General features: G+C 32.8%; 1 protein-coding gene and 1 long non-coding RNA gene across 2 annotated transcripts; one reads left to right on the top strand and one right to left on the bottom strand.

The window, feature by feature from the left end:
• Positions 1-23,679: 23,679 nt before the first annotated feature.
• LOC143081227 (baculoviral IAP repeat-containing protein 2-like) lies at positions 23,680-28,941 on the top strand. Its single transcript, XM_076257346.1, has 5 exons — positions 23,680-24,781; positions 25,625-25,812; positions 26,557-26,692; positions 27,908-28,075; positions 28,672-28,941. The coding sequence occupies exons 1-5, from the start codon at positions 23,812-23,814 to the stop codon at positions 28,869-28,871; spliced, it is 1,662 nt and encodes a 553-aa protein (XP_076113461.1). The 5' UTR covers positions 23,680-23,811; the 3' UTR covers positions 28,872-28,941.
• Positions 28,942-54,604: 25,663 nt separating this feature from the next.
• LOC143084858 (uncharacterized) lies at positions 54,605-57,026 on the bottom strand. Its single transcript, XR_012981198.1, has 3 exons — positions 56,950-57,026; positions 55,981-56,206; positions 54,605-54,748 (listed from the first exon to the last, which is right to left on the bottom strand). It is a non-coding gene; the product is annotated as an uncharacterized LOC143084858 (long non-coding RNA).
• Between the last annotated feature and the right edge of the window lie 3,922 nt (positions 57,027-60,948).

Below are 60,948 nucleotides of genomic sequence, written 5' to 3'. Positions count from 1 at the left end.
GACTTGCAAATCACACGTGATTTACAAAGTGCAACCTATACTGTACTTTCAAACCCCTTTTAATATCAAAATATTCTTATATTCTTGTTGTTATCTATGTAAGTAATAGAAAATAATAAGTTACAATGGTAGTTTTTTTCATTATTGTATTTTTATAGTACTTCTAGTAACTATACCCTGTTTGCGGCAAGATGTGTTTTTTTCCTGTTCACTATTTTTTTTTTTTATTCAAATTATTATTTTTTTTGTCTACTTAATAAACTCATTATATATTTGTGTTTTTCTTGTGCCTTTGTGTAATAGCTATTTGAATCATGGTTAGTTTTACTACAATCTGTTTATTTTGTTGAATTTTTGTCTTCTTTATGTACTATACCATAAAATGCATAAAAAGTTGTCATACAAGCTTCAAAAAACTATCCCTATAACAAAAACATACACCTTATCTTTACTTTCTGTTTATGTTATAGCACACAAGCCTGTCAGCACTGATAAAAAAATTAAATGAAGAGAGGTCAAATTATATGAACTTGTCAAATTACAAAATAATGAGATTAGCCATCATGATGATTTTTATATGATTTATATAAAAAATCTTACATCTGGGGTCACCTTCAGTTCCATCAGATATAAACAAAAAACTTAGTCATTCATGATTGTTTAGTTGTAAGGTCCTATATTTGATGTTTAAATATTAAAATACTGGAATAAAGTGCATTTCAAACAATTCTTACAATAACAATGGGTCTAATCCCATGGCGTCTAAGGAAATACACATTTCAGAAAGGAAACAAGCCATATAATAAGGGGAAAAAATACAGAAATAAGACTTTACCTGCTGAAAAAGGCAAATTTGTGAGACTACCAAAAGACTTGTATGACTTAGTGACTAAATCTGTTCATAAAAAGAATGTTCAACTAATTCCTGCCTCTACAAAGTCAGTTCGCTTTCTAAGGCCGAAGCCTCCGACAAAAACAGAAGTTGAAAAATGTGCAGAAAATGAAACAAAAACAGGGTAAGAATACTTTTTTTGTTATTAAGCTTTCAAAAATAATTAAACTTGCTTAAAAAAGCCATTTATAAACAACTATGAAGAAAAAGGCATGTGTCTTATATGCCAATTCTTTAAATGTGACATCTGAAGAAAATGCAAGCTAGGATTATACTTATTTTAAAATTTCTAGTCCTATATATATTTTCAAGAGCTAAATAGTGCATGGTTTTTATATATAATATATATAAAAACACAGGCAAAGAAAAAAATATGCACTTTTGAGAGTACATTTGATCAAAAAGCTTATTTAAAGAAAACACTATTGTAAGGGAGGTAATTCAAAATAAAATTATTTTCACATTTTCCAAACTTAGTTTAACAAATAAAAAAACTAATTCACTTCAATTTTGGCAACATTTTTCAACTTCAGGTCAGAGAAAAATAGTTTTCGACTCCTTCGGATCAATGAACTTGAACAGATGTGGAATGAGGTTTTCATAGAACACAGACAAATATCCCCTATGTGTACAGGGTTCATATCATGGGATTGAAGTGCAGAGCAGCAAAGAGGGGCTGCCTGGAGGGAAAAGGCAAGCTGCAATGAGTGTTCTTACCATTCAAAAATGTTCAATCTTTACAATGAGGTGATCGCTAAGAAACGTGGTCGTCGAACAGCAGCTATTAATCTATCCATACAAGTCGCACTTAATCATATAGCTATCAGCACAACTGGTCTACAGAAATTATTTCTTGGTTCTAATATACCAGCTCCTTCCACTTCAAGTATGCAACACAGTGCTAATGTTGTTTCTGAAATTATAGAAGAGTACAATCAAAAGGATTTGGTTCAGAAAAGAAAATTAATTAAGGAAATAAACATATTAAGAGGTGATAATCCTAATATTATTAACATTCAGGCCGACGGAATGTATAATAACCCTATTTATTCCGGAATGGGTAAAACACCATTTCAACCAGCTACCCAATGTACATATAACATGTTAGAAAATAATACTTATAAGCACAGTATTGTAAGCACAAGACAAGTGTCTAAGCTTTGCTCAAATAAGAGTGAACATAAAACAAAAACAAAAGTTAAATCTCACAAAGGTCACTGTTCCGCAAACATTGAAATGCATGACAGCATAGGCAGTGAGGAGCGATGGGCTAAAGACTGCTTGTTAGACCTGAAAAATGATGGTCTGGAAGTTCAAGAAATTACCACTGACCCTGACAGCAGTGCATTTAGAGCTGCAGAGTCTCTTTTTAAAGCTGGTACAACCAATACTCAGCCAATTTATTTTCTAGATACAAGACATGTGTCCGCAAATCATAGAAATTTTATTAAAAAAATGTCAGGTCTGAAGGAAATAATGCCGGCACGATTAGTTTCAGAAAAAGATAAAATGCTAAAAAGGTTTGCATTAGATATGGCAGCACGTTGTCAGGCAGAGTACAATGCTGCCTTTGATAAATTCAATATGGACTCTGTACGGGTAAAAGTTCACCTATCATATGCATGTCATGCTATAGTTTCTTGCTATCAGGGTGATCATAACGGGTGTACAAAATATTCCCTTGTTTGTTCAAATAGGAACAGTTTGAAGACATGGACTGAAAAATCAGCTTATCTGAAAAATAACTTTAAATTAAATAAATCAGAGAACACAGCAGCATTGTTACGTGAATGCGTAAAATATCGCCTTGGACCTACCATGCTAAACCGTACATGCAAAAACACTAACACACAAAAAGCTGAAGCAACTAACCGTGCAATACGTGCAACTGTACCTAGCAATGTAACATTTACCAGAAACTATAAAGGAAGGGTACATACAGCTATACACAATGTAAATAATGGCCCTGGAGAATCCATCGTTAAACTCTGTAAAGCGGCTGGGGTTCCCATCGAACCAGGAAGTCGTGCTGCCAGAGGTCTGAAAAATATTCAACAACACAATGAAAAACATAAATTATATAAGCAGTCAAAGCAGTACACAGATCAGAGATGCTCAAAAAAGCATGAACTATATAAAATATATGATGAGTATCAAGAGGAAAAAGACTATGAGAAAAACAAACTTTTACCGACAAAACGGCTGGCCGCAAAACAGCCTCAAGAGTATTCGTTTGCCAAAAAACTCCGATCAAGACATGTTAAAAATAAATAAATTACCTGCATCAGATAAGACAACACGGTAAATGATTATTTGTACACTGTTTTGTCCGTCTACAGAAAATTCTCTCTATGTTTATACTGTGCGACTCTAAAATCAGGTGCTCCGGTTTAATACATTTGGGGTTATGGCAAAGGTGTGAAATATCTAAAGGATCGCCGTTTGGAGAGAAACGGGGAAGATTTTCTTTTAATATCCTTTTATCTAGCATATAAGATAATCTGTGAGCTCTTTCAAGAGTTCTAGTGCCATCAGGCCAATTCATGACTTTTTTCCCATAGACCCCATGCTCCAAAGCTCCAACCCACACTGTACAGTCATAATTTCCATAATTTTTTTCACTTTTCTTAGACAAAGCTAAAGCCAATGCATTCCAAAATGATTCCATGTTGTTTCTGTAAAATGAAAACCCAAAAGGGGTCCGAAATTGGGATCCCAGGGAGGCTGAGGGGTGAATTCCCATTATTTACCTTATAGGTTGCACTTGTGTAAAACCAGCAATGCAGTTTTCCATAGGAACTGCCTAAATTGCATATGCAGTCACTCTTCATTCAGGAAGTTTTGAGGAGAATGTTATATTTCCCTGGAAAGGAGACATGCACTACTTTTTTTTTGCACTAATAAAAACATATAGCTGTGCGGCATATTTTCAAGTTTTACTGCCCTCCATTTATAAACATTGCAGGTTCGCACTGAATTTTTCCATTAAATTTGACTCAACACCCAAATGTCTTCCAGTCCTCCTGAAAAATAAGTTAAATAAATAGACATTTTTATTTATATCCATTTAATTCTCCAATCAAGTCTTAATTAAAAAAAAATTACTTTGCATCCATGGCAACAACTATGTAAACAGTAGCAGTATTTTATGCACATTCAATTTCTCCCCAAAAGAGGCGTGACTTGCAAATCACACGTGATTTACAAAGTGCAACCTATACTGTACTTTCAAACCCCTTTTAATATCAAAATATTCTTATATTCTTGTTGTTATCTATGTAAGTAATAGAAAATAATAAGTTACAATGGTAGTTTTTTTCATTATTGTATTTTTATAGTACTTCTAGTAACTATACCCTGTTTGCGGCAAGATGTGTTTTTTTCCTGTTCACTATTTTTTTTTTTTATTCAAATTATTATTTTTTTTGTCTACTTAATAAACTCATTATATATTTGTGTTTTTCTTGTGCCTTTGTGTAATAGCTATTTGAATCATGGTTAGTTTTACTACAATCTGTTTATTTTGTTGAATTTTTGTCTTCTTTATGTACTATACCATAAAATGCATAAAAAGTTGTCATACAAGCTTCAAAAAACTATCCCTATAACAAAAACATACACCTTATCTTTACTTTCTGTTTATGTTATAGCACACAAGCCTGTCAGCACTGATAAAAAAATTAAATGAAGAGAGGTCAAATTATATGAACTTGTCAAATTACAAAATAATGAGATTAGCCATCATGATGATTTTTATATGATTTATATAAAAAATCTTACATCTGGGGTCACCTTCAGTTCCATCAGATATAAACAAAAAACTTAGTCATTCATGATTGTTTAGTTGTAAGGTCCTATATTTGATGTTTAAATATTAAAATACTGGAATAAAGTGCATTTCAAACAATTCTTACAATAACAATGGGTCTAATCCCATGGCGTCTAAGGAAATACACATTTCAGAAAGGAAACAAGCCATATAATAAGGGGAAAAAATACAGAAATAAGACTTTACCTGCTGAAAAAGGCAAATTTGTGAGACTACCAAAAGACTTGTATGACTTAGTGACTAAATCTGTTCATAAAAAGAATGTTCAACTAATTCCTGCCTCTACAAAGTCAGTTCGCTTTCTAAGGCCGAAGCCTCCGACAAAAACAGAAGTTGAAAAATGTGCAGAAAATGAAACAAAAACAGGGTAAGAATACTTTTTTTGTTATTAAGCTTTCAAAAATAATTAAACTTGCTTAAAAAAGCCATTTATAAACAACTATGAAGAAAAAGGCATGTGTCTTATATGCCAATTCTTTAAATGTGACATCTGAAGAAAATGCAAGCTAGGATTATACTTATTTTAAAATTTCTAGTCCTATATATATTTTCAAGAGCTAAATAGTGCATGGTTTTTATATATAATATATATAAAAACACAGGCAAAGAAAAAAATATGCACTTTTGAGAGTACATTTGATCAAAAAGCTTATTTAAAGAAAACACTATTGTAAGGGAGGTAATTCAAAATAAAATTATTTTCACATTTTCCAAACTTAGTTTAACAAATAAAAAAACTAATTCACTTCAATTTTGGCAACATTTTTCAACTTCAGGTCAGAGAAAAATAGTTTTCGACTCCTTCGGATCAATGAACTTGAACAGATGTGGAATGAGGTTTTCATAGAACACAGACAAATATCCCCTATGTGTACAGGGTTCATATCATGGGATTGAAGTGCAGAGCAGCAAAGAGGGGCTGCCTGGAGGGAAAAGGCAAGCTGCAATGAGTGTTCTTACCATTCAAAAATGTTCAATCTTTACAATGAGGTGATCGCTAAGAAACGTGGTCGTCGAACAGCAGCTATTAATCTATCCATACAAGTCGCACTTAATCATATAGCTATCAGCACAACTGGTCTACAGAAATTATTTCTTGGTTCTAATATACCAGCTCCTTCCACTTCAAGTATGCAACACAGTGCTAATGTTGTTTCTGAAATTATAGAAGAGTACAATCAAAAGGATTTGGTTCAGAAAAGAAAATTAATTAAGGAAATAAACATATTAAGAGGTGATAATCCTAATATTATTAACATTCAGGCCGACGGAATGTATAATAACCCTATTTATTCCGGAATGGGTAAAACACCATTTCAACCAGCTACCCAATGTACATATAACATGTTAGAAAATAATACTTATAAGCACAGTATTGTAAGCACAAGACAAGTGTCTAAGCTTTGCTCAAATAAGAGTGAACATAAAACAAAAACAAAAGTTAAATCTCACAAAGGTCACTGTTCCGCAAACATTGAAATGCATGACAGCATAGGCAGTGAGGAGCGATGGGCTAAAGACTGCTTGTTAGACCTGAAAAATGATGGTCTGGAAGTTCAAGAAATTACCACTGACCCTGACAGCAGTGCATTTAGAGCTGCAGAGTCTCTTTTTAAAGCTGGTACAACCAATACTCAGCCAATTTATTTTCTAGATACAAGACATGTGTCCGCAAATCATAGAAATTTTATTAAAAAAATGTCAGGTCTGAAGGAAATAATGCCGGCACGATTAGTTTCAGAAAAAGATAAAATGCTAAAAAGGTTTGCATTAGATATGGCAGCACGTTGTCAGGCAGAGTACAATGCTGCCTTTGATAAATTCAATATGGACTCTGTACGGGTAAAAGTTCACCTATCATATGCATGTCATGCTATAGTTTCTTGCTATCAGGGTGATCATAACGGGTGTACAAAATATTCCCTTGTTTGTTCAAATAGGAACAGTTTGAAGACATGGACTGAAAAATCAGCTTATCTGAAAAATAACTTTAAATTAAATAAATCAGAGAACACAGCAGCATTGTTACGTGAATGCGTAAAATATCGCCTTGGACCTACCATGCTAAACCGTACATGCAAAAACACTAACACACAAAAAGCTGAAGCAACTAACCGTGCAATACGTGCAACTGTACCTAGCAATGTAACATTTACCAGAAACTATAAAGGAAGGGTACATACAGCTATACACAATGTAAATAATGGCCCTGGAGAATCCATCGTTAAACTCTGTAAAGCGGCTGGGGTTCCCATCGAACCAGGAAGTCGTGCTGCCAGAGGTCTGAAAAATATTCAACAACACAATGAAAAACATAAATTATATAAGCAGTCAAAGCAGTACACAGATCAGAGATGCTCAAAAAAGCATGAACTATATAAAATATATGATGAGTATCAAGAGGAAAAAGACTATGAGAAAAACAAACTTTTACCGACAAAACGGCTGGCCGCAAAACAGCCTCAAGAGTATTCGTTTGCCAAAAAACTCCGATCAAGACATGTTAAAAATAAATAAATTACCTGCATCAGATAAGACAACACGGTAAATGATTATTTGTACACTGTTTTGTCCGTCTACAGAAAATTCTCTCTATGTTTATACTGTGCGACTCTAAAATCAGGTGCTCCGGTTTAATACATTTGGGGTTATGGCAAAGGTGTGAAATATCTAAAGGATCGCCGTTTGGAGAGAAACGGGGAAGATTTTCTTTTAATATCCTTTTATCTAGCATATAAGATAATCTGTGAGCTCTTTCAAGAGTTCTAGTGCCATCAGGCCAATTCATGACTTTTTTCCCATAGACCCCATGCTCCAAAGCTCCAACCCACACTGTACAGTCATAATTTCCATAATTTTTTTCACTTTTCTTAGACAAAGCTAAAGCCAATGCATTCCAAAATGATTCCATGTTGTTTCTGTAAAATGAAAACCCAAAAGGGGTCCGAAATTGGGATCCCAGGGAGGCTGAGGGGTGAATTCCCATTATTTACCTTATAGGTTGCACTTGTGTAAAACCAGCAATGCAGTTTTCCATAGGAACTGCCTAAATTGCATATGCAGTCACTCTTCATTCAGGAAGTTTTGAGGAGAATGTTATATTTCCCTGGAAAGGAGACATGCACTACTTTTTTTTTGCACTAATAAAAACATATAGCTGTGCGGCATATTTTCAAGTTTTACTGCCCTCCATTTATAAACATTGCAGGTTCGCACTGAATTTTTCCATTAAATTTGACTCAACACCCAAATGTCTTCCAGTCCTCCTGAAAAATAAGTTAAATAAATAGACATTTTTATTTATATCCATTTAATTCTCCAATCAAGTCTTAATTAAAAAAAAATTACTTTGCATCCATGGCAACAACTATGTAAACAGTAGCAGTATTTTATGCACATTCAATTTCTCCCCAAAAGAGGCGTGACTTGCAAATCACACGTGATTTACAAAGTGCAACCTATAGGGGAAAAGCTTTAAAAGCTTAATAACCTATGGTTATTCTGATTATGAACACCCTGACTACATTAAACTTGAAGGTAGGAATATACTTAACATAACCCGAATTTAAAAAAGAAATAAGCGGAATGCATTTATCAAGGGAGTTAATTCAATGCCTGTGATACATAAAATGAAAAAAGAATAATTAAAAATTCAACTTCAAGATAGAATTTCTGTTAAAGTATCTTTTATACAATACTTTTTTGTCCTAAACAAAAGCTGCTCTCATTTTCCTAAAAAAAAAAACATCACACATTCGGCAATGTTTAAGGGTTAGTAATTTTACATGTACATGTACCGATGGAGTACATGCAATAAAATATGACTCTGAAATTATCGCAAGGAAGTAGAAATAAGTTACAGACTTAAGAAATTTGTTTTCATCGACAAAGCACATAGTAGACTATGTTCCTTTGGATGAGCATTGTATGCACAGTTTTGAAGCAATGTTGCACCGATTCGCTAAGACATTGATTGGTTTGAAAGACTTGCAGTACAATATGGAACTAATTGTAAAACTTATATGGACATTGTAGAAACTAAGTAAAATGTGTTATTTATGTTATTAGAGTGGCCATTTTACGAAAAAAAAACATGAATAAAAAAAAGTAAAATAACAAAAATACCGGACTCCAATGGAAATCTAAAACGGAGAGTCCTTTTTAAAATGGCAAATCAAAAGTTCATATACATTCAACCAATGGAAAACAACTGTCATACTAGCTCCTCACTTGGTACAGGTATTTCCTTCTTTATGAAAAGGTGGATTAAATAGCTAAACCTCTCACATGTATGACAAATAAATCGTTTTAAATTAATTTATTTTGATAGAAAACATATACTTTTGTTTTGTTAGAAAACACATACTTTTATAGATTGCCAATTTCTGTAGTTCTAGCTTGTGACTGTGACAATATTAACAGAAACTGTGCTAAAATATGCATTTTATTTTTTCATATGTTCATGTATTTAGTTTTCAATAATTCGTATTTGTAATATTATTGGTAAGATGTCAATAAACACGTGTTGAAAAAAGTCCTCCCTTTAATACCAACAAAAGTCATTTCCCTAAATATGTTATACATGTATTAGAAAATCAGAAATTCCAAGTATAACCCTGTCCTGTATGACAATTCTGACGATCTTATTATCGCTTTTTGTAAACAAACAACTAATTAAAATTGAATAGCGCTTTAAAGTGAGTCAAAACTACAATTGCAATATATTTGGAATATAAAGAGTTACTGTATACCAACCAAAACTAAAATTCAACTGCAGTTCGGTTGTATACAGCAAAAGTATTAAGTGTTTGGTGGTTTTTTTTGTGGAGAAAAAAATGTATCAATTAAATTTTTAAGATCGAATATTGAATTCACTAACTTAAAATACCAATTTATTTTTATGAAGGGATAAATAATTTAAATAGTAAAAAAATATATAATAATCTTTAAAAGACATGACAGAGACATTCTTTATTATATATGTCTCTTGACTAAGACATGAAGTTTGATATACTAGTAACGTATGAAAAAGCAATGGCAGTTGTCTCTCTTCGTACAGAGATCGTAGGGTACACTGAATATTTATAGAATCAAACTTTACGTTTTTAATACATATTAAATACTTCAGATCTCAAGAATTCTCTCGTATCCTGGAACTGAACTCAGATTTTTAAAATAGAACATACTTATTTTAAAAAGGCCAATGGTGCATAAAACCGTTATATCTTGATATCCCAATCACGAAATCATCTAGTTCCAAAAGTTGACTTTGAACGTTTAACTTAACAAAACAAAACTGAAATTAAAAACCAATCCTTCAGAGAACAATTGAGGGTCTTTCCACCTCGATAATAAGAATGAAATTTAAAAAACGATGTTAGAAAATGTCACTCCTTGTTGATGTTATTTGGTTCTTCAAATTGATATAAAAAATAAGACTTATAGGTATATGCAGAAGACTTGAAATTATTTTTAGCAAAGGTCAAAATCTAGAATGTCAAATTGACCTTTGACCTTGACCTCAATTTCAAGGTCATAGGTCAGGGATCTCAAATCAAAAGACCTCAGGTCAATCATTTGTATGGTTGTGGAGAAATACTGATTTCAAATACATAAGGGGAGAAAACTCCTATAAGGGTTAACCAAAACACTTCGACTGAAATAGATTGAAGTTGCGCCTTTTTGTAAACAGCAATTTGGCAAACAAATCATATCATTTACTGTAACAGTTTCTTTTGAATAACGATAACAAGCAAAATTCAAAATTTATAACATGACCTTGACCTTTGACCTTGATCTCAATTTCAAGGTCATAGGTCAGTGAACACAAAACGGAAGACCGGAGGTCAATCACTTGTATGGTTGTGGAGAAAAACTGATTTGAAATACATAAGGGGAGAAAACTCCTATAAGGGTTAACCAAAACACTTTGACTGAAATAGGTTGAAGTTGCGCCTTATTGTAAACAGTTATTTAGCAATTGCCAAACACATCAAATCATTTACTGTCACAGTTTCTGTGGTATAACGATAACAAGCAAAATTCAAAATTTAGAACATGACCTTGACCTTTGACCTTGACCTCATTTTCCTTCAAATGGACCAAGGACTTCATATCAAAAGACTGTAGGCCTCTACGACTTATAACGTATGAATTGATCCAACAAATCGCCTATCTTAAATTTTCAAAGGGAAATAACTCCCTTAAGATGTCTTCCGATCACTAAAGTCAAAATAATTCAAATCATTCTCAAGAGTAGACGACCAATTTGGTGAAAACAGTTTCCTAAAATCTTTTACGGTTTTAGAGATATAGCGATAACAAGAAAAAGGGGACGCAGGGAGATAACTCCTATAAGAATAAGTGTTCGGTCACACAGGGTGAGTTTCGAAACCCCCATTACTGTACAACATCATTGGCCAAAAAATCCATTCTATATGTTGTAAGACAAAAAAGCATCTCAGACGGCAGAAGAAAAAAAAAATAATCAGAAGAAAAACAAAAGGTCTTTCCACGAAAAGTGGAAAGACCTAATAATGTGTAGGGGTTGCAATTCTGTTTCTGAGCAAGTTAACACAGTAAATACTATACTGGTGTAAACAATTCCGATAATTTCTGCAATTTGATTGGTACGTTACTTTGACAGGGAATATGAGCCCAGGTCCCGCGACAAAATATACTAAGGGGTTAGTAACTATACTAATCTTATCTGATGAAAACATGTGAACTTGTGATTCTTGTAACATCGCAAAAGTCGAAGTTAGATATTAAGCATGTTAATCTAAGAATAGTTCTCTACTTTGAGAAAATACATATGGATGTATTATACTGTGTGTTGGACTCATTCATATTTCTGTAAAAGGACCTACATCAAATGTTGCAACATTATATGTAACACCTCTAAAGAAAACAGAAATAAGATAAAATAACAATGTGAAAGGGAAAAAACTCTAATTCACCTTTTTTTATAGAATAATACTATGTTAATAAATTGTATCTATGAGGTTGTTCAGTCTTATTTCTAAATCGAAATTATATACCAGGATTTATATTTTCCGCCTTTCGTTTGTTAGTCATTTGTTTAGTAGACAGTTTTATAAAAAATCATTATGTTCCCTTATAGGGATTGTCTTTTGTTTAATAACTTTTGAGTGTTGATATATTAATCCAACAGATTACTTTTATATTTAATAATATACAGTCATACCAATCTCGAAATCACTTCCGAACAAGGGAAACATTATTTATTTATCCGGCGTAGGACAATTTTGATTGGAATAATCAATTTCGAGATAAACTAAGAAAAGAAGGGGAGGGGTACACTTCAATATTTTTTTGGTAGGGGTGAGCAGCTGAGACATCAAGTACCCCACCCTTTTCATATATTTTGTTAATCAAAAATATATAGATATATTTCAATATTTTCACCGTTCATCATCACGTTCTTGTTAAGAATGCAAAATTTTAATAGTCGCAATAAAATCACCTTCTTTTCCAATTAATTCGTCATATCTTGAACACCAAGGCCGTAACTACATTGAGGCAAATGAGGCAAATGCCTCATGTTTTAAATTTCAAAAAAAAAAAAACTGAAACAAAAGATTGTCTTCATATGATTGTCTTCATATCAAATTGTTTTCACTGAAAGTGTCTTGCAAGAAGCAAGTTCTCTTCACTCTTTGATGTCGCCCCTGCATATTTTTCGTAATCCAATGTTTCTATTTTACTTTTGGTTTTCAGAGTTGATGGTCTATTGTTTGTACTTCTTTTTCTTGGGTTTCGTCTTTTGTTCATTTATTGTCCTACTTAATGACTAGTCTGAGTGTTGATTTTCATTTGTAAACGTGTCACACTGTGTAATGTTGCATGTCCACCGATGTCCAGGCATTATGCGAGAAAATATTGTAAGAATATACAATGCTACTGGACACAGAAAAATTGAGAATTGAACTTGATATCAAAGAATACGAAACTGCCTTTCTTGTAAAACCATACCCAATTTTTCTAAGTATGGATTGTAAAATTAGGTATTTTCTGTAGGTGAGATATGCTCAAAAGTGATAGATATGTATTATAAATATAGAAAATTGAATATCTTAATCAACAAAAAAAAAAAAAAAAAATAACTGTATCATATACCCAAGCGCCTGTGGATAAAACTAGATAGCTGACATGGTTTGAATTAAAGTAAGACCCGCTAACGCTCAGGATAAAATTCGAATATCACGGCCCAGGCCATGTGTAAATTTCCAACAAATCTATGGCTTCCATGAATTATTTCTTAATTAAAAACGGATAAAAAGTTTCATTGCCGTTCCCTCGTAAAGGACGCTGTCACAATGGAATTTCTTCAAATATTTGTTATCATGTTTTATGTATACAAACCCTTGAATGATAATTAGGTGCAAATGTCAAAATAGTAGGATTAATTGCATCTATCACTGGCATCAGTGGAAATACAACATCAGAATAAATAGAGTTTAATTGGTTTGACAAATAACTGATGCATTTACGACTGTGGTTTAACCGCATCAAGAATAAATACGGACATCTGATTAGTTTAAGATACTTATGATATAATCAAGCAAGTGATAATATCAACCTATTGATATAATTCATCTGAATTTCTCACCCTTTTCATATATCATAGAGCATGAACATGTGACCTATTCCAGCGGCTCATCCCTACCACTAATTATATAGCAAGTGCCCCCCCCCCCCCCCCCCGCCCCGAGTCCGAGTATAACATTATGATGTCTGTGTTTCTGTGATTTAAAGAATGACTCAACTTCTTATATTATGCATTATGACCATAAAATTGTATGCATACTTATCTTTTGTCGCATATGTTTGAATTATCATGTAAGACGTATTATAGGGTATTTATAACTTTTTAACACAATTAATGGTCTCATACATGTATACTATACCATCTGTTTCTAGAGAAATAACGATGTATAAAATATTGAATATGCAACTGATTGTCACAGTCCTGATTTTGTAAAATTATTAGGTTGGAACGGCTTTACAAACTGTACAAAAAAATGACGAACACTTCCGGTTCCATTTCTTGTATGCAGCGCTACTACAATCATAGCTAAATGGTAGTGTATTCATTTACCTCCCACGTATAAGGTTAAGACATAACACACCAACATGACCAAGGGGGCAATCACAAGCTTCAAATTACATGAAAATGACAACACCATGGCATAAAGACAACAAAAACAACACAATACACATATACAATACTCATGTATTCCGGAAGGGTTGTTCATACGAGTAAATATTTGGGGCGGTGTTAAGTCTTATTCAGTAATATCTCATTCTAATATGACGTCCTTATTACGCTTTGTAAAGCCGTGTTCTAATAAGCACAACATATGTTTGACACATGCGCACGAACTTAATGTGTATATTAACGTTATTTCCATCGTTATCCTTTAAAATATATATATTTAAGCAGCTAAAGCCCCAGTCCCACTAGACCACGATCGCACCACACTCACCGCGATCTAAAATAAATTTAGATCGTGGTGAGGTCGCGGTATGAGCGGCATGAAAATGTTAATTTCCGTTGCTTTCACGATGCTACTACGTCCAAATTACGCTTCTACAACGATCCCGCTACGATTAAACCACGTTCTCATCGCGCTTATTCTGCGACCTCACTACGCTTATAAAGATCTTTCTACGCTCTTCACGTTCTCACTACGACCATACCACGAGTTATCCGATTGCAACACGATCTTACTGCGATTATAGCACGTTCTTACCACGATTATACTACGTTCATACCGCGATCTTACTACGTTCTCAGCAATACCGTCAATATCGTGTTTCATATCAATATAGTTCCATTCCTTCTATTTCTGATTAAAACGGAGATTTGTCGGAAACAATACAGTCATGCCACCAAAATCTACTAGAACACGTGGCCGTGGCGGTAGGGGTTGGTGTAGAGGCAGAGGGAGCAAAGTATGAACGCCATACTAAACTCCAAATAGTACACAAGAAACTAAAATTAAAAATAGTACATGACTAACAAAGGCCAGAGGCTCCTGACTTGGGACACGCGCAAAAATAGTGGGGTTAAACATGTTTGTGAGATCTTAACCCCCACCCTTATACCTCCAGCCAATGAAGAAAAGTAAACGCATCACAATACGCACATTAAAATTCAGTTCAAGAGAAGTCCGAGTCTGATGTCAGAAGATGTGACTAAAGAAAATAAACAATATGACAATAATACATAAATAACAAGACTACTAGCAGTTAACTGACAGTCCAGCTCCAGACTTCAACTAAACTGATACTATACACATAAGTAGTGGAATACTTGTCATCAAGAGATGATGGAACGACCAATCAAACCTAAATTACAACCTATTGCTGGTCCATAAAGCTCAAATGACGATATTTTAGTGAACGATAGCAGAGATGACACAGATGTGTCAATATATATAGGAAGATGTGGTATGAGTGCCAATGAGACAACTCTCCAGCAACGTAAAAATCTATAAAAGTAAACCATTATAGGTCAAGGTACGGCCTTCAATACGACGCCTTGGCTCACACCGAACAGCACGATATAAAGGGCTAACAAAATACTAATGTTAAACCATTTAAACGGGAAAAACCAACGGTCTAATCTATATAAAAACGAGAAGCATGGTTGAGCCGTTAGAACAAATGGATAAATACATTCAGACAAACAAAATCTAGGGAGTTTTTTTTATATATTTTATGTGAAAATGACAATAAAAATGATGGTCGTAGCGTGAACGTAGTAAGGTCGTAAGAAGAGCGTGATGAGGACGGCAAGGGCGTGCTAGAATCGTACTATGGTCGTGATCAGCGTGGTAAAGGCGTAGTGGAAGCGTAGTTGGGTCGCGGTGAGAACGTGATGGTCGTAGTAAGGTCGTGATAACGTCGCTGTGAGATCGTAGCGCAATCTCTCCGAATAGAATCACGTTTTCGCAACGCTCTCGCTACGATTGTACAGCGACCTTTGCGATCTTACTACGATCTTAGTGCGCTCTCACTACGCTTCTACTACGACATAATTTAGCCACGACCGCACCACGATTGTTTTGAACATGTTCAAAGTTGGCCACGCTCTTCACGATCTTGAAGACCTCACCACGACCGTGGTACTACCTTACGGCGACCTACACGATCGTACCACGATCATCACAATTTGCATTTTTTTCACAGATCGTAGTGCGATCGTGGCCTAGTGGGACTGGGGTATTACATACACTTTTATTATATATTTTTATAAAACAACTTATATTTACACTGCTCGTAGTTTTTAAACTTATCAAATATTAAATGTAATGCACAGACTCCTCGGGGAGGAAACGGGAAAAGCAGGACATTTTTACGGTATTTTCGTACGCTTCGACCTATAAAAATACTGTATTTTTCCTATTAGAATCGAAATAATTCCTTCATGTCATGCTCTATAATCATTTTAACATGGGTAGGCATTACATTTGACCATATTTTACACCTCGCTAACGCTCAGTGTAAAATATTGACAAATATAATGCCTACCCATGTTAAAATGAGCATAGAGCATGACATGAAGGAATTATTTCTAAATTTGCGATAGAAAGGAAGAGATTGTGATTGCGAATAGTGGAACTTATCCGTTGTCATCGGTCAACAAAATGCCTTAACGGATAACCAAAGGAACGTCAATGAAGGGTGTAAGTTGTTTATATAATGTAAACCTAATTTCTAAATGTATCGACGGGAGTTTAAGGAAGATATATGTTATAAATTATGTCACTACAGTATCGGATCAGTAACTTCTGAGCTGGTGATACTTTCAAATCGTATAGTTCAGCAGATGCGGTATCGAACAAGAAATTGTAACCGAAAATAACAATTGAAATTGTATGCGTCCAAAGTGCTTTTCTGGTTCTATCTTAATTTTTCAGGAAGGCTCAAGGCCAAAAATTTGAAAGGCAAGGATATAATTAGTTTCATGGTCGAATCCCAAATGGAATTTACTGACCCCATGTATATCGTATTAAGTCACTAACACACCGTGTAACCTGACTCACAATATATAATATATTGAAAACAAATAACTCGGCAGGTCTTTTAAGCCATTTTATAAATGCTATTCAAAAGTATCAGATGGCGCCATATTCTTCATAAATTTCAGCTCTGAGAATCGGTCTAGTACAATTCAGGCAGACCGCCACTATTTAGCCCATAATATGGGTATGCAACGTTTAACCCAAAAAGTTTACCATGAACAAAAAACTTATTTTAAAAACAGCATCTTTCATGAACAATTTGAGATTGAACGATAATCAACATTTTGTGCAATAGTACTTTCTATACAACGTACACTGCAGATGTGAATTGATTTCCAATGAGATAACTATATATTACAGACTAAGGAATACCAGAGCGCAAATGCTGAAATGTCTGGTCTGCTTTACTTATGATTATAGTATATTTGTTGAACGTATGAATATTAAGAGTTTTACCAGAAGTGTCATATACGCTTAAGATTGTCAATGATTCATAAAAAGAGGTCAAGGTCAGATGAACCATGCATGCAAACAGATCTCTACAAACACCTCATACACCAATTAAAGGTGTTCCGATGCTTACAATACCTTAGAAACTGACAAATGTAAAGTTATGTTTGGCCAATTAATTCGGAACATAAGGTCAAAAGTATATGAACCCTGACCGACAAGCTAGATATAGACATCTTACTATCATTTAATATATCAAATACAATTGACGACATATATGAAACATGCAGACAGACATGTACACCATACACCAAATACCGTGGCCCTATAGCACACAGGTATATAAGCAAAAGGCCAAGCAACATAAAACGAACATTGCCAAGTTATGCATTATAATGAGGTAAATGTTATTCGAAACCTTTGCAGTAGTCGGAAGTGTACACTTACAATCATAACAACACACAGTTACCCTATATCTTTACGAATCCGCGATACGGACTTGACCACAAAACTAAACCTCATCCATGAAATGAGGCACAGTCGAGGTCAAGTGAATCCTGTCTGACGGACATGTAGATTATAGGATCCGATATACAACATATAGTTATCCTATAACTTAGTGTTGGATAATCTGGTGAAAGTACCAACCGATTATCTATTACAATCGGTTGACAGCAACCAACCGACTATCGGTTATAATCGCATCATAATACCTTGCCTTTTTTTCAAATGAAATCATGCATTTAGTCTCATTGTACATGGCTAATGTGTATATTCCTTATCATTGCAGAGTTTATATATTCATATTTGATCTTTTGTTTCCTTTTCATATTCTGTCGTACTAAATTATAATCCTGGTACCTTTGATAACTATTTATTTAGCAGTTAAAACAATGAATTAATAAGAATCAAGATTCATATTGATCTCATAATAACAACATTAATTACCAACAGTGACACTAACATTTCTAAATTTCAATTTTGTAACTCACAATACAATTTCAATAACATAGCTGTATAAACATGTGAATGCTTCTAATTAAGAAAAGATATATAAAGTTTTTAACTTTCAGAAATGCGATGTTTGGCAAGCAATTTGGAAAGGAATATGACGTTTTTGATGCTACAAATAGATAAAACATTAATAAAAGGCAATTTGAAACACGTTCTAATGAAGCAAAGAAATTATTTTGTCTAAAATCAGAATTATTTTATTTACGCTCTCAAGTTGCAAGTACAGGTATGGAAAGAAAGTATTTCATACAAAGTTATTATTTTAAATAATATTCCATCAATCTGCAAATATTTATAGTCAATGCATTTGTCACGTTTATAAAGAAGGAACTTGGTTATGTCTTTAATTATAGGATGTTTGACATTGTTATTGTCCAAGGCCGTAGCTAGGCAACTTATTTTAGTGAGGCAAAACAATTGAGCCGAGCGAAGCGAGGCGAAATATTTTTTTGGAGGGTATGAAATGAATGGTGCAAAATCCTGCGTTTGGAGGGTATGAAATGAATGGTGCAAAATCCTGCGTTCTAGGCATTTTTTGAGAGTTTGATAATGTTTTGAATTTGGACACTTTTTATATATTTTATTTATATTTTAAGAATTTTACTAACACCAAATTTTTAACAACTTTATTTAAATTTATATATAAGATAATCATCCAAATATCACTGATTTGAGTCTGCTGCCAGAACATAGAACAAACATCGATTCAGTAGAGTTTGCCAAATTTTTCTATGGCCGGTTCAGTCAAATCGTTTTAGAATCATAATTTGGTCTGCTGATATCCTTATCGCGATGAACATGGCAAGCCCGCACAATCTCTTGCATGCTCTTTTCCAAGTTTGCAGTCGTTTCAGGTCGGTCTGTGTTTCTAAAGGAAGCACATTATCATCAACACAATGATCAATGTCTTCTTCCAATTCCTTCTCCATCAGCAATTTTGTAGCAGCATCGGTAGTAACAGTTTTGTTTGCAAAAGGGAATTAAGCTTTCCTGTAAGCACCATCATACAGTTGCAGTAACAAAATATTAAACTCGCTTTTATGCTGACAAAGAGTAGACAAACTAGGGATAGAATGAGATAAGATAAATGTATATGATTCTATCTATAGAGTATATATGATATGGGTACATGTATATGATATGGGGAATTGGAATGGAGTTTTTGACGTTTACATGTAGGTCCATAATTTCAAATTATTTCTGGAAATAGTTGGTGGTATTTTAGTTCCAGAATCTATAAATCTAGGGGTTAGGGGTATGGGGTGTCCGATTCCGAAACCCCGAATATAAAGAAACGAAATTTCGTAGTCCCGAATAAGTAAAGACAAAATCCTGTGTTAAAGTTTCTACCATTCCTCAATAATATCAAATTAGAATATGGGATATTCTTTCATTTTTTTAAGGTTAAAGAAACATGGATAGAAACTAATCCATGCATGTTTCATATTATTTATATTTTATTTATCTGTAAAGAGAAAGATTAAAGTTCGTGAAATGAATACGCAGACAGGACTGCCCCCTTGCGATGATTTGATTTGTGAAAAGTTGGTTGAACGGAGAAATGATTACGCAGACAGGACTGCCCCTTCCGAAGACCAGTACTTGATTTGTCAGTCTACTTATCGTTTTTGGATTGTTCTAATGAAGTTATATGCAATACTTAGACTCTGTTCACAAAAAAACTAGTTTACTAGAATTATTCCTTCTTTACCTTCAGTGTCGCTTTTCCTTTTCTGCAAGAGCTTGTAATTAACTAGAGATATATGATGATTATCATTACTAGGTTAATGTTATCGAGAAACATCACCCGTTGAGATGCTGATCGAGTTATATCCAGGAAGAATAGTTTAAAAGGAATGATGACAAGCTATATAGAAATTAAGGTTGAGACAGAACAACAAATGACTATTATATTGATATATATGTATAAAAAAATTAATAAGTGTCGAAATTTAGTGAGGCAATTGCCTCACTTGCCTCAAGGGGAGTTACGGCCTTGTTGTCATCGATCCTGATATTTTTTGTTATTATTTGTGTGCTGCGCATATAAAATGCAAACCGGAAACGGAACGGAAGTTGATAAGCTAAAAGTCCGGAAAACTTTAACGACAATCGATCAAACAAAATCTCAATCGATTATCGACATCGCCAGGCCCAACCAACTGATTTCCGACTTATTCCGATCATCGGAACAACACTACTATAACTCATGATAAGTGAGTACTTCACATGACAATAAAAACCTTCATCAAGCAATCAGCCCACTATTATACAAATAACATGTTCACAAATGCACAAATAATAATTTGTTTGCATTATTTGTACATGTACTTGCATGTACAGATAAAATCTCCTGTTACCGAGCAAGCGATAATATGGATTGCTTTTTTCGCCGGCGTTTTGTTGACCATTGTCTTTTCTTATTGCCGTAGTTGTTGTTTCTTTTTATGCCCCAGTTATGGCAATGTGTTTTCTGGTCTGTGCGTCAGTTCGTCTGTTCCGCTGCAGGTTAAATTTTTTGATGAAGTTGAAGTCCAATCAACTTGAAACTTAGTATACATGTTCCTTATGATATGATCTTTCTAATTTTAATGCCAAATTAGAGTTTTTACCCCATTTTCACGGTCCACTGAACATAGAAAATGATAATGCGGATTGGGCATCCGTGTACTAGGGACACATTCTTGTTCTTTTCATTTTCTGAAAGTATTAATACTTTGAAATGCTTAAATTTTTTGAGGATCTTTGCTTTATAAATATAATGGGCATAAAAATGAGAATTCAAAGTTATAAATACAAAATAAAACAATCTTAAATTTGTATAAGAAAACAAAACTTATGAAGGACGGACAAATAGACTGATACTGATATAATTAACCAAGTCTGTGTGGTACATGTATCATAAGATAATTAGATCAAATGGCATTGCACGATTATAGTCCTATTCACCAACAAAAGAGACCCGGGTCAGTCATGAAAATCTAGTTTTTTTCAATACCAATAACAAATATTTAGTATCATAATGATATAATTGAAGAATAGCTTGAACGTCTTCGTAGCATCGGATCTTTCACGATCCTTTTCACGATCTTCAAAAAAGCGATACTTGATCTTTCACGATCCAAAATATCAATTTTGTGTAAATATTTCTTTTTTTACAAAATTTAAGATTATGTTTATACAAAATAACTATGAGAACAATTTGGTTCATTCACATTGAATGCCCTTTTTCGAAGAAAAGTAGTTTATTTTATTAGAATTTGTGAAAAAAAAATTATGTTTGTTTACAGTTTTGATGTCATTGAAATGATGAGGAGCAATCTGCCTTTTGTTGCTTTCAATTTGTAAAAACTTTGTACTTTTAAAACTGGATTTTTCTCACATACTGATCATAATGTTAAACCATTTTGACAGACAGTTTTATTTTGTTGTAAATGTGTCCGTGTAATTAATTAAATTAAATTATTTACTGACAATTCATATGTCTTCTCGCAGTGGCGGATCCAGGGGGGGGGGGGTGTTCCGGGGGTTGGAACCCCCCTTTTTTTTGGCCGATCAATGCATTTGAATGGGAGCATATAGTTGGAACCCCCCCTTTACTCTGGGTTAGGAACCCCCCTTTTTAAAATGGCTGGATCCGCTACTGTCTCGATTAGAATTCTTTCACGATACGGTACCAGAGCTTTCACGATCGTCTCGCAATACTTGACCACCGTTAGATATTCTTTTACGATCATTTCTCTCGATAAACCGAATGACACCCGTGTTATCAGTTTCGTCGTCTGTTTTTAAAATCTTACAGATTTCTTTTTTTGTTTTGAGAGGAATTAACTCCTAATTAACCCCATATCATCATGATCAGTGGTTGCTAACCCTTTAAAGTAACTAACCATGTATTTTTAGGGCACCCTTTTGCAAATATATATAGTCACCACGTGTAGTCCGTTAACCAATCATATCCTCATAAATCTATAGGAGGTAAGATAAATAATAAATACAACACATGATTAGCTATACGACCAAAATAGTAAAATAAAACTGAACTAAGAGGACAACCTTTTGATATGCAGAGAAAAAAGGGGGGACGATTTTGAAAATTAATAAATTGAACAGGAAAGCACTGAAATGCACAGTGGCGGATCCAAGGGGGGGGGGGGGGTCCGAAGGTTGCAACACCCCTTTTTTTGGACGATCAATGCATTTGAATGGGAGCATATAGTTGGAACCCCCTCTTTACTCTGGGTTGGGAACTCCTCTTTTTTAAAATGGCTGGAGCCGCCCCTGAATGCAGGAATCAAATGTGTATGGCTGTGCATCATCTTGGTGCGAAGCTATTAGTATTCGATATTTGCGCCATGTGGACTTATATATTTCTAATAATTCGTTAGCTTAAGATTGTCATAAACCAATGTATGTCAAGTGTGAATATATTTCTGTGTTAACAGCACCTTAAACACCTATAAATTTCATAATACATGTATACTGTTAATACATTAAATATTTCAAGTATACATATAATAGGGAATATCAGTTCAAGTGACATATAAAACATTAGAATTTTAATCTTTCAATAATGATAGAAATAAATTAAAAAGCCTTCATTGTCATATGAAAATATTTAATACTTGTGACAAATACAAAAATTGAACAATAAGCATGATTGTCCTATCGCTTGTCATAAACACTCAATGTAATCTTGTAAATGTATAATATACAATGTACAACTATATTTTAAGAAAAAGAAACAAAGTAGATTTACTTGTGTTTATTATTAGCATGATTAGGGTATAATTGTTTCTTTTCACTATTATTAATAAGATTTATTTTACAATTTTTAATGTTGGAAAATACTGTTGTACATGCGTGACTTTGATATGATACTGTAAAGAGACAATTTACCCTTGCCTGAAGGTTGCCATGAACACCTTTTGATCATCTTACAGACACATATATTACATCATTGTTTTTTTTCATAATTTGCATTGTTATAAATCCCAAGTTCAAATCGCTTTTTTATACTCAGTGTATCAGTAACAAATGTATCCAACTTGTATTTCATCAACAAAGTATCACGTTTATATGTTTAACTGATCCTTACATCTTGTGATTCTACTAAAACGTCAACATATAATTTATTTCTTTTTGTTAAAGTAGATGTTACATTTGTAAGATGCCACTCATTACCCTTTTTGTTGCTGTCGTTATGTGAAAACGTTTTGATGAAAATCAATTATTTTGTAGAAGGTGTGTGAATAGACTATTTTGTAGAAGGTGTGTGACTAGACCATATTCGGATGAAGATTCATACAATGGTCATGTATATTTTTGAATGGGAAAAGTTTATTTTTGACTGATCGTGACATAACGATAAAGTGAACGAGAGCGAAGGCAAAACCAACGTCACATACATGTACAACTCTGTATAACAATGCTTCGGGAGATCTTAATTATTAGAATTTTGAAGTTATTTCAAATCATCCTAAAAGTTTAATATTGAAGTATGTGAAAAAAAACTGTTTAATTCTCTTTATGAACATCCAGACTTTGAAGACGCTGTTCGTCCATTTATAAGTATGTTACAACAGCATGTCTTCCCGGAATGTTCATTCTTTCCACCAGACGACAACTCGGTTTGCAAAAATGATACAAAATCATCAATAGATCCTATGGAGTATGAAGGCACAAGATTGTCAACTTTTGCAACATTTCCAGATATTCCTGGTGTTTATGCAACCAAACTTGCAGGAGCTGGATTCTATTATTTAGACAAGGATGACGAGGTTCGCTGCTTTAAATGCAGGATTAAATATAAAAATTGGAATGAGTACGATTCGCCTATGAAGATTCACCAACAAATTTCTCCGCTTTGTGATTTTATCAAACATATCGGCTCTAAATACATGGATCATTTACAAAATATACCAGAAAGTGCAGTTAGCAATGGAACATTTGACATTTCTTACATAGAAACTGAAAGTAGTCAAAATTCGCACGACAAAAATAAATTGTCGGTTAATAGTAACGACCCTCAAAATGGTTTAAATATGCAATATGTCAGAACAGAGACTCAAAGAATTCAGACAAACACAATAAATCAAAATTCAAATAATTTTAGTTGGAATATTTCAAATACTAATGGTGACAGGGTACACACTAATCCTTGTGGAACATATCAAATTCTTAACAATACTACAGACAATGTTTCTAATTCCGATATAAGCAGGACAGAATCTTACCAAATACCCAACAATTACTCATTGACAACTAATGATACTAACAGCTTGATTCCAATTTCAAACACTGACTTAGAGACTTTAAATAGAGATTCAAGCACACCACACCACCAATATTCTGGTCAAATTACTACCACAGATACAACTATCAATGTGCCAGTGGAACAACCGAGGATGGGGATTTGCGTTGATAACCCCAAGTACCCAAAATACGCCATCAGAATATCTAGACTGGACTCGTTTAAGTATTGGCCAACGTACTTGACACAGTCTCCGGACGAAATGGCAACCGCTGGATTCTTTTTTACAGGTAGAAATTTTCATTTATGAAAGAACAAATGTAAATTACATTCATTGGTAATATTTTCGAGTTTCATAAATAAATAGCGTATCAATGTTAATTAAAAAAAAAAAAAACAGTTTGATACGTGTTGCCCCTTATTATTTAACACAATGTTAATATAAGTATGTTCTCTAATAACCGCTTGCTTAAGTATTTTACATCAGAGATAGAAAATCTACTAGTAAAACTAATATATTGCTTGCGATTACAGTAAAAATAAAACGCAATAGAAATCTGAAAATGTATTGTACATGTAATATATACAATAGATATATATTGGAAGATGTGGTATGAGTGCCAATGAGACAAATTAACTCTCCATCCAAGTCACAATTTATAAAAAGTAAACCATTATAGGTCAAGGTACGGCCTTCAACACAGAGCTTTGGCTCACACCGAACAGCAAGCTATAAAGGGCCCCAAAAATTACTAGTGTAAAACCATTAATACACTTGAAAGATAAAATAAACATGTGAAAGCTCTCTCACAGTCGAAAAATCTATATAAAAATGTAAATATAAAAAAAAATATGTAAAAAAATTAAAGCAGCATGTCTAGTAAGTAAAGAATTTGGCGCTGTCAGTTTATTTTCGACTTATGAGTTTAAAAATCCCTTTGCTACCTCCCGACTCTCTATTTTGAAAATGCCTGTACCAAGTCAGGAATATGACAGTTCTTGTCCATTCGTTTTTGATGCGTTTTGTTATTTGATTTTGCCATGTGATTATGGACTTTCCGAATTGATTTTCCTCTAAGTTCAGTATTTTTGTGATTTTACTTTTTCATATCATTGACATTTTTATGTTTAAGGTAGTGATGATCATTGTCGCTGCTTTTTCTGCGGAGGAGGATTAAAAAATTGGGAACCAGGTGATGAGCCTTGGGTAGAACATGCTCGCTGGTACCAGAAGTGTGCTTTTGTTCGACAATGTAAAGGCGATAGATTTATAGAAGATGTTCAAACAAACAAATATATTCCGGGTGCAATTGTGGAAAAGGTAATTAAGAACATACGTAATTGTTTATAACTTCGCAAATATCTAAATTAATAAAACTCGCAAACGATAACTGGGGACGAAAAATATAGTCACTTGTGGTCTTCTTCCGACTGGCAATAAAACCCTTGCGAAAGTTGGGCTTCCATTTGGTTGTGCGGGATGTATAAATACGCAGCCACTTTCGTTCAGAATAGAGACGTAAAAGCCGATGTCTCGTTTATAAAGACGCTCTCTGCACGTTATGAACCCTCTCACTAACTTGATGAAAGGTTTGTATACGTAGGTAGCCTGTTGCATGGCTAAATGTTCTCACTATCCAATATACCCTTTTCGCAATAGCAGTCCAAATTACATGTGTCATTCATCCTGGACGATCTAAATTACAGGACGGTCCGACCTACCTACTAAGGTTTTTTTTTAACTGCTTGTTCTCGTCATAAATACTGGTGAAGTAGTTGCCACTGGACGTAAAGAACACTACAATCAATCATACTACATTGCATGTTGGCAAATCGAACTTACAGGACGAGGTGCGTTTAAGTTGTACGCTTAACTTAGTTTATTTAAACCGTGACAGGTAATTCAAAAAATAAACATACAATATGCAGTTCATTGATTACAACTACTGTATACACGATGGGTACAAACAGCACGTTAATCGAGTGTAGGCAAGTCAAGTTAATGATAATTGTAAATTGTGTGATAAGTGACCAATGTAGACCTCATTTTTTGGTAAAATTACAGAATACGCTCCCTAGTTCAGAAAAGTCATTGGCTGAATTTAAGAACATTCCTGCAGTTAGATCTGTAACAGAGTTTGGATATAATGAAAAGTTAGTCACAGAGGCATACGAAACTCTTCAAAAAGCAGGAAAATCAGGTGTGTATTGCTACTAACGGAAATTTAGAAAGGACAGTTACGCTGAGATGTTTAATTCAAATAGTTCCGGTTTTGTTATCATAAGAAAATAGATTAAAATGCAAGAATAAAGAGTAAAGAAATATTAGTAATTCCTCACTGCAAATTTCTTCTTGAAACTACGGTACCTATATGTTCATGACAGCACACAAAATACTTGACTATATACTTTACCAGTTGACTTCCGCGATTTTCAGTCTTAGAGCAGATAATGGATTTAATGGTCATAATATTCAAATCAATACGAACAAGTTTAGTTATCAATGTAAAAGTACTTTTGTTTTTTTTTCATGTTTCGGATGTACATTATGTACAGTTCTAAACTTTTAAGGTACACTGTTCCATTGTTACAAAGTCTAAACGTCACTGATAAAACGGTGAAGTATCTCGTATGCATGTTAAAATGGTCAAAGTCTTCGAATGTTGAGCTTTGTATTGTTATAAATTATAGTGACTGTCATTTGATAAATTGTAATTGGGAGTAAAGTAGGTTATGGAAAAACAACTCCACAATTTATATATACACAAACGGTTTGCTTCTTGAAAAGTATAATAAATAACTTGCTTATGAGTGCCGTGTTATTTAATTTTCTGTTTGATGGTCATAGACAGATCTATAGGGTTTATGTATACTCAAAACGTTCGTCCGTTTTAGAATCAAATGCATTATTGGAACAAATGTAATACATTTTCTAAAACGTAAACCAAACTTTTATAATGAGTAAAAACGTAAAAAGGCCACTCCAAATCGATTCATATTAATTTCGAAATTGAACTCTTCAAGTTCGGAAAAGAATACAAATACTAATTTCGCTCGCTCGCTCCTAATTTTGTGCATAACAGTCCAAATGAACAAGTATTCATTTTGCAGTGGCCTCAACAATTGGGTACAGACATTGAAATAGTAGTTGTACTTTCGATTCTGAAAAAGCTAAGTTTTTATGTTTTATTTTTAGACATCTTATTCTATATCACAAGTATATATGTCAATCTTTTCATTTTTATATTTATCGTGTCTATGTATTGAATATTAAATAAGTGCTTGACGAAAAGTTGCACAGGCTCATCCGGGTCCTATGGTTGATCCGTGTCACGTATATTTACATTAAAAGATGATACCATAAATTTTGTCAAGATAAATGAATATCATTGCAGTCTCTATGACATGTTTTGTAGATATCACAAGTACCGGGCTTCTTGAGGCAATTTTCAGTTTAGAGGAAAATTCAAAACATACCCAAGAAAATTCTCATTATAACCAACAGCAAATGGAAAATTCGCAATCTGCAAAAAGTTTATCAAAACAAGTCACAGACGAGACAACGATCGACCCAGAGCCAGAATGTATGTATTTTCACTACAAATAACAGTTACTTTTAATGGAAATATTTTTTTGTAAAAATAAGAAGTTATGGTATGATTGCAAATGAGACAACTCTCCACCAGAGAACAATTGACGAAAAAGTTTATATAGCAACTATAGTCCACCGTACGGCTTTCAACAATGAACAAAACCTATACCAAGATGACAAACGTATTTACAATCCAAACGAGTAAACTAACGTCCTGATTTTTACAGGAAAAAAACAAGAAAAAAAAACGAAAAACAAATATTCGTTACATGATATAGAGTTAAACGTTGACATGTGTTTAATATGTCATGTATGTGTATACTAGTAACATTTAAACAGCATTTTTTTAAAAACTATCTGGAATTATTCTCGAATATCAAATTCGAACTTGAACTCGGGAGCTTTAATTCAAACTTAAACTCGAACTAAAAACTCGAAATATTTACGAAATTCTTAGCCACTTTCAAGTTATCAAAAATACCGAAAACGTTTCGTTTCCAATTTAAAGTATTTTTTCGAGGGGATACTTTCGATGAACTGCTTCAGTAAACCGGATGTATAATATTTTTTATATTTACTTTATTTCAGTGTCAGTGAGAAGTCTTGAAGAAGAGAATCAGAATCTGAAAGATCAGCAGACTTGTAAGATATGCTTGGATGAACCAATTGCAATAGTTTTTCTTCCTTGTGGTCACTTAGCTGCTTGTGGTAGCTGTGCGCCTGCGCTAAGAAGATGTCCAATATGTAGAGCATTTATCAAAGGAACAGTAAAGGCCATAATGTGCTAAAATAATGTCTTTAAAATGTATGGAATTGATAAAAATCAATAAAACTAATCTTACAGTATATACTGTAAGTTATACAGTTTTAAATTATAAAAGCAAGATAAGAAAACAAAAGATTATTTCTGCGAGTCCTTCATGACGCCCAAACAAGACATATGAGTCTATATATGTCTATCATATGTAGGTGCAACGAATTTACTGTTGTCAGCATTTTCCGTTTTGCAAGATGAATCGATACAAAGCACCGTCCGCAAGATGCATAGCTATATATATAGTTTACCGGTGATAAAATTATGAAAGTCGCACGCGTACTGCAATCAACAATACATTTTTTTACACTATTAGTTTAAAAACAACTTCATAATTTTGTAATTATAATCAAACTGTTTTGTTTATAAAACAGGTACATGTATGTCTGGACGGTCATTATTTTTTTTTAAATGTTATCGAAAAAAAAAATTTTGGCACAACTTTTTTTATCTTTTGGTCACCGATGCTGTTCGACTTTGTGCTTGTTTCGGCTTTCAAACTTTTGTATCTTGGCATCACTAGTAGATCTTGTGCGGATAAAATGCACTTCTGGCGTATTAAAATTTTCAACTTATTGCCTTTTGTTGGCTGTTGTTCGTGCGTTGCTTTGTCAATTGTATTCTCCAATTTATTTAATATATTGTAGTCCTGTGGTGTAGAGTTGTCATCTTAATGTTATATTTCACATAGCTATAAGAGGGGAGGTTTGACATGCCACAAAACCAGGTTCAATCCGCCATTTTGTTTCTTTAAAAATGTCCTGTACCAAGTCAGGAATATGACCATTGTTATATTATAGTTCGTTTCTGTATGTGTTACATTTTAACGTTGGGTCGTTTGTTTTCTCTTATTTTTGAGTGTAAATTCACATTGCGATAAGACGTGTCACTGTACATGTCTATCCCAAATTCATGTATTTGGTTTTGATGTTATATTTGTTATTCTCGTGGGATTTTGTCTGTTGCTTTGTCCGTTTCTGTGTGTGTTACATTGTAGTGTTGTGTCGTTGTTCTCCTCTTATATTTAATGCGTTTCCCTCAGTTTTAGTTTATTACCCCGATTTTGTTTTTTGTCCATGGATTTATGAGTTTGAACAGCGGTATACTACTGTTGCCTTTATTTATCGGCTGTGTTCGATCTTGAGTATGTTGTCGTTTTAAATAAGCCGAATATTTTCTTTTATCTGACTGAAATTCAAAACAGGAGCTCGTGTTTTAATTGATTAAGGACAATTGCGAATAGTCAAAATCTTTTTGTTATTTGGTAGAGTGCGTTTATATACACAATCAGTATACATGTATTAGAGTGTCTGAAATAGATTTAAATATACTTCAATTTAATATCTTCCTGACGACAACAAACTTGAAAACAATAGTTCATTTATATCATGTAAATATTAATTGTGTATTTCGAAAAAAAGAAAGACTGAATATTGCATATATGTATTGGATAGTTATTACTAATCGTAATTGTTTGGTTATATTTATTGACCGTTTCCAACCAGATACATCGAACGATTATTAATTTTGATAGATTTCCCGAACAAATATCGTTTGATTTTAGACTAGGATATTTTAAGAACTTTTATCACAAAATGATAAGAAACCTTTTATCGATTAAGGTGAATTTTATATTGTATATCAAAACAGTATATTCAATATATTGTAAATAACTATCCCCTTATTAGTTGTTGCGTCGTTAGTATAAACAACAAACATATATATTAACAACTTAAATTTGTTTGTTTATGTGAATTTGTATTTTCTGCACTTCTCTTGGAATAAGGCGTTTCCTATATTGGTTTTGTGGCATTAAGGATGTTCACTCTCTGTATTAGAATAACAACTTTTGTTTATTAAATTGATAGTGCATATATGACTGAGCTTAAAATTTAGAAAAACGAAAGGTCCCTGTCTTTGTCTTTGAGATATAAGCTTTTGAAAACGTTGCAGGAATTGGTTCTCTCTCTATTTTTGATAAATTTATCATTGGCACCTAGCGCCTTTTGTCTTTCAAAAACTATACAAAAATAGTTTTAACCAAATTTTCAAAACTGGCTTTTAAACTATATATAGTAACTACAAAATGTATAAAATGTTGAAGTTAAATCAAGGTTAACAAGAGCATTCCGAAAATCTGACAAAAGGTCAAAAACAAGATTAGCGTACAACCTCACACGATATCACCATTTGTGGATCCGGGGTAGGGGTCCGGGTGATTAAACCCAACTTTATTGACGATCAATGCATTTGAATGGGGACATATATTCAACACGTGTTAGAATATTAACTAATAAAAAGTTATTAGTTTTAATTTCTAAATTTGGGATCTGATGATTTCAATAACTAAAATCAATTATTGTTGGCGTAATAACGTCTTAAACATGACTGTGTTTTTTTGTTTGTGTGTCTGTTTCTTTCTTTTTCTTTTTCATTTGAAAATATGTTTCTTGATACACTCATTTTATAATATAAATCAATAATACAAGTTAATCAACCATCCATCATATTGCATTTAACTTATAGACAAAGTGCTCGAAATGGATTTCATGAACTTTAAAATCACGATTGTTGCTAAGATTTGCAAAACAAAACAGAATACAATATAAACATTCCCAAGTTTTAATAACATATAAAGAAGAAAGATCGTATTTGACAAGTATATTGAGTACATAGTGATGATTTCTCCATAGACAACGACTTCCATAGATACATGTGACGTACATGTGACTTAAATATTCCAAATTTTGGTGGGAATTTTCACAACGTTTTTTTTTTCAGATACCCAATCCATGTTGATTTCAAATACAGGATGTTTACAGGCAACAGAGTAAATATTGAAAACACGACTTGAATTATGCATAACTTCTTTTCTACACTTCAATATGATATCAAATCACACGGAACCATGTGTGTCTATACATCATAACAACCATCATCAAAATGGTTGTCGTTCGTCGTAATCATCTTCATTGTTGCTGCCCATTATCCTTTCTACCATAAGTAACATCGACAATTACCTTATCTTTCGAGAAGTATTTTCAATCCGGCAGCAATCATTTCGTTTGTTGCTACATATAGAGTTACTTTCCCTTATGAAAAAAGTAAAAACACTGAAAACAAATTAAGGAATTGATAAACAGTTACAGTCAGAATTCTACTTCGTCAAATTTATCTCCCCATTACGACAGTTTATTTACACAATCGTAGAAATGGAAGCCATTGTAGGGATGACGCGCTACCAATTTTGCTCTCGGAAACCGATAAATTTATCCACATTGCACCATTACGATCCTTATATATGTCAGTTGTATTATAAAAGACAAATGTATCAACTAGCTAATGAGCATCAGTTAATGATCTTGTCTGCATTGATTCAACTTAAAACTATTGTCTGATCGGTTGTCAGGTGGAATTTTCGAAAATTCATAAACATTTAAAAAAATTCTAATTAAATATTTCGTGGAAGGGCAGACTAGACTTTTTTTAGTGATTGAAGACTATAAACCCTAGTTATCACACACAACAAATTATAATTTTTCAAAGATATGCATTTTCATCATCCAACTTGAAAGACTGTCGTCAAGTACTTTCAGTAAAAAAATAGCTATTCGAACACACCTACTCTGTTTTTGTGATTGATTAGATAGGTATTTCACTTAACCCATATATTTCATGTTTTAGTACTGTGATTTTTTTATGTTATAAAGTCAACCTGTAGCTTTGATATATAAATATGATAGAATCTGAAGCGAGACGATGTATGAAATATTCTTGTTTTGTACGATATCAAGACAAAATTTTACCCATGTTTTGGAATTTTTTCTTGAGTCACATAATGGAAGGGCAGACACAAAAATTACTGAACTAATAGATTGATATGTTTTCCGTCCGTGGTAAAAAAAATCAAAAAAATCGGAGGTTATGCATTTTCTACATCAAACTTGAAAGATACCAATGTCGTCGACTTGATAATCAATTGTTCTGCTTAACTATGTACTTAGTCTAGATAAATTGAAAACTTAGGCAAACGGTGTTTTTAAAATAAAACACTTCGTAATTGAGAAGAAAATTGTAATTTTGTTTGTTTCTATTAACTTTTAAATTTTTTGTCACGACAGTAAACATTACAGTAAACATTTCTCGCCTTCTCTAACAAAGAGCTTCGATTCGTTTGTTCTATTTCAACCGGGTTTCCGACTGGTTAGATTTAAAAGTAACAAATAGAGCAGCAGTCGAGGCAAACCGTATAACATGTATAATGTCGATAAGGAAGAAGAAAAGTATTACAGATTCTCTAAAAATAAATACATTATAAAGTAGAAACCGAAACATTTCAAGGTCTTAGAAAGGATGCTGATACTTAAAAATTGATTGATATGCAATCTAAGTAATACATTTGTGTATACAAAACTTGAAGAAGCGGACATATTTTCCTATCTTGGACTGTTGAATTATAGGAATGTTTACCAGTTTAATACTAGAGTAGTTCTTTTGATTTCAGTTGCAAACACATTTTTTTTCTTTATTCAAGTTTATCTTTAAAGACGTAAGCTGATCGATAAATGTTAACATAAGAACATCGGTACGTCATTTCCTGTTTTGTAGATTTATAACAACTAATCTCTTAACATGTTTACTATAAACAGGAAAATCGACGTATAACATGGGCTTAAACTTCCTATATTTTTAGCTCACCTGGCCCAGAGGGCCAAGTGAGCGGCGTCCGTCGTCGTCCGTCGTCGTCGTCGTCGTTATTTTTTTACATTTTGAACTTCTTCTAGAGAACCACTGAATGGAATGAAACCAAACATGGCATGAATGTTCCTTATGAGGTGCTGACCAAGTGTTGTTACTTTGTAGCCGATCCATCATCCAAGATGGCCACCAGCGGAGGACTTAGTTTAACATAGGACCCTATGGAAAGTGCATATACAAATGACTTCTTCTAGAGAACCACTGAATGAAATAAAACCAAACATGGCATGATTGTTCCTTATGAGGTGCTGACCAAGTGTTGTTACTTTGTAGCCGATCCATCATCCAAGATGCCCGCCAGCAGGGGACTTAGTTTAACATAGGACCCTATGGGAAATGCATACAAATGACTTCTTTTAGAGAACCACTGAATGGAATGAAACCAAACATAGCATGAATGTTCCTTATGAGGTGCTGACTAAGTGTTGGTACTTTGTAGCAGATCCATCGTCCAAGATGGCCACCAGTGGGATGGCTTAGTTTAACATAGGACCCTATGGGAAATTCATACAAAAGTCTTCTTCTAACCACGGAATTGAATGAAACCAAACATAGCATAAATGTTCCTTTCCTAATGAGGGTCTAGCCAAGTGTTGTTACTTTGTACCCAAATTTTATCTTTTTTTTTATATGATTTCAAAAACCCAAGTAGAGTTAGGTGAGCGATACAGGCTTTTGAGAGCGTCTAGTTGTTATTGTTAATATGATAATGTATTCAATAACTTATATATAAGAATAATGTGAAGGCGATACGGTCAACATATCGGTATACAGTTCTCGATACCAATATTAGTGGTTTCATTATTAAAGCGATCAAGGCCATACATCTACCTCCAGAACAGTATATTTACGTGAACATCCCAACAACAAAAACACACTGAGTACAGATCGAAGATAACTTGCAGTTACTGACAGCTAGCTCAAAGTCAATTACATTTAACTGATAAAAAAAAAAGCATGCATCTTAAGAGTAGATATAAATCAGTTCACATTCAATATCAAATTTCACATAACTGTCATGTACATGTGTACATGTCGTTTAGCCAATCATGTATAACTTTTGGATTGATAACCAATATCCTTTCTTTTCTCTGACCCAATAAATAGTTTTTGTTTATGACTCAGCTAGGAGTACAACTATTCATGATAAAAACTATCTATATTGATTAGTTTTTTGGAGTTCCAAATTATGAAATAAGCCTTCATTTACATGTAATAAAGCGTATTCTACATGAAATTAGTCTTTGTTTTTTCTCAATTTCCTTGTAATGATGTCGACCTTCGTAAAAGAAAGAATGTTTTAAATTCTGAATTAATATCAAAGTCTAGGAGATGAAATAAGCAAAAAATCATGCTTTTGAAAAACGATTTATTATTTGTAAATGTAGTAAAATATCACCCTATCAAACACAACTACAGAATTTGATTAAGAATGTGTCACCCCAAAAACAGTTAAAAGAAAATAAACCACAAAATAAACCACAAAATAAACCAGTATATTTTCGTTGATGAAGATGTAGATTGGAATGTTATCTTTGTAACATAGTAAGCCATAATTGTAAAGCCATATATAAACAAAGGTTAATTTATTATTTCTTAAAAGCTTTATCCACCAGATTTCCTGCCATTTAATTTCGTTATAAAAATATAGCCTTTATGAAAAAGAATTCAAAGAATTCAAATGAGTTGATAACATTAAGCCATGCTTCAGAAGAAAGAATAAATTTCAAACTTTATTTAAGTAGACAAATGCACCTCTGTCAAAAACGTCCCACGAATTTAATAAAATATCCCCCCCAAAAATCTAATAACAATATATTTATTATTTTGTGTACACACATTCATGTACTATTACATTACATTTTAAAATGAAAATGAAATTCGTTATATGAATACAATAATGTACATTTAATAATTTGTACTTTGTACACGTCAACTTAAATGACCTTGTAACAATCACAATAAACTTTTTGTATATTAACCCTAGACTTATTTGTTTTTGTTTTTGTTTTATTTCAAAGGTGCAATCAAACTACGTAATGTTTAAAACCTACCGCAAATTTAATCTCAATCCTATTATTTATTAAATCAAGTTCATTCAATCTTTTTTTATGTGAAGGGAAATTTTACAAACACCCTTACATATATAATCTGTGCCTCATGTTATTGAAAATTCACACAGGACTGTAAAATTGCACAATTGTTTTAGTTGAATAACATGAATAAAAGCGGTCTATGCAATGGCGGATTAATTTTCTATGACGTAGAAGATTTAATTTACGTCAATGAGACAGCAACGAAACGACACTTATAGTCAAAAGACATTATGGGCGTTTGGTCACCATGTATGCGGACAGTCAGGGGCGTAGCTAGAATGAAACGATGTGCAAGCAAGCGCCGAGCTGAGCGAGGCGAAAAATATTTGGGACCCTTTTATGCAGAAAAATGTTCGTTTTTCGATAATAGGACGGTTATAAGAGGAGCTATATGTAGATTTATAGGACTTATACAAAAGGAGTAGGTCCGGTAAGGACCGATTTTGGACTCAAATTTCAGGTTCATCTGACGAAAGATGTTGACCACGTTTTAAACACTTAAGTGTCTATTTTATTTGATTCAATTAATTTATGTGAAAGATTTTAACTAATTTAGTCATTAAAAATGCTCCGATTCAAGCTCAAATATGAAAAATCTACCAAATATGCTGAAAAATGTCACTTTTAAGATGGTTTTTGTCAAAAATGAAAGTGGCCGCATCCGTGTTCATCCTCAACCTTTATATATGTTATGTATTATCATCAAATACAACTTACATTTAAATATTTTGGATGAACACGAATGCGGCCACTTTCGTTTTACACGGAAACCGTCTAAAATTTAACCAAAATGCTAGAATTGTGAAGATTTCAGTAATTTAGCATGTCTTAATGGGGCTAGTACTCGATATATGTACATCGTATTGTCAAAAACAGCCCATATTTATGTAGCAGAAGCATTCTTCTGTCCAATAAATAACAAAAAGTATACATTTTAACAATTTTGTAAAACTGCTATATTTTGGGGCCAAAAGGGAGTCTTACTGGACCTACTCCTTTATGAATGTTAAACTATTAATTAATCTTCTGAATAGAGTTATATATAAACAACACACATTTGTGATACAGAATTTACTCAAAATTGTCCAAAATCTGCTCTTCGGGTCTAGGCAGAAACAAACTTCTCTATTACTTTGTCAATATTCACACTAGTCCCGATGAATATGCAGTAATGCTAGTAACTGTCATTGTTCATTGTTGATCGTACATTTGTTTTCAACATACATGTACGTAGTACACTGATAGATCTCCATGGTAGCACTCGCGAGATGTTACAAACCAACGTATTCGGCATCGAGCGACCTCCCAATTGAATTCGTCAAAATTACATGCCAGTTAGGAGATAACTGTATTGTATTTTAAGCTCCGACGGCATCAATTGGGGATTTGATGGTCGCAAATTAAGTTTACTGACGACGCGTTAGAGGAGACAGTAAACGGGTATTTGCGACCATCAAATCCCAAATTGATGCCGTCGGAGCTTAAAATACAGTATTGTTATCTCCATTCTAATGAAACTGGCAGAAAACAACGTTAAAACGTGTATTTAAAATCTGTCATATGCCGTCTGCGCTTGCGCGTACGTCCCATAGCATCAATTGTCAATTGATGCCATGTAAGAAAGTGACGTTATCCAATCAAAATGAACGTTACAAACGTTGTTGCATTAGAATTCAGTTTCGTATGTCTCGGGCAGTGTTGAGATTTGTTCGTTTGTGATATTTCCTACAACACGATGAGGCAGATACAGCGCAAAGAAGCGATTATTTGATAATACTAGACGCGACTCCACTCTCCAGTTCCCTTATCATATGTCTATGAACTCAGAAAATAATGAGACTTTCAAATACTAATTTGGCGTGTTTGCAGGGTGATTGGCTCCGGTAGTCTGTCGACCACATCGCCTCGGCATTTATATCAACGATATCGAAGAGAGGGTTCTGATAATTCTAATGCTGATTGGTATATCTCATTCCAAACTGATGAACCGTACGTACACTGTAAAATGTGCTCCAAAACTACATGGCTTAGACTGGGTATTTAAAATTCAAATCTTATTAAAGATACAAGTTACTGTCCGATTTTGTCATAATCTCGAATAAAACTTTAATTTTGAAACCAAATGCCGTTATTTACTGATATTTCATCAATTAAATAGTGACAACATAGGTGCATGTTTCCTTTAACATTAATTTATAAATTTTTATTTTGCCATTTTTTTTTTTTTTTTTTGGCATGCCGAATCGATGTGCACGCAACTGCGTGTTAGCGTATAGGGAGCTACGCGCCTGTGCGGTTTTCAACAAAATGATATCACAGTTTTTTTATAATTCATAAATCTCTCAATTGACCGGAGTAAAAAAAAAACACTACAAAATAATGTTTCTAAAAATCAATAATCTTAAAGACTCAAAAAGCAGTCCACCTCTCTGGTACATTGACTACATTTTCTTGATTTTCGTCGTGGCGTGGTATAGGTTTTTTTTCTTCTTTTTTAATATCTGAACCACAAAAAACATATTTTTACATGCATTCAGTAATATTTTAGTTTATCATTGCTAAATTAAAAAAAAAAAAAAAAAAGAAAAGAGATAATTTGATTTCCCTATTTTCAATTGTTTCCCTAAATCCGACCTAGCTGTTATCCTGCTGACTTTATCGTAGGTGACCGACTCCATGTAGAAAAAATAAACATGATGACTGATGTTTCAATTCCGAAATCTAGCTATATTTGTATAATAAGGAACAGTTGTAGTATAACATGGTCATCAAAAGTTATATAAATATGCTTTCTTTATCAAATATTCGGAATAACACTTTTATGAAATACTAACCTATGCAGTCGGGTCTTCAATTTTTGTTGACAAATATTCTTCACTTCATAAGTACTAGAACATACCCCCAAAATCGCAGGTAGTAAGAGAGTGGTTGAAATTATGTAGACTACTGTAGGACGATATTTTGTAAATCATTTTATGCATTTCAGGGAAGGTATCAAAAGTATTTTGACATGAGCTGATGTCAACAAAATATATTAAATTTTTCACCAATTCAAAATATAGGATGTAAATTTTTTTATGAATGTCAACACAAAGATCAACTTTTTGTAGTAACATGAACGCACAAATTTAGGAGGCAAGTTGCTTTGTCACCAGGTTTTTGCTTTGAATTATTTCTTATATAAACATAATTATGTACCGGTTCCAGGGGTCCAAAGAAAGTATATCCTTATCGCTTCCAGAGACCAAAGGAATCAAGTTTCGCTCGTAAAGCCATATAATAAAATACCCAATAAAATCCAACCACTATAAATCGAAGACTTCACAAAAACGTCATATTTCACTAAAATCAGGCATTCTATACATTTGTTTTCATTTTCACATGGCCTGTGTCGTTTTATTCGTTATTGTTATCCCTTGCTTATTCTCGGAAAAAATTCCATTTTGACGAATCAGGCCATGTGAAATTTTTTGACAACTCTTGATTATATGCCGGTTCCAGGGGTACATGTACCAAGAAATTGTATTTCTATCGCATCCAGGGACCAAAGGAATGTTTTATTCCGACTCCTGTAGCTCTGATACCCAAAAACATCGTATGTAAGCAAGTTAAGATTAAAAGTTGTTTGTAAATTTAACAAAATTATGTCTAATTTAAAACAGTCTAAACGGAAGTTGGAGACCAGACAATTTTTAAATAATGCCATTATAATTATATAATGTGTATTTTCTTTTAACTATCAATTCCAAGTTTTTTCTCCACGGCGATCACTGCTATGTTATATAGAGAGTTCCTTTATCATAGTTTATATTATTATAGTAGTATAATCATAGTTTACATGCAGATAAACGAGAAAAATAATTGTCCCGTCCCCGAGTACATAAAATTATGTGAAAGTATAAAAACCGGAAGTCTTGTCTATGACTTAAAAGTAGGTCTGATTGCGGAAACAATATCCAGACGCCTTTATTTTCGTTTTCCTCCCAAAATAACCCAAACTGAATAGTCACAAGAATGGATGACAAATGCGATTATGCATGGTACCTTTAAGACACAGAGGCATGAAATTAATTTCTTGTGGAAGGAAGAGAAGCGAAACACAAAATGATGTCTTCTAGTTTAATAGTATAGATAACATTGCCTACAGATTTGTTTTTATATATTTCCACATCATAACGATCCCGTTATGTATATTATGACGACGCAAAATCTACCAAAACTGTTGGACATTATCCAAATAAGATGTATGCACAATTGTAATAATTGCAGTGAAAATATCAGGGTAGATTACAAGGTACATAACTCTGTCATACGTATTCAAATAATGGATAGAAATGAAAACAAGGATACCCATCTACTAAATTGAATGTTAATTCCAGATCAATTCTTTGAATATTTCATATCATTTTCTTTGAACATCTGATCTTTTTATCTTCACACAATTATTTCCTTTTTGAAATCTTGCATAATTTTGTTAAAAATGATAGAACTTGGGGCAATTAAAACATTATCGTGAGGTTGTTGAACAGTATAAGGCATATAACTCATGTATTCTTAATACACATATAGTAATCGTACTACTAGTTTTCATGCTCATAGTTCGTGATAGCGTAAAGTATTTTAATTGTATTCCAAAACACCATATCTACATGTAGTACATTCAATTAGCTGTTAATCTGTGCAAGTTTATTTTTTACTTACATATAATATTGAAATAAACGTCAATTGGCAAATATTTCATGCATTTTCTGAATTTATTCATAATGTCTTTTATTTCAATTTTTCGGTTTAATTGTAAATTCAACATCTTATAAAGAATAATAAATGTACAAGAATGTCGCTAGTTGTGCATTTGCTAATGATTTAAAACAGTCATTTTTTATCTTTGGTTTGCACTGACTCAAACTATGACATCATCTACACCTATGCCTTCTAGATCAATGCAAAAGACCTCTCACTGGTACAATTCTGAATGCTTTGTTTACTTTATTGCTGTCACTTAATGAAAATTGAAAAATGTATTCCTGCATTATAAGATATGGTTTGTTTGCCAATGGGAGAACTGTCCACCAAAGTTCAAATGAAGTTGATGTAAGCAATATTATAGGCAACAATACGGCCTTTGATTATAGAAAACCCCATACCGTACGTATAGTCGGCTATAAAAGGTCCAGACATGACATATGGAAACAATTCAAACCGAGAAAACGAACGGCCTTATTTGTGTACAAAACAACAATATCAACACATATGATATACAGCAACCAACGAAAACATCTAAATTAATTATTTGGAACAGGCAAAGTCAGAATGTTACTAGCCCAGTATTCAACACTTCGGTGTTGACATGAATAACAATAATGTGGTCATTTTTATAAATTTCCTGTTTACAAAACTTTGAATTTTTCGAAAAATTAAGGATTTTCGTATCCCAGGCATATATTACACCTAAGCCGTATTTGGCACAACTTTTTGGAACTTTGGATCCTATCTAAACGTTTAACCCCGTTGCATTTCTATGCACCAAGTCATGAACCTAATGTTCAATGGTTGCTGTTTGTTGATGTAATTCGTATGTGTTTCTCGTTTTTTATATTATATAGATTTCCCGTTTGAATGGTTTGCAATAGTCATTTTTGGGGGCCTTTATAGCTTGCTGTTGGACGTTAGCCAAGGCTCCGTGTTGAAGACCGTACTTTGTCATACTATAATGGTTTACTTTAACAAATCGTGACTTGGATCGGGAGTTGTCTCATTTGCATTCATAACACATCCTCTTATATCTATTTATGATTTAGTCCGACACAATTACACCGAAACGTGTCAAAAACAATACAAATATCTAGACAATCACGGGTTACAACAGTGCCATATTAGTCCGGTCGATTTGTGAAACAATAATTGTTCAGATTGTGGTAAAAGCATCAAACTTTGCAGAGTTTAAGTTTAGGTCAAAACAAACATTTATAGCTATGGAACCAACTCAAAAAATCAAAATGGTTGCTCTTGGCGCCCATTTTAAAATGACCGCCATAAAATCAACAGAAATCATTTAAAAAAATATAAAAAAAAATAATGGTTTTACCAATTTTGATAATCTTTGGTATGTTAATCACTAATGACAAAGATCATCATCTGATGGCTTTAGATATTGAAGTACTGGTGACCATCTTGGATGGTTGCCATTTTGAAAACAGGAATTTCCAATATATCAATATCATTATTCTCTTTTTATTTTAAATAATTTGTGGTTTGCATTTAATAATGTTTGGATGCATTTACAACTCGATTTGCAAATCATTGTAATATTAATGTTGCTGGATATTCACCAATTTTGCGATACGTATGTACGTACTATAATTTATTTACACACTATATCGCAAAGGATAAAAATTGTAGAGTTTAAATACCTGGAGCTGAAAATTCTAAACAACAATAAGACAGGAATGATTTGTGTAACGCCAAGAGAGGACACGTGAGAATTAACAATTTTTTGTAGACCCCAAGAGAACAGACATAGGCATTACAGCGGATTGTCAGTTCTTTGATACAAAAAGAATTGCAGAAACAATCCAGCGTTTCAAGACAAAATGGTACTATTATGCTGTCAAAATAAATTTTCAGATCCCAAAATATTTCGTCAGGAAAACATATTTCTAAAGTTAAGGATGAGTCACCAATTGAAAATACCTGTGAAATAACCAGACATAGTTGTAGTGAATCAACACGAACAATATCTGCAGTGTGATGATGTATCTGACAATCTTCACGAAGTACCTACAAATGCTTGTTGAATCGGCACAACAAGGCAATAAGACAGAATCTAAAGATAAAGAGAGAAAGTAAAGGAATCTATCATTCATTGAATTTTACTTGCCGAATTAGTATAATATATCGACGACTCATAGTCTGGAACAGATGTTGTGCCAATCTATGATCTTGCTGCTATCGCTTAATTCTACAGTAAACCCCTTGAACAACTGGGAGTTGTCATGGAAGGATGATTAATACAACGCTTTTGAAAAATTGGATACTAGTTACCATAGAAGATATACAAGCACACATGGAAGGTAGCTTCGTTCGCCTGATTTTCAACGAGCATGTTAGGTTCGTTCTGCAACAGGTTATGTCTTATACTAGTAGTCGTGAAAATAAAGGCCTCATGATGGCAAACGTAGCTATAATAGTTTGAGGAGATATGAATGTGAGGAGATATGAATGATACTAAGGGTACATATAATTCAATAAAGGCTTTCAACATGAATCAGTTTCACAAACATCTAGAAAGGTGGCTCTCTATCTGCGGAGTAATACATTGTAGTTGTATGCCTTCAGTGACGATTTGCACAATTGAATTGTTAAATCTGAGAAACTGTTAGTGCTGTCTGTGAAACAACTGGGTTGTGACTTGATGTTTGGCACACCTCGAATCGTTATAAATATGAATTTATGTTTGTGGAACTGATTCATGTTGACAGCTGTTATTGGATGTCCCTGTATAGTAAAGCTATTCAAGTATATATTTTCAAACTATTTAAACTGCCTTGACTATGATGATGCCTTTATTGTCACGCCTTTGAGATGGTGTCTGTTTCAGACCTTCACCAACACCGTCGTACAAAATCAGGAGAACAATTCTACCTTGCGTGTTTGCTTGCAGATCTGCCATAGCAGCCAGTTTCAATTTTTCAGATTAGTTGCATCAATCCTTCCTTCCATGACAACTCTGTGTTGTATCAAGGCGTTAACTGTACAATTTAGCGCGATTGGCATGCTTGAAGATTGACCGTGTGCCGTCGATGTACATGTATTCTTTTATTTCGGCAAGCATAATTCCATGGATAACAGATTACTGGCGTTCTTTCTGCCTCTATTATTTTTAACTGCTTGTACGGTTGTCAAGTAGTATCACAAGGTAAGCAAGATATTCATATGACTGCTTAGTTTCCCTTTTTCAGTTGCGACTTATAAATCTGTAACTTAAGATGTATGTTTTCGGTTTTCCTAAACTAGTTGTAAATACGTTTAAACGTTAAGAGTGAAAGCAAATAACAAATAAATAAAAATATCGAATATCATATGTTGGAAGTTCTTGTTATATAAATGGCCACCATTCAAGATGGCTACTAGTACTTCAATATCCGAAGTCCTCAAGTGATAGTGTCTGTCATTTGTTATGAATATACCATGTGTTATATAAATTGGTAGAGCAATTGTTTGTTCATAATTGGTAAAAACGACTGGACTATATGGGAACCCCTCGGGGCATCGATGTAGCAAGCATACAAGTAATGTGTTAAATTAATAAAATGTGAAAGTTAAAGTTAAAATTGTTGCAGAAGACCACGCAAATGCTTCAAGACAGTACTAAGTTGCACTACTCTATGTAAATTTTGAGGACAAAGTGAATTGACATAATAGAACGAGACAGCTATTGTATGATTTGACAGATCATGTAGAACTCCCCGGTAGAACTCATTATTGTGTGATATTGTGAACATTTGAGCAGATGATAGTCTTATCACATGACTTGTATGATATGATACTCATTATTATAGAGGTTTTCAAATAAACAGTATATATATCAACCAAATGATTTATTTTCATCAATTTTGAATTTGTAGATGATCTACCTTTTTTGGCTTAACTTTGAATTTCAAGATTTTTCAAGATGACCGCCATTCTATATGTGTAACATTTTGTTCGATAAGGCAATTGGTGTAAGCACTGCCACTCTATTTACCAGGTTTCATGTCAATATCTTTATTTATATAGTTTTTATGAATTTTTAAAGTATTTTTTCGAAATCAAATGTCCGCCATTTTAAAAATGGCTGCCATTCCCGCCAATTTCTACTTTCGAAGTGGGTTCATAGCTGAAAATGGTTTACATGAACTATACTACTAGTATGCCAAATTTCATGCTTTTACCACATTCTGAGCAATTTGGCTTAAAATCTGCACAAATCGACTGGACTATATGTGTCAGATAACTTAGCAGGACATAACGTATGTGTAAGACTATTAATTTACTAGACTTTGCAACACCACCAACGTGGTCCTGGTACCAAAATGTGTGCATATGTAAAACAAAATAGTTATTTTGATTCAACTTAAAACTATTGTCTAATCGGCTGTCAGGTGGAATTTTTAAAATTTCATAAACATTTAAAAAAATTCTAATTAAATATTTCGTGGAAGGGCAGACTAGATTTTTTTAGTGGTTGAAGACTATAAACCTTAGTAATCACACACAAAAAAAATGATTTTTTTTCGAAAATATGCATTTTCATCATCCAACTTGAAAGACTGTCGTCAAGTACTTTTAGTAAAAAAAAAAAGCTATTCGAACACACCTACTCTGTTTTTGTGATTCATTAGATAGGTATTTCACTTGACCCATATATTTCATCTTTTAGTACTGTGATTTTTTTATGTCATAAAGTCAACCTGTAGCTTTAATATATAAAAATATTAGAATCTGAAGCGAGATGATGTATCAAATATTCTTGCTTTGTACGTTTTTAAGACAAAATATTCAACTCAAACACACTCTAACATAAAAAGGTGCACTCGATTTTCTCTTTTCGATACAATTGTTACCCATTTTTTTTAATTTTTCTTGAGTCACATAATGGAAGGGGAGAAACGAAAATTACTGAACTAATAGATTAATATGTTCTCTGTCCGTGGTAATTTTTTCAAAAAAATCGGAGGTTATGCATTTTCTACATCCAACTTGATAGATACCCATGTCGTTGACTTGATATCTAATTGTTCTGCTTAACTATGTAATTATAGATAAATTGAAACCTTATGCAAATAGTGTTTTTAAAATAGAACACTTCGTAATTGAGAAGAAAATTGTCGTTTTATTTGTTTCAATTAACTTTTAAATTATTTGTTACTATAGTAAACATTACAGTAAGCATTTATCGCCTTCTCTAACAAAGAGCTTCGATTCTTTTGTTCTGTTTCAACCGGGTTTCCGACTGTTATAAGTCTAAAGGCAGGCGGAAACCTGGTTGAAACAGAACAAGGAATCGAAGCTCTTTGTTAGAGAAGGCGATTACCGGGTTTCCGCCTGTTATCAGTCTTTAGGTGTCATACCACCAATTACTCCCTCAAATTTAGGACGTATGTGAAAGTAGGCCTACTCGGACAAAAAATAGTGCATTTGATGTCATTGTTCACCTAAACTAACCAACAAATTTGCAGAAATGAAACTTTTGTTGAAAGAGAAATATATTAAGACCCTTTTGAGCCAAATTTTCCTGTCTAGGAGTTTGCATTTAAAATCATGTATTAATGCTCTCCATGGTATACTAATTTAAGATTTCCAGAAAACCAGGGGTTATTTTTAGTGGTACCTCCTTTCGGGAGCTCTCTTCTTTCTTATATGATTTTGAATGTATGTTGAAAATTGGCATGCAGAAAGGTGACACCTGTACAATTCAGGATATACCTAGTTTCTATGAAGTTAAACTTAAGGTAAAATATTTAGAAAGCTGTGAAAATTGCAAAATTTGGTTGAACAGATAAGGACTTTTAATTGGTGGTATGACACCTAAAGGCAGGCGGAAACCCGGTTAGATTAGACAATAGTTTTAAGTTGAATCAATGCAGACAAGATCATTAACTTATGCTCATTAGCAAGTAGATATATTTATCTTTTATAATACAACTGACATATAAGGATCGTAATGTAGCTATGCGGATAAATTTATCCGTTTCCAAGAGCAAAATTGGCAGCGCGTCATCCCTACAATGGCTTCCATTTCTACGATTGTGAAAATAAACTGGCGTAATGGGGGAGATAATTTTGACGAAGTAGATTCCTGACTGGATAATACTACAAAAATGTATGAATAAAATCTAAAATGGAGGACAGGAACTGCCTGTTACGAAGATATTAGCAAGTACAGGCCATTGTACAACATTAAACAATGAGCAAAATAATTTATTGATATTAAGCTATGAAAAACCCACAAATTCCAAAATATAAAATCTGGTACCTTTAGTTGATTTCTTCTATGATGAATAATGACAGACAAATTTGGCAATATCTTGGTATCAGTTACAATTAGGATTATTGAATAGATACAAATTACAGTATTTGAACCCAAAACTTATAAAATAGTTAAATCATTGATGTAATGCAACGATATGTCTTTTTGATAAATAGCAATTCAACGTATTTCTAATTTTTCTTGTACTCAGTACTATTTTACTTTTCTATCACTTTTTAGTTGATCATTGCAAAAGTCGAAAACACTAAAAACAAAACTAACGGTGACCAGGAACTAGTCCCTGCGGTGACCGATATTTCTTAACTTCGGTGTTATTTTGGTCTCTTGTGGAGAATTGTCTCATTGGCAATCATACAACATCTTCTTTTTTTTTATATCGTTAATACCTATTTTCAAAATTTTCTCAAATTCGACCTCTTGTTCTGCTGAATAATCGTGAAAAAGGTTGATTGTTGATTGCTTAACGTCCAGTGGCAAATATTGCATGTTCAGAACGGTCGTAGGTGAAGAAAAAAACATGCTAGTAGTTGTTTCCATTCCGAAATCTGGATCTACTAAGGAATATTGAAAGTATATTATGTTAACTTCAAAACTTATATAAATATGTCACAATTTCGAAATATTCGTAATACCCCGTTTCTGAAATACCAAGGGGGAATAATTTTTCGTACGAGTCAGAAAATGTGGATTCAGAATATATTTTGTCATATGCTTGAACAGTTTTTTCTATTGGGGATCAGAACACTGTTTTAGGGGAAAAAACACCCCTCCACCATTCATGTAAATTGTCGTTCACTATTGGCTAACAAATGTAGTTGTTACTTTGTTGTCCTAGAGTTGTATTCTATGACTGGCGCCAATTTAACCAAATCGATGGCTTTTGAATATTATCCAAAAATAAGAATGCAGTGAAAATATCTGGGTAGAGTACAAGTTAGATAACTCATGCATACTTATAAAAATATGCATAGATAGAGATGATTGACATCTACTAATGTTGATACCAAATCAATACTTGAATGTTTTATAACCTTTTCTTTGAACATTTAAATCCTATTATTTTTTTTTAACATTTAAAAATCTTGCATATGTTTAAAATAATAGATTGTAGGCCAATTAAAACATTATTCTGTGGTTGTTTAATAGTATAAGGTAGATAACTCATGTATTCTTTCTACACATCATTGTACGTGATTGCAAATAAATCAATTATAATATTTTTAAAAATCAAGACTCTATTGATTATACATACTTTAATCGTACACGTTTATTTGTTGAAATGAATGTCAATCGGCAAATATTTCACGCTTAGATATTGCAATTTCTGAATTTATTAACAGTGCGTTTTATCACATATTTTCGGTCTAATTGGAAGTTAAACATCATATAATGTCTCTTCAATGTACAAGGAAATCACTGGTCGTGCATTTGATAATGATTTATAATTATAGTCATGTTATCTTTGGTTTGCACTGATTCAAACTATGACATCATATGCACCTATGCCGTCTAGATAAATGCAAAAGACACTCACTGGTACAATTTGAGTTACATATAATGACCAAATTTATTCTTGTAATATCCCATTTATTATAAGTAAATTTTTAAAGACGTTATTCTAAATGCATTGTTAAATGTGTTGCTATCTTGTAATGAAAATTTAAAATAAAAAGTATTCCTGCATTATAAAATATGATTTGTTTGCCAATGAAAGAACTGTCTACAAAAGTTTAAATGAAGTGGATGTAAGCAATGATTATAGGCAACCATACGACCTTTAACAATAAGAAAAACCTATACCATATAGTAGGCTATAAAAGGTCCAGACATGACATATGTAAACAATTCAAACGAGAAAACTAACGGCCTTATAATTTGTGTACAAAACAACAACTTAAACAGAAAAAAACACACACATATGATATACAGCAACCAACGAAAGAGACTAAATTTCTGATTTGGAACCGTCACAGTCGTTTATCTTCTCTCTCTTCTTTTAATGTTTTAATTTTGCTGATCTATATCTTTTAAAGTACACTTTTTAACTCTTTTGTGCCCTATAAGGGAATACAAGGCACCAATCTAATTAAAATATAGATCTTTGATTTCGTTATACTACGTTATACTACATACGAGTATATTAACGTAGTATCAAAGATCTATATTTTAATAAGATTGAACAAGGCACCATCCATTTATCCTGTAATAGTGTATGAAGTTGAATAAAAAAACAAACTTTGAAAATATAATTTCAAGAACAAGGATTCGGATGTTTATATACGTACATGTAAGTCCATGCTGCTTTCTATTAATATTTAAACACTGTACACTTTAAATTTGCAAAACACTCATTTGCAAATCCGCCGCCGCCTCAAATAAGAGCTACAGTGTCATGTATATAACCAAAATGTGCGGAATTACATGGGATTCAATAATTTCATTAGTTTTCTACTGTTACTATTATATTTATTTTGCTATTTGATTTATAAAAACATGGGATTTTCAATATCCCATGGGACAGGGCAAAATCCCATGGGATCTACCATTATCCCATGGGATTTTGGTTAAATCCCATGGGATTTTTTTGGTCCCATGGGATAATTGTAGTCCCATGGGACAAAAAAAATCCCATGGGATTTTTATATCCCATGGGACAAATTAAAATCCCATGGGATTCAAATTATAAATATATAGATATAAATATACAGTAATGTGTATGTTACAATGTATTCTATTTGGTAGTAAATTGTTATAAGATGAATCTTTTTAATTGAATATCTTTTTTCTTTGGAAATGTTAATTCAACATATTGTTCTATAACTGTACAAAACTAAACCTTTAAACAACAAAGTAGATAATGTGAGTATCAATATATGTTTATTTATGAATTATAGAATACTTTCTTGAAACACTATTATTTACCATTTGAAATCAATGAAAAACTCTAATATAAGGCTGAACATACTAGTGCTGTAAATTCAGAAATTATTGCGTGCATTTATTATTGGATTTTTGTCATTTAAGACTAAAATGAGATTTTAATTTTTTACGATTTTGAGATCAGTTTAATTCATATAAAATATTTCCAAATGGGAGTTTAAATTATTGCGTTTACAACTGTGTTGCAATTTTAGCAAATATAAACCCTCACAATAATTCTTGAATTTACAGTAGCTATTTAAGCAAATCTATTTTTTTCACAATATCCCTCCACACAAAACATTAATAGTTTCTTATCATCCAGCATTGTGTGATCTTATAGTCCACTTTTTGGTCATTCAGCACAGAACATTGACATTATTGTGGTTTCAATATCTTTTGGTATTTAAAAGAACTTTAAATCATTGACTGAGTGATGAAAATAATAGCTGATCCAACTTTTGTCTTTGCATTTTATTCTGGTCTTGTTTCTATGTTTCGTCCATTTATTCTAGGTGAGGAATTTCAATCCTTCTGAAAAAGAACCAATAAAATCTGAAGTATTTTATAATTTTTTTTGCATACATGTAGCAATAATATGATTTTTAATAAAAAATAGCTATGCTGTATGGATTTCACTGATTGTTAAAGGTTGTCCAGTGTCATCAGTTGCTAACCTCTTACATCCTTTGGTCTCTGATGGAGAGTTGTCAAATTAGCAATATACCACATCTTCCTATTTTAATACTACCGGTATATAACAATCAATTAATTTATTCTTCTTTATAACATTTGGGTATTTTCCCAAGTTATATATATCATATATATAAAGATCAATGTTAAAACTTTAGGCAATTATAAAAACATATTCCATTATTCACTAGAATTTTCAATATATTATACAAAATGCAGACAACAGAAACAATATATCTTTAAGCTTTTGAAGATCTGACAGAATTCAATTTGTGTTTTATTTCAATGTAAAAATACCTTGAAATCTTCGGACATATTGGAAATTATAACATTGATACAAAAAATATATATGTTGTTTTATCCTTATTGTTTGTGTTGTTGGCTTGCTGTCTCATTTTACAGTTATACATACATCAATAATCTTCTTCTTTATTAAAAGTAAATATGGGATATTTTTTATTTTTTTAATCTGAAAACATTATATTTCTATCGAATAACTTATTACCAAGTTCACAAACACCAATGTGTTTGTCAGATACTAATTTTAAGACATGTATAAATGTTCCAGACCATATAAGTATTTGGACCATACGTATAAGTATACTCTTACAGTCCGACCATATTCATACAATCAGACCATTTGAGTATACCCGGTACTTGTACTGTCTAATACCAGAGCTCAACCAAACATGTATTTTTATTTCTACTGCAATTTAACTTTTTGTATTAATCTATTAAAGATTTCAGTTATGTTGATCTGTAATGTATATTTGTTTCTAATAAACTTGACCAACTTCTTAAAATTGGGCAGACTGTACGCATAGTCTAAATACTCATATGTTCTGGAACAAAAACATGATTAACAAGCATTCAATAGGATGTCATGCTATATACAGAGGCGGATTTAGGGGGGGCAGGGGGTTCGGGCCCCCCCTTTTTGGGAAAAAATTTGGTTGCTTATATAGGGAATCACTGAAGCGTGACTGGAGCGGGCCCCCTCTTAGGTCAGTCAGTGGGCCCCACTTATGAAAATTTCTGGATCCGCCACTGATATATGTAAATCCACAGGCTACTTACTGAAATTCATGGCAAACACTCACCAAAAAATTAAAGAGGATACAATTTAGAGGAAGGACAGGACAGATGAATGCACAAACACTATTAAAACAGAGCATAAAACTTACCAAAAACAAGATGTTTTACATTTATCCTTCAGGAGCCGGAAAATTGAAAAGTTTTTTTTTCTTTCTCTGCGGTCCATGGTATAAACTTTAAATTCATTTATGCAAAATATGAAAATCCGCAAAAGGAGGACCTTGAACCTCAGCTTATCCACATTTTGACTTTTGAGCTGCATATTTTTTTTTCTTTTCATCTTGCTGACAATTTACATGATCTAAACATAAAAAAATGATAAAAACATAATTCTAGATTAACTTTGTGTTTTTATTTTTGTTGATACAAACAATTTTTTCAAGTTTAAAAGGAAAATATCATCACAAAAAAGGAGGTCATACTAACCTCCGAAATATTTAAACAAACCAAAATTATTACTTGATTAAGATCTTGTCATAAATTAATAGCATTGATACTCTTATTTTTGAAGACCATTATGTCTTTTGCATACTTATATTCCATTGTACAACAGTATGCATATTAAGATTGATTCTGAGGACTTAAATGTTAAATTAGCATGATTAATTTTACAGTTTCTCAGCTCAATGTGTACAATATGAGAGTATCTTGCAATACTGTATATTCTGATATTCAGAACATATTGTGAGGTTTTTATTAATGCAAATGAGAGCTGTAAATGATATCATTCTCATTTCTGAGACATATTTATGAGCTGAAGACCAGTGCCAAAATTTCCTCACTGCATTATACTAGTTTTCAATAGAAACAAAGGGAGAAGGTTTGGATCCATTAAAACGTTTAATCCCGCTGCAAATGTTTGCACCTGTCCTAAGTCAGGAATCTGATGTACAGTAGTTGTCGTTTGTTTATGTAATATATACGTGTTTCTCGTTTCTCGTTTTGTTTATATAGATTAGACCGTTGGTTTTCCCGTTTGAATGGTTTTACACTAGTAATTTTGGGGCCCTTTATAGCTTGTTGTTCGGTGTGAGCCAAGGCTCCGTGTTGAAGGCCGTACTTTAACCTATAATGGTTTACTTTTTAAATTGTTATTTGTATGGAGAGTTGTCTCATTGGCACTCACACCACATCTTCCTATATCTATTTCTTGTGACTACCGTTCTGTTACAGGATTTTTTTTATATTAATATATAGATTTCCCGTTTGAATGGTTTAGCACTAGTCATTTTTGGGGCCTTTATAGCTTGCCAAGGCTCCGTGTTGAAGACCGTACCTTGACATATTATAATGGTTTACGGTTTTAACAAAATGCGACTTGGATCGGAAAATGTCACATTGGCACTCATACCATAAATTCTTATATCTATTTATAATTAAGCCTGACACAATTACACTAAAACTTGTCCAAAACAGTATACAGTAAATATCTTATAACTAAATGGATAGTTTTCATTATACAACTGATGTACCTATACTTTTTTCTGAGGAAAATTCTTTAATTTGTCCAAATTTGGAAGAAGTTTACTTTATTTTAATTGCTTCCTGGAAGGAAGCAATTCGCCGACATATTTTCCGTATGCACAGTGACCTGAGCGTAACCCTCCTCGTAAAACTCCGATGATCGCAATACGCACGGATCTTTCATTAAAATAAATCTGATTGTACGTGTTAAACACTTGCTCAATACCCATGCTTTTTGTTATTTGTTTACTTTTAGGTGACAATCGGTAAACTTCGGCTTCAAAACACGGCATTTAATGAACAGCCATATTTGTTAAATCATTACAGACAGAGAGAAAAAAAATTGACGATTATACGATATATTTGCGTAAAAAATGATAAAATCGTGCACAGAGGACTAAGTTTATAATATATACATGCATTGGTTCAAGAATTGGATAAACATTATTTTTCACCACTCACTCGTTTCATATGACTTTAATTCGAGTAGACTTTGCAACACCATCAACTTGGTCTCCGTATCAGAAAATAGCAAATGTGTAAAACAAAATAGTTCCAACGGATAGGTGTTATAATCAAACCGTCGGAAGGGGACAATAAATGTCTGACCCGTATTAAGAGAGAGCCATATCTCTTGCACGTAAAAGACACCCTTGTAGAGTTCGAAAAAGAGCAGGCTAGTTTCGCTACAAGGCAGCACTCGCAAAACGGAAAGGGATTAATTCAATTTGCAAAACTTGTTTCCTAATCCACTATAAATAAGTATGTTAAACTAAACACCTTTAGATCACCCCTAGTTTTTGATGGGGTTCGTGTTGCTTATTCTTTAGTTTTCTATGTTGTGTCATGTGTACTATTGTTTGTCTGTTTGTCTTTTTCATTTTTAGTAATGGCGTTATCAGTTTATTTTCGATTTATGAGTTTGATTGTCCCTTTGGTATCTTTCGTCCCTTTTTTATACTGATAGTTTGGAATAATAATTACATTAGATGTATGTTTCATTGTAATACTTTATTCTGATTGGCTTACTGCACATCACGTGTTATTCCGTAAGCAGTTGCATTGCTCAATACAACTTTTCATTTATGATAACACGTGGTCCAACAATAAACTGCACAGGTGAATTAAATAAAAAAATATATAAAATTCGTGTTTTCATGATCACAGCTAAAAAATGTAATTATAAGTATTGAATGCTTCTTTTTGTAACTTTATATGGTTGTAAAAGCGTTGACCGTGCGCACATTTTTAGAATGAAGCGCTTCCGCGCCTCATACAAAATGTACTTCGGTCAACGCTTTTACACCCCAATAAATTTACAAAAAGAAGCATTCAATTCTTAAATACATAAATTTATGTATGAAATCTAAAATGGAGGACAGGAACAGCCTGTTACAAATATGTTAGCAATTACTGGCCATTGTACGGCAAATATGAGCAAAACAATTTATTATTGTAAACTATGAAAAACCCATAAATTCCAAAATATAAAATCAACGGCTGGATATTTTTTTTTACAAAACAACAACCAAAAAACATTTATTCTTACGAAACCTTTGGATTGTTTCTTCTATGATGACTCGTGACAGATAAATTTGGCCTTATGTTTATTAGCATCAGTTATAATTAGGGACACATTGTTAACCACATGAGTATTAAATTTGAGATTAAAAATTTTCATTGTCTAAACATGCATGATTAATTGATGGTTGTTTGACGTCCAGTTGAAAATATCCAACATACATATGACACGTGTTCATTTGTTGATACATGCAAACTATGACACCGGTCTTCACTCTGAAACACAATTTATACATATATTTAATAATTGCCAAACATAAAAAAAAAACATTGGATAATAATATAAACATAAGAATATAACATGTTAACTTTTTTTTTAAATCTTTCCTTGTGAAATATAAAGTTTGATACAGAATTGATCAATTACGGATAGAAGAGATCTAGAGTAAATTGAAACGGTTTAGCATTGAAACAACAAAACGATACATTATTCTAAAACGAAATTAACAGAAATGTAAGAAGATTATAGAGAGGAAAAAACGAGAATTCTGTTAATTTTATTGCTAATTGTCAAATAGTTAAAGAGTTATCTCTCGTTGTATTGTCTTTCGTTATAACCACTACACCACTTTTATACCCATCAGCCTCCGTTCGACCGTAGGTGGATCCCCGACTTCCAAAGGTTGATCGACACAATGCTAGCCAGAATTGAAAATATAAGACCACTTCGTAAGATTATCCAAAATATACTAGTACCAAAGAGTTCGTCATCAACAATAGAACAGAAAAAATAGGAGAAAACTAGATAGCGATTGAAAAACACTTAAGAAATAGAAGGATGTAGTTATAGCAGAGGACTAACAGTTTGACTAGATCTATTCCAATCTATATGGATGATGGGCATCGTGGACAATAATCTGTATACCTGCTGTTCAAAAGAATACATTAAAGTTCGCGACTTCATCTATAAAAAAAAAAGAAACAGCATGTTCACCGAGCCAATTTTCTGTATAACCAGGAAAAATGAATGTCTAAATGATAAACATCAGAAAGAAGTTTTCTATATTATACTGTACGCGTAAACTAGTTTATATCAAAGTTTGTCTTCGATTAAAATAATTTGCAAAAGTCGCAAAAAGAAGTTTGAGTACAGAAAAAACAATGGATACGCACTATTTTCGTTAAAAGATAACCCTCGACCTCTGGCCTCAACGTATCTGTTCAACGTAATAAAAAATCGCTAATCCATAATTGTCATATCTCAAACATGTAACATCGATCATAATTGCGTAATTATGTGATTATATTACTGATAAATCTCCATTCGTGGAGGTTGAAGTTATTGAGCTGATCACTACAAAATAATCAACTAAAATTCTTCTGTTAATTTAATATATTTCAAAATGTACAAAATACATCAATTTTGGCAATACAGTTATTATTTGGTTCTCATTTCTTTTCTTTACCAATAACCAATAACTGGTCAATAACTTGACTTTAAAACTAACTATGCATTTGTTTCCTGTTTTCCAAAGTCTCCATTTGGCAGTTCAATGTCCATATTGCGTGGATCACCAGGATCAGAACACGTCCAAATGAAACGACCATTTTCATTTTGATTCACATTTCTACTTTCAGTTTGCATATTTTGTTCAATGGAATGTAAACCAGCATTCATATTTATAGATATATTGATGTTGCCTCGTGCAGTCCCAAATGTAGTTTGTGTTGTGCCTGTGTAAATATCAAAATAGAGAAATGTTGTTATTATTTTCATTTATAGTATCATTCTGGTTGTAATTTCCCCAATATATTATCAAACTTTTTTTTTATTGTAATCTCCCATTCTAAAAACTAATTATACTGCCAACAATTAAGTTAGAAAAGTGACGAAGACATGACAAATTTGTGGCATAAGATCATGAGGAATGGTGAAACATCATTGCTAAAGGCTGCGATTATAAAAAAAAAGTAAAGTCGCTAAATTTATAAATCTACGGTTTAAACAGAAATTACTTTATGATTATTTGGTATGTTTAAAATATACTAGTACATGTTGTAATAATAGTCCGTTTTAAATCACAAGTTCTTGATTAAATAAAAAAAAGAAGCTCAAACGCATCGCTAATAAATTATATTAAAAATTAGTAGCTTCAAAATTTTATGACAAATGATGTATTTTGGTAGAGTAAAATTGAAAATGGAAATGGGGAATGTGCCAAAGAGAAAACAACCCGACCAAAGAGCAAACAACAGCAGAAGGTCACCAACAGGTCTTCAATGCAACGAGAAATTCCCACACCCAGAGGCGTCCTTTCAGCTGGCCCTAAACAAAAATATACTAGTTCAGTGATAATGAACGCCATACTAAACTCCAAATTGTACACAAGAAACTAAAAAGTTAAAATATTACAAGACTAACAAAGGCCAGAGACTCCTGACTTGGGACAGGTGCAAAAATGCGGTGGAGTACCTACATGTTATAGTGTTGGTTGACATGTTTCTGGTAGCTGACATCTATTGCATAACCTATTTCTATCGAAAATACTGAAAATAGACCAAAATAAACGTGCAAAATTTGTATAAAAAGACATCGAAGAATAATTCCTATCTTTTGTTTACTACTGTTGCCTTTATTTAATGGTATCCGAAGACGGACGTTCTTTATAGTATTTGTTCTTATCGTTCGATGATAATACTGTGCTTGTAATGTCATGATGTGTGTCGTTCATAATAGTGATCAGATTGTAGTAACTAAACCATACAAAAACAAGTCTGAAAGGAAAATATCTATACCTTTGGTTTTAGAATCGGGGCTAGTTAGGCAGAGATTGATATATCCGTTTTCCAAAACGTTACCGGATTGTAAGGTGTTGATGATTGGTTGATTGTTATGTATTTTAATAAATATAAGAATTAACACCACACCACTTTCAGCACTATTGGCATTTAGTTTTGTGTGGCGGTAAGTTTTTTTTATGAGAGGAGAAAACATGAGTTTCCGGAGATAATCATCAGCAATTCGATTAAGATGGGAATGTATCGCACATGTGACATGAAGTGATCGGAACTCACAAGGTTGAGACATTTTTCATTTTTGAAGACGGTAATGTTTGTATATACATGTATTAGTGTTGTTGCATTATGTCTTGTTCGTCTTTGAAGACCGTAATTTTGACATCGAAATACCTTATGTTAATTTGTGTGCTTTTTTTTTTTTTTTTTTTTTGTAAGCTGTAGACACTTATCTTTTGATGCTGAAGACTGTTTTGCTGACACCGAGATGTCTTTTTGATAGGTGTGCTAATAATTTTGTTTTATTTACATTGTTTGACTGGACGAAGCTTTTCGTGATTGTGATCAATTCAAGATTTATATTCAATAAATTACGTACACACAAGCAAATCGACTGAACATATATACAATCATGCAGAAATCATGAAAACAACATATTTTAAGCATGTACAGTGCATAGCATGATATACATGTATAAATGTTAGAAGGATAAATAAAGAATATATTAAAACATAGCACAAGTTAAGAATTGTTTTTAATTGGTCAAAAGATGTTTCCATCCGACAATGGTTCGGCAACTCATTCCAGATGTGTACAGTATTATAGTATATCAATCAAAACAGGAAATTCTATTACACTAGCGACTTATTTTTTAGGGCATGAAAACAAACAGAAAAACATAATAACATCAATGCCATAAAAATAATCGTCATATTAATTTATTATACTTCATGTCAAAATGTCAGATTTTGATTAGCTAATACGAGGGTGTTAATTTACTCTATTACCCTTCATGGAGACGTTTGATCAAGTGTGCGCTTTATTAAATACGACTCTATCCTATGACAAATACTATATAACCCTTCACGGAGACTCTTGATCAAGTGTGCGCTTTATTAAATACGACTCTATCCTATGACAAATACTCTATAACCCTTCACGGAGACGCTTGATCAAGTGTGCACTTTATTAAATACGATTCTATCCTATGACAAATACTCTATTACCCTTCACGGAGACGCTTGATCAAGTGTGCGCTTTATTGAATACGACTCTATCCTATGACAAATACTCTATTACCCTTTACGGAGACGCTTGATTTAACGTGCGCTTTATTAAATACGGATGGTTGTTATACATGTACATGTACTAGACGTCATAGTTTATTACTTTGAATTTGAAATTGAATCGACAATAATAACAGAACATTCAGTATAATAAATTAAATAACACATATCTGAGAAGGTGATAGAGCAGATTGTTACCCCTCGAAAAGACATTGTCAACCTTGGCTTCGCCTCAGTTCACAATGTTTTCTCGGGGTAACAATCTGCTCTATCACCCTCTCAGCTATGTGTCATTTATATAGTATTCAAACAGGCATTAACAATAAATTCCCAAGTTTATGGTTTTATTTTCTCTTGGTGTCTGAGGTTGAACAGTCCTATAGTAACATATAATATGCGGAGCAGGAATTCAAACTGCAAAATAACTTAACACGAAAGCATCACAAAAAATTGTCATAATGTATCCATAATGAAATCAGCAATAAATCTCCATGCGTCTGTGAAATATATTTGTGTATCAATTTTATTACTTTAGTAAAGACAGAAGAGATATTAATCTTTTGAATGGTAATCCCTAAATCTCCGTATACATATTTGTATGTTAATTGTATTACTTATACATTTGGTACGTACCTAATCAAGCTTATTCCAAACTGGTAATAATTTAGAATTTTTATTTAATATTAATTTTAATATATGCACTGTAATAATAAAAATATGAAACATGAATAAGACTGATGGCCGGAATAGAAAACCGTTCTCCTGAACTTTAGTGTTTATAAACTTAGTTTATATCAGTATCACGCAAGACATCTGTAAAAAAATGGGCGACAAAATACCTTCTTTCCGTGTTAGTAAGCATCATCGACTAATCGACCGAACTCTATGATACCACATTAAGTGTTAAGTTACCAGACTCCTCTATGTAATGATATTATCATAACACTCAATACATGCAGTCGTTGATGTAAATCGAGAATTATTATAATTTGCAACGCCTATCATGATATTTTATTGGATATTAAATATCTGGATGTTCAAAATTGAGTCGTTGGAAATGAAATTATATATAATTTATATGTTTAGGATGATATTAAGTTAATTTACTAAATTAATATTACTAAGTATTCATTTAAATAGTGAGATTTATTATTTCTTTATATCTGAAAATTAAAATCATAAAAAATTCTGAACTCCGAGGAAAATTTAAAGCGAAAAGTCCCTAATCAAATGGCAAAATCAAATGACAGAACACATCAAACGAATGGACAACAACATGATTTAAACATATTAATTAATACTGGTTTAAAATGCAAACGTCCATAGCGTGAAATGAGGATCTGCATGGTTGATCAGATTGAGTAAGGAAATGTATAACTATTTTGCGCTTGAAAACAAATTAACTTATTTGTTTTATTGTTCATTCGATATTTTCTGATTAATAAATCCAATGATATAATTTTTAAGGTGGTACCGAACACTTTAACTAAAATAAATTTGGCTCGTTTAATTTTCTTAAAATTTTGACAAAGTATTTACTTTGACCCTTTTACAAAAATATAAAAATTTCAAAAAATTTGAACCAACCATTTTATCAGAAAAATTATACTGGTTATATAGCAGTTTGACAAACACTTATTTTGATCACTGAGAAGCTTAATATTCCCTTAACAACACAACGTAATTAAAACGTTTAGCTGATTTTACAGAGTTATCTCCCTGTTGTGTTAGGTACCCCCTTAAGTATGGACTGAACAAAATAAACTTTTCCAACAAGTAAAAGGGACAAAATAATATATGGTACCGTATTGATTCAGGGAATTCCGAATTAATATTTTAAAATAGGTGTCAATTTGATGAGATGCGGATTTGACCATCTCTCTTTACATGAAGGTGTCGAATTGCTTCATTTTACAAATAAAGCCTTTAGAAATTTTTATCACCTCGTAGCCCATGTCATGATAACTCTGTCTGAACGCTCACAAAAGTCCATGCGATTTACAGCATTTTATCGTATTCTATGTATTCATAAATACGTAATATGTAATTTACTCTTTGTTTGTAAACTGTATGTTGAATTCTTATAATTTTTTCTTGTGCTTAGTAGCAATTTTAATTAAACCTAGAATTTTGTGGTTTTACAGACTCTTATAAATATGGAAACATTGTGTTAGTAGTATTTTCGAATAGGAAATGGAATGTGTATATGATAGAAGACGGAAATATATAACGGTCGACAACCGGAGACAACACCAAGACAACACAAGAAAGACCTATTAGTGGTAAAAGAGCAAAGATTGACACCATAGAAAGACGAAACGGTGGTTTAATAATACAACTTAACTAGGGGTGTAACGTTATATGATATGGTTAATGAACATCAAGTTTGCAATT

This window comes from Mytilus galloprovincialis, chromosome 1 (assembly GCF_965363235.1).
Source record: "Mytilus galloprovincialis chromosome 1, xbMytGall1.hap1.1, whole genome shotgun sequence".
Lineage (NCBI taxonomy): Eukaryota > Metazoa > Mollusca > Bivalvia > Mytilida > Mytilidae > Mytilus > Mytilus galloprovincialis.
The sequence above is the reverse complement of the archived record's forward strand: the minus strand, read 5'-3'. Positions and strand labels throughout refer to the sequence as shown.

Excerpts from the sequence above, each read along its gene's own strand:
- LOC143081227 (XM_076257346.1), top strand. The coding sequence starts at position 23,812 with ATGTTACAACAGCATGTCTTCCCGGAATGTTCATTCTTTCCACCAGAC. Across the intron at positions 26,693-27,907 it reads TCAAAAAGCAGGAAAATCAG|ATATCACAAGTACCGGGCTT; the intron begins GTGTGTATTGCT and ends CATGTTTTGTAG. Across the intron at positions 28,076-28,671 it reads GATCGACCCAGAGCCAGAAT|TGTCAGTGAGAAGTCTTGAA; the intron begins GTATGTATTTTC and ends ACTTTATTTCAG.